This window comes from Benincasa hispida, chromosome 2 (assembly GCF_009727055.1).
Source record: "Benincasa hispida cultivar B227 chromosome 2, ASM972705v1, whole genome shotgun sequence".
Classification (NCBI taxonomy): domain Eukaryota; kingdom Viridiplantae; phylum Streptophyta; class Magnoliopsida; order Cucurbitales; family Cucurbitaceae; genus Benincasa; species Benincasa hispida.
Window position 1 is genome coordinate 24,904,128 of NC_052350.1, and position 72,089 is coordinate 24,976,216.

At 32.7% G+C, this 72,089-nt stretch overlaps 4 protein-coding genes across 13 annotated transcripts; 2 read left to right on the forward strand and 2 right to left on the reverse strand.

Annotated features, from left to right (window-relative positions):
• Positions 1 to 19,664: 19,664 nt before the first annotated feature.
• Positions 19,665 to 24,800, forward strand: LOC120070809 (nudix hydrolase 20, chloroplastic-like). Its single transcript, XM_039022692.1, has 9 exons — positions 19,665 to 20,017; positions 20,184 to 20,248; positions 20,597 to 20,777; positions 20,983 to 21,063; positions 21,363 to 21,488; positions 22,329 to 22,408; positions 22,518 to 22,633; positions 22,791 to 22,911; positions 24,449 to 24,800. The coding sequence occupies exons 1-9, from the start codon at positions 19,718 to 19,720 to the stop codon at positions 24,516 to 24,518; spliced, it is 1,140 nt and encodes a 379-aa protein (XP_038878620.1). The 5' UTR covers positions 19,665 to 19,717; the 3' UTR covers positions 24,519 to 24,800.
• Positions 24,801 to 26,230: 1,430 nt separating this feature from the next.
• Positions 26,231 to 37,877, forward strand: LOC120071211 (nudix hydrolase 20, chloroplastic-like). 9 transcript variants are annotated; one of them, XM_039023337.1, is made up of 10 exons: positions 26,243 to 26,643; positions 26,826 to 26,890; positions 27,069 to 27,249; positions 27,430 to 27,510; positions 28,603 to 28,728; positions 35,745 to 35,824; positions 35,931 to 36,046; positions 36,248 to 36,368; positions 37,021 to 37,129; positions 37,641 to 37,877. In XM_039023337.1, the coding sequence occupies exons 1-9, from the start codon at positions 26,362 to 26,364 to the stop codon at positions 37,088 to 37,090; spliced, it is 1,122 nt and encodes a 373-aa protein (XP_038879265.1). In that variant the 5' UTR covers positions 26,243 to 26,361; the 3' UTR covers positions 37,091 to 37,129; positions 37,641 to 37,877. The 9 variants fall into 9 exon arrangements, 5 of the variants coding, with proteins under 5 accessions (XP_038879262.1, XP_038879264.1, XP_038879263.1 ...); XM_039023338.1 differs by lacking the exon at positions 28,603 to 28,728; XR_005480181.1 differs by lacking the exons at positions 36,248 to 36,368; positions 37,021 to 37,129; positions 37,641 to 37,877 and adding an exon at positions 29,381 to 29,768 and having other exon boundaries at positions 26,231 to 26,643; positions 35,519 to 35,824; positions 35,942 to 36,010.
• On the reverse strand, positions 37,179 to 40,405 carry LOC120071212 (probable strigolactone esterase DAD2). The gene is made up of 2 exons (XM_039023339.1): positions 39,927 to 40,405; positions 37,179 to 37,902 (listed from the first exon to the last, which is right to left on the reverse strand). Exons 1-2 carry the CDS (start codon positions 40,325 to 40,327, stop codon positions 37,473 to 37,475), a joined length of 831 nt encoding a protein of 276 aa, XP_038879267.1. The 5' UTR covers positions 40,328 to 40,405; the 3' UTR covers positions 37,179 to 37,472.
• Positions 40,406 to 51,388: 10,983 nt separating this feature from the next.
• Positions 51,389 to 61,620, reverse strand: LOC120071348 (fe-S cluster assembly factor HCF101, chloroplastic). Of its 2 annotated transcripts, XM_039023569.1 has the most exons (16): positions 61,411 to 61,620; positions 61,200 to 61,325; positions 59,767 to 59,909; positions 59,633 to 59,683; positions 59,176 to 59,331; positions 58,441 to 58,584; positions 58,224 to 58,366; positions 57,350 to 57,419; positions 56,903 to 56,998; positions 56,679 to 56,768; positions 56,543 to 56,596; positions 56,316 to 56,439; positions 56,058 to 56,182; positions 53,148 to 53,270; positions 51,758 to 51,826; positions 51,389 to 51,675 (listed from the first exon to the last, which is right to left on the reverse strand). In XM_039023569.1, exons 1-16 carry the CDS (start codon positions 61,475 to 61,477, stop codon positions 51,667 to 51,669), a joined length of 1,590 nt encoding a protein of 529 aa, XP_038879497.1. In that variant the 5' UTR covers positions 61,478 to 61,620; the 3' UTR covers positions 51,389 to 51,666. The 2 variants fall into 2 exon arrangements, with proteins under 2 accessions (XP_038879497.1, XP_038879498.1); XM_039023570.1 differs by lacking the exons at positions 61,200 to 61,325; positions 61,411 to 61,620 and adding an exon at positions 60,040 to 61,154.
• Positions 61,621 to 72,089: the final 10,469 nt, after the last annotated feature.

Consider the following 72,089-nt stretch of genomic DNA (forward strand, 5'->3'; position numbering starts at 1 on the left):
GATTATCATTTAGGAGATACTACACGATCATGTAGATTTTACTGAACGATCATTTAGGAAATGGTATACGATCGTTTAGCAAACTCGGCACACTATACGATCGTTTAGGGAAGCTATCCGATCGTATAAAAACTAGTGTGCAATCGTTTAGGCGCGAGGTGGACAATCTTTTAGGCGAGAGTGACTATCGTATAGGCTCTCGATTTACTTAAGCGATCGTTTATGATTCTACCAACGCGCGCTTCTATCTTTTCTGGACGACGATTAAACATTCGATTCAAAATGAAACAATTTCATTTTATTTCATCAGTTACAATAACCGACGCATTCTCACTAACCCACGTCCGAACATGATAAATTGGCGTAACTATCATATAATTAACCAATTAATTAATAATAAATATAATCATATTATACTTTTATCCTATAGTTTGATATCACATATCTACTATAGTATTTTCTCCTCTAATTGATATAAATCATATTTATATCTCATTTCCTCCAAAATAATGTATCTCATACATTTAGCCAATTATATCATATATAATTAACCAGTCCAATTATATCATATATAATCGAACTTTCTCTTGTCAATTTGAACATTTCAAATTACCCAAACACTGGTTCTCGAATTTATCCAAGCTACCCAGGGGACCTAATGGACTTGTAGCTCGAAGCTTCAATAGTCCGTGAATAGCTGACTAAACTCTTTAACCACAAGATCCACCATTCGTTAACTGTCGGGCATTCCACTAAAGACCAACAGTTGAACTCTTTTTACCACAGATATATTTCTGTGTCCATCGGATATAACCAATCATGAGTACGATGACCCTTCACAAATGCTCCTAAGTACAACTGGGCCAAATTACCGTATTTCCCCGTAGTTACATATCACTCCTTAAGTACCACTGATTCCTCTAATGAACAATACAACATAGTCCAACTATGTGTGAACACCTCTCGGACCAAGAGAAGGTGTGTGGTGCCACATCGTTCAAGCCCCGGAATCAGCCTTTAAGGGAGCTATCTATCTACTTACCCTTGCTTTGAGGGAGGAATGAATTTCATCTTGTGTAGTTGAGTTTCTAGCTCCCAAATCAGACAAATCCCCAAAATGGTAGATTTGAATCGGCGACCTCGCCACTCATACCCATACAAATCAAAGGACCGCTCTCAATGGCAGGAGTTCCCAACTCACTCAAGATTAAGGTCATGTTACCTATGGTCATCCTAGTGAAGTGAAGTCTCTGTCATGAACGGTGTTATATAACGAGACGTTAACACTTCGTGGTCAGGTCTTATACAAACTCTTTGTATAAGATGCCCCCGCTCACATGTCCCTAACACGAATGATCGGAATCAGATCATCTGTGATAAGTCACAACACTTGTGACCATTCCACAAAGCGGGTCGCATCTGTAGCGTTACCAGGATAAGGTTTCCCTCCTATATCCATATACTACAGACCATTTTGGTTATCACTCATGACATGATCCACTTGTATGTTACCATATATATGTTTGAGTCACATACAGATAACCAAGAATTTATGTTTTTTTGGTTTGTAGTAAAGCAAATAAAATAAGCAACTGAGCAAAATACAAGATGTGAAGTAAATATCATAGATTAACAATACAAGCGTTCGTACAAACTGTTTACAAACTACAGACACGAGACTTTATGGCGTTAACCCCAACACTTCAACAGTTATATGGTTGTTGTCGACTTCCGCTATGCTGACAAGGTAACATGCAATAACTTCTAATACTTTCTCGGGATAATTATCGAGTAAGCTTCTTGGGAGAAATTCTGCCAAAGTTACCAGTCGTTGAAGTTGAGGAAAGTCCTCATCTTTTTTCTTAATAGGCTTAAGCTTCCATGCCATCTTTTTCCCTTTCTTTTCCTAAGTCTTATTCCTTCTTCTATAACTTCGATAGGAGCGCGACTCTTTTTAGGTGAAATTTGGTTGTCTTCTTTTTCGACGAGTCATAACTATCCACACTGAAGGAACTCTTATCAAAGAGTACCTATGAACGGAAGAAAGATCGTTCCAAATTCATTGTGACAGACAAGCATTCATGAACATAAATACAAGTTATGCATCACAAAATAAAATACGACATGCTTTCAACAAATTAAAAACAAAAGAACAAGATACTCATCTTTGAAGAACTTTTCTTCTCTTTATCTTTCGCTCTCGTCAAGTTCAGCCCCTCTCGTTGTCACTGCAACTCCAAACCAATTGTCTACCAAATCTCGCTGTCGCTCAGCCAACAGACGGTCTTCTACACGAACAAGCAACAACTTGGACACCACCACTCAATGACCTTGGTATTCTTGGAGTGAGAATCCAGAAGGTGTAGGCTCTGTTAGATTTGGTAGAGGGAAGGAGGAAACAATATTGTATTCAACGACCAAGTAAGTGGGAGAGGTGTTATGTCTATCGTATAGATGGGTGCCTGATCGTTTAGAAAAGGTGCATGATCATTTAGCGTAATTGGGTCTGATTGTTTAGAAGATCGTTTAGAGAATCTCGCTCTCGCGTGCGATCGTTTAGTAAAAGTTATACGATCGTTTAGGTCGACTGCGTGTGTACACGATTGTTTAGGAAAACTTGAGTTTCGTGTATGCTCTGTTAGTTAAACGATAGATAGTGTACAATTTTATCAAGCGATATCTGATTCCTTCAAAATGAAAACTATTTTCATTTTATCTTTTCAGTTATGAAAACTGAATGCAACCTCCCACTTTCACGCTCGGTTATGGAGAAAACTACTAACAATTTTCTCATAATGTGTTTAATTATAAATAAATATAATAACTAACTTATCATATTATATTTATAACCTAGTTATTAATATCACATCATATGTAACATATAAACTATAGTCCTTTTCTCCTCCACTAGATATAAATCATATTTATATCCTTTTTCTCCAATTAATGTATCTCATACATCATGTCAACTATATCATATAATTAATCAGTAATCATATCATATATAATCAAACTCCCTCTTGTCAATTTGAACACTTCAAATTGACCCAAAACTAATTCTCAACTTGAATCCATTGAGCTACCAAGGAAACCTTATGGACCTGTAGCTTGAAGCTTCAATAGTATGTGAATAGCTTACTAAACTCTTTAAGCCACGAGATCCACCATCCATTAACTTTCGGGCACTCCACTTAAGACCGACAGCTGCACTCATCTCACCATAGATATATTTTCTGTGTCCATCGGATATAACCAGTCAACAGTATAATAACCTTTACAGATACTCGTGAAGTAAAATTAGGCCCATTTACCGTTTTCCCCTATAGTTACATTTAACTTCTTAAGTACCACTGATCCCTCTAATGAACAATATCTCATAGTTCTATTATGAAAGGACACATCCCGGGCCATGAGAAGGTGTGTGGCACCACATCGTTCAAGCCCCAGAATCATCCCTTAAGGGAGAATCTATTTACTTACCTCTGCTTCGGGGAAGGAGTGAATTCCATCTTGTGTAGCTGAGTTCCCAGCTCCCAAATCAGACGAATCCCCAAAGTCGTAGGTTTGAGTCTGTAATTTGGCCACTCGTACCCATACAAATCAAAGGACCACCCTCAAAGGCAGAAGTCCCCAACTCACTTAGGATTGAGATCATGTTACCTATGGTCATTCTAGTGAAGTGAAGTGAACGACGTTATATAATGAGACTATAACACTTCGTGGTCTGGTCTTATACAAACTCCTTTGTGTAGGACACCCTTGCTCGCATGTCTCCACATGAATGATTAAGATCAGATCATCTGTAGTAAGTCACAACACTTGTAACTCTCTACAAAGCGAGCTGCATCCGTAATGTCACCAGTGTAAGGTTTCCCTCATATATCCATATATTACAGACCATTTTGGTTATCATTTAAGGCATGATCCACCTGTATGTCTCCACATACATGCTTAAGTTACAACGAAAACCAGGGATCTTAGTTTATTGGTTTGTGGTAAAGCAATTAAAACATCTCATGTTTCATAGATAACAGTGAAGAAAATATCATATATTATTACACCATAAATGTTTGTTCAATACAGTATTTACAAACTACAAGAGCCAAGGAGAGTTTAGGGCATCATCCCCTACACACCCTTCAACCTCCTCTTCGATTGGATATTTCTTCTCTTGGGAGTCTTTCATCATGATCTTCTGCTGGAACCGAACAGCTATTGGCTTGAAGGCCCTAAACTGGATCAAGCTTTCCCTTTGATCATAAAATGGTATTGATGGTGAAACATTTGAAGTCATTGCCATTGTAGTATGATTTGTCTGAGCTATTTCATCAATACCCAGCTCAATCTTCTTTTCACGAGCTAACTTTAGAATCGGCTCCTTCAGCATGGAGCACTTTTCAACTGGGTGATTAATGACCAAATGATACTTGCAGTAATTAGGATCGTCTACTCTTCCTGCTTGTTCCAGTCATTTTCATTTCAGCAGCTGAATAAGTTGCTTCTCTAACAACTGTTCTAGCATGTCGACAACATCAAAGTCAGAGAATGGATAAACCTTCTTCTGTCTTTCTTTAAGAGTTGGGCGACGTTTCTCATCGCCATCATGTTTTCTTTCAAATCTTGTTTCTCTTCCTTTGGAGGAAAAATTTAGTAAGGTCGTATTGACAACCATTGATTTTGTTATGGCACAATTCACAATCTTTTTATGCCTTTGTTTTCTTTTTTATCCTTTCTCCCTTTAGGGACTAGGAAATCTTTAGTTCTATATTGGTGATGCTCGGCTCCATACCATGACCGTGTGTTTCCAACTCCTCAAATGTACAAGGTTTTATTCCTTGTAGGATGTAGAGAAGCTCCTAGTGCATGTCTTGGGTGCACATCTCCACTAAGAATAATTTAGTGAGTCTATCTTTGCAATCCAAACTTAGAGCTCTCCTCGGTTGATGTAGTCAATGAACAACTCTCCCTTCCGCTACTTGGTGCTTGTCAGCTCCATCATGTTGATGATACGCCTAGTGCTATAAAAGCGGTTAAGGAACTCTTTTTCCAACTGTTTCCAACTATCAATCACTTCTGACTTTAGATCAGTATACCAATCAAATGCAGTTCCTTTCAAGGTACGAACGAACTACTTGACTAGTTAGTCTCCTCTGATTCTTGCATTTTTGTAGGTTTCAATTAAGTGAGCAACATGTTGCTTTTTATTGTCCTTCCATCAAACTGTTGGAATTTTGGAGGTTAGTACCCAGCTGGCATTCTCAAGTTTTCGATTCTCTTATTATACGGCTTAAGAGTACATAAAAGTAGATTGCGACGATCCTCTGTACTGAGCACATATGAAGTTTAGAATCATATCTTGTAGTTGTTGAACTGATAAGAAGGCAACACAAGTTGATTGTTGCAGTTGGTTTTCCTACAACACGGTCTTCATTTTATCATTGGCTTTGACAATAGGAATTTGACTCAACTAAACAAATTTACGAGCCTGCATATGTTCTCTCAAGGCAACAATTTCATGATCTCTCTCTTACAGCTTTCATTAGAAAATTTATCTTTCTCTCCATCTCTGTCATGGCTGACACAACCGTTCGTTATGTCACCCATCGTGACAAACACTACATCAAAGTGTGATTCTTTCTCTAATTGATTAGAAGTAGGAGCATAGTTGTCGAACAAGGAATTTTCTCTGATGAAGATCTCACCTTCAGGAGATTCTGTCAATTGCTCCCAGATTTTCTTTGTGAGGATAGAATTTTATTCTTGTTCCTGCATGATATCCTTTGAATGACAGTGGGTGACAGGTCATGTGTAAGCGTCACTTGCGATAGTAACTTTGGATGTAGCTTTCTTTGGTGCCATTTGTTGATTTGTTTAGAAATTGACGAATCGCTGTATCCTATCGTATCTGTATCGTATAGCTGTCTCTGTGTCTGTGCTTCATAACCCTACAGAAAGCAAGGAAGGTCCTTCGCCCAACCCTACATTAGAGGAAAAGGTAATTTCATTTCCACCTAAATCTCTGGCATTGCCATCTTTACACTTCCTTGCATTGTCATTTTGCTCAAGATCTGCAACATGCCATCATTAAACCGTTATTATACATATCTATAGCCAAGATCTCACCCTAGTTTTGATAGAATTGATTCATGATTATCACTTTTAGGGTTTTGCCATAGATTTTCACTTGTTTGATAGCAAAGTGAATGAGGTTAATGCCACGTGCCACCAACAAGTATAGATCTAATGCTTGAGGTTTTTCGTTGAGATAATTATAGATGAGTCGATTGTTTTTTGTTGCCTTCTGATAGTCATCTGATTACCTTCTAATCCTTGACACGTAGTTAGTGGATTCTGATATTGTCATTAGTTTTTTACTATCTTTTAACTGCCACTTATTTTTGTCACCTAGTCAATAGTTTTTTAGGTTGCCAATTATCTTCTATTTTTTGACACACACACAGTTGCATTGCCAGTTGATCGACTCTTGATTTCTATATGATTGTTATTCATGATTACTATTTTATACTTATTTCTAATTAATTGTCTATTTTTGTAGATTGTTGAAAATAGAATGCAACAAGGAAATCTTTACAAGATAAGCTTGAAATGGAGAAGGAACAACTAAACATAAAATTGAAACCCACATCTAAGGCTCTTGGTTTGGAAATGACAAACAAACAAAAATCTCCAAGCCACGGAAGATATATAATGTTATTGAAGCACATAGTTCTGACTTGAACATTTCATAACTGTAGTGAAATGTTTTCTTAACATTACCAAAATTGTGTCGTATATTTTCATTGTTATATCACATGTCCTATTTATAATATTAATATATCTTATATAATAGATATCACCTAGCAATCTATCACATTGATATACCTTATTATAATAAGATACCATATTGGGTATCACCTAGCAATCTATTGAAGTTGTGTGCATAACATATTGGATATATTATTAGCAATCACTGATTAAATATCACTTAGCAATTTATCACATTGTTATCAAGTAGTTTATGAAGGGAGATCATCATACTAACTATGAAATTAAAAGGTACAAAGCTACAAAATTTATCAACTATGACAATCAGATAGCAATCACAAGACAATAAAAAAGAAATCACAAAATACTTAACATCCAATGAAAATCACATGGCAATTAGATAGAAATCAGATAGTAATCAAATATCAATCGGATATCAATCACATGGTAATCAGACAAAAATCAGATATCAATATAATAGATATTATTTTGCATACTTTTTGCCTTTAAATAGTGGTTAATTTACGTGAAAATTAGGTATAAAGTACGTCATTAAAGCCCTAAAAAGTCCTAATATAGTCAAAATAAGTTATTACATATTTAAAAGTCATTCTATTTGATTATTATAATAAGGTACAACTCATTGGGTATCACTTAGCAATATATCAAGATTGTGTGTATAACTTATTAGGTATATCATTAGTAATCACTTATTGGATATTACTTAGCAATCTATCACATTGATACTAAGTAGTTTATGAGGGAAGATCATATATCAACCATGAAATTAAAGGGTATAAAGCTACAAATTTTACCAACCATGGTAATCATATAGCAATCACAAGACAATCAAATAAAAAATACTTAAAATCCAATGAAAATCTCTTGGCAATCTAATGGCAATCGGATAACAATCACATGACAATCAGACATAAATTAGATATCAATCTGATAGATGTCATATTTACATACCATTTTCCTTTATGATATTGTCATCTAATTATCATCTAATTGTCATCTTCTGATTGCATATGATTATCTTATATTATTATTTGTCACATAGTTCATAGTTTGTGATATTGCTATTTGATTTCCGATTTAAATACCATCTAATTATCTTCTACTTTTTGTCATTTAGTTATTAGTTTATGATTGATTGTCATATATTATCTTATATTATTTGTAACATAGTTCGTGGTCTATAATAATTTCATTTGAGTACCATCTAATTGTCATTTGATTACTTTCTGATTACCTTTTGATTGTCATATGATTACCTTATGTTTTTGGTCACATAGTTCGTAGTTTGTAATATTGTTATTTGATTGTCATTTTGATTGCCATCTGATTACCTCTTACTTTTTGTCAACTAGTTATTAGTTTCTGATTGTTGTATGAGTACATTATATTCTGTCATATAGTTTGTAGTTTATGATATTGTCATCTAATTGTCATTTGATTACTATCTAATTGTCATTTGATTACTATCTAATTACCGATTGATTGTCATATGATTATCTTATATTATTCGTCTCATAGTTCATAGTTTGTGATATCATTATCTGATTATCTTATGATTATTATAAAATTGCTATTTGATTACTATCTGAACAATATACAATTACTTTCTAATTACTATGTTATACTTGTTTCTAATTCATTCTCTATCATTTAGGTTGTTAATAATAAAATGAAAATGAGAAAATCTTCACAAGATAAGCCTAAAGTGGAAATTGAATGACCAAAAAGAAAATTTCAACCCACACCCACAGCTGCTGATTTGAAAATGGAAAAAAAACACAAATTTTAAAAAAAGATGCGAAATACATACACCATTATTAAAGCACCTGGTTTTGACCTGAACATTTCACAACCAAAATGAGATATTTTTCCTTTGAAAAATTTGTAGATTTTGATGTTAGATTTATATCTTTTTGTTGATAACACGTTGAACGAGGTTGTCATACAATGTTAAACTTTTATTTTAGACTTTCAGCACATATGTTTTTGATTGATAATAAAATATATTGTAAATTCTTCAAGAATAAAAAGTTTTTACCAAAATTGTGTATTACATATCTATTATTGTTATATGTTGTTGAGTTGAATATATATTGTTATAGCCATGGTTGTTCATGCATAATTACGGTAACTTTATTGTAAAATAAACCTGAATTCGAAGAGAAACATTATATTAGAAGATATTAACTTTAAAATTGAACTTAAACCGAGATAATCAATTCCATTGATCAATATGGAAAACGACTATTAGAAGTTTAACCATAATTATAGAAATATATTGTAAAAAAATATAAAAACTAAAATAAGATATAACTTATTCAAATGACAACCAGATAGAAATCAGATATCCATTATATAGTAATCTCATGACGATCAAATAGAAATCAGATAAGAATACATTAATGTAACTCACATCAGATATACAAGTATATAATACCGAAGATTGATTTCGATACTTATATGTACTCATCGTGAACTTCATAAAAAAAAAAAAAAAAAATCATTTCCTCATGAATTGCAAAACCACGAAATCCATACTTGTATGTATTCATCTCTATTGAACCACTGATATCTAATTCTTTACTGTCCGTTTAAGATTCGTCTACCATTAATGGAAATTTGTTAGATACAGGAATCGAAGAAGAAGACAAACAATAGCAATTTGTTAGTTTTATACACTGGATGATTAAAACTGTGATTTTGAACATGACATTCAAATAGAGTAATACCGTTGTTATCATATATGAAAATAACATAAAAGTTAAAAAGCACAGGTGTTTAATAAAAGGAAAACATTGGAAAAGTGATTTTGTCCCACATAATTGAATGAATACCACTTCAAAAGCAATTTTAAGAATGTAGAACCAAATTGTTAAGGGAGTTGCTGAGTCTCCACTCATTATTCCTACCATATCTTTTGCAAACTCCATCTTTGGCAGCCTCCCAATGAACTCACGATTAAGCTGGAACAAAACAATTTTCTTAATTACATGCAAAAACCTCACTCTTCCCATGTTGAGTTGATATACAAATTGTAAGGTCATCTGTCTAGTTCAACTCCGCCCTCCTATGAGGATTCTATGGCAACCACAACAAGCATCCCTTCCCAATCCATACCGGACGGTACAATGTTGACATGCCGTTGTCGCAAACAACATCGACCCGCACAGAAGAAGTCTCCAACCCATTTTACTGAGTCTTGGGCAGTTGTCGATCAACTTGAAACACATGGTAGAGATAATCGGTCAGTCTTGTATGGCGGATCATCAATCAAGGAGAAGTTGGTCTACAACTACCCAAGGTGCATGGGATTGGTTGGAGACTTCTTTTGCGAGGCTCGACACTGTTGGAGCAGTTGACAAGAACACGATAATAAAAGATGATAGACTCTATTAGATTTGCTATCATTAAAATGGAAAATTCTACCATGTTTGAAGTCTATTAGTGATGATTACTAATAGCAATATATCACTTATAGACTTATGTTATGTGATTAAAGTCTGATCTATTAATGATGATAGAAGTTATTATTGATAGCTTCAACAATGAAGAAATCTGCTGAATCTGGATGCACAATCTATGGGCTATATAATTGGGTTTGGTTATTTGGGGCTTCTTGGTCTTTTGCATGGGTTGGGTTAATTTTTTGCCATATTTGTAAAATATTTTATATTGTGCTATAATTGCTATTATTGTGAGCCAACTTGTCATTTATATATGCAACCACCCCTTATAGTTGACCTAATATTTAGAACTATAAGTAGCTTTATGATTAATGAAAAATACACCAAGGTAATGCTATGCTAGATGAAAGATGTTAAGCAAGATGGTATAACACTTATTAACACATCATAGTAAAAGAGGATAAAGCGAATAGTTTGAACACAATAATTGTCAATCCAATTCGGTGAATACCACCTATGTCTTGGAGACAATTCACCCAATAAAGATAATTCCACTAATGTAAGGTAAAAAAATTACAATATTGTATTTATCTATTGATTGGCAATATTAGTGACACATATAGCTCTAATACTCTCGAACTAATACTTAGGCTCCCCTTAAGTGCGAGACACACTCTCTATATTACTTAGGCTCCTCCTAAGAACTGACATCGTATAGGACACCTGGACGGACACTTAGGCTCCCCCTAAGTGAGAGACCGTTGTTGCTTATCTTTCTTGCTTTCAAGTGAAGATCACTTCACTATATGAACTTAGGTCCCCCAAGGTTTGGGAACCAATTTTGGCTTCACTATTGGCTTGAACTATATTCTCTATATGAGAACATTCAGGCAATAGACAAACAGTCTTCTCCTCGAAGGATACTGAAGAAACAGCCTCTCAAGAATTCACACATGGAGCCAACAATCATCTATCTCTTTCGTGAAATCGACAACCCTAGCAATCAATATTGTAGGCCTTAAATACGCAGCGGAATAGATAAGGAAACTCTAATACAATCTAACTCCCACAGAAAAGGAGAATATAATTTCGAAAAAGGAATGTCAAAATCTTCGCGATAAGGAAACAAAAAGACTTGTAGTAACCTCATCTTGAGAAAACAACAAACTGTCCGAAACCATAAGTGTTAAGATATTTTGTTTAACATCTATAGTAGTAGCACCACATCACAACTTAAACAAATATTGTCAACTAACCAAACCTAACAGTTGATAATATACTATCAAACACATTTTAAACAATAGTTTAAATTAGAATTCAATTTTTGAATTAGCTACCAAGCACGTATCTAAAAACATCAAATAAACATTATTTTCATTGTATCTCTTGTTTTCAAGTTTTTATTTTCAAATTTTCTACCAAATAAACCCTGTGAAAATTCTCAAACAAAAGTTATAATTTGAAAAAATCTTGGTTAGTAGACCCCTCAAACTCAAACCCAACCGAAATACAATGTGGCAAAGAGACCAAAATGCTCTCCAATTTTTCACAAAGCACATAAAAAAAAAGAATTTTTTTTTTTAAAAAAAATAATCAGATAAGATTCGAAAAACAGAGAGGAGAGGCAAGAATTGGGAGATTTGGTATCAGCGTATCGGGTCCATCCAAATAAACCTACAAAACAGGCCATATTATGTTATTTCTGATAAGGCACAAACAAGAGCCGCGTCAGATGAATTCAGGATCTCGATAATTTGGGCCTTAATTCCGTCCCCACAATTCCCCTTATTCTCTCAACATCACTGTCTCAAATGTCTGCCCCTGCCTACCATTTTTGCCCCCCGCCTTCGAATCTTTTTTAATCATTCTTATTATTATGTTCTCAAACAAATTATTGTAACAAACATTACATTATGGGGTTAAAAATAATTCTGAAATGTCCAGTACTATGTTGCCTTGCCTGCCCCTCATTCACCCAAAAATAATTCAACACATTTTTCCTGCAGTGGACAGAATAATAGCCAAGTAAAAAGCGTATAATTATTGAAATGACATCCAACTAAAAATGTGGGGATCCATATGACAATTAATATATATTATTTCAATTAATTTCCCTATGAAGCCTCTATTTAATTAGCCCACACGTACACACTCTTCCACTTCATTTCTCCTACGGGTCATGGTCGTCACCGTCGGCCTCCCTTTGACGACGGCGGAGAAACCACGGCGGAGGAACCGGCGGAGGAAACGTTGTCTGCTGGTGCTTAAGCGTCTTAAGACTCGAGGCTATATCCTTAGACGATGTATATTCATGCTCCTGTGCTGGCACGACGACACCGTTTCGGATTAGTGATGAACGGTACTGATCCAACTCATCGGACGGCCACTGGCTACTCTAGAGAAAAGCTTTCTCTACTCTCTCTCTTGTACATGATCGAAAGAGACTTATGGAGGAGCCCTTTTATAGGGGTTAAATGAAAAGTAGCCTTAACTTTTAAAACAAATGGTTTTTGGACTCCAGCTAATGTTATCATCCTCTGAAATTTCCATCTCAATCTTTCTTTCTTCTTTCTTCTTTTTTTCTTCCTTCTTCTTTTTGCCGCTTTTGTTTCCTTTTTTTCCTTTTTTCTACTTTTTTTTTTCTTGTTTCGTTTTTTTTTTTGTTTTTTGCGTCGTTATCCTCTTCTTCTTTCCTTTATTATTTTTTTATTGCATGATCATCGTCGTCTTCTTCTACCATTTTTTTCTGCGTTCTTCATTGTCGTTGTTGTCGTCTTCTTCTTCACTTTTCTCCTTCTTCTTTCTACAATTTTTTTTTAGCAAAAAATCGGAGGAAAAAAAAAAAGCTAGAGCGCGAGAAGCGACAGATAGAAACGAGAAACAAGAATAAGAATCTAAACAAAACAAAAAGTCAAAGAAAAAAGTTGCAATTATGTTTGAACAATAGGAAAGAGTGAAAAACAAGAGGAAGAAAAGAGAATTTGTTTGAGCATCAAAGTCTCGCGTGCGATTTGAAGGCAAAACGGTAATTTCATACGTGAAATGTCATTTTTGGGCCAAATTTCATTTAGATATCTAAAAAGAAATCATCCGTACAAACTTCTCTTTTTTTTTTTTTTTTCTTTTTTTTTTTGAATGATTGGTCTTGAGTTGAGCCGGCAGTAGATTAAAATGGACTGGGGGATAAGTTTGTTATTTTTAACTGTGCCGTAAAATTTGTAACACCGTTTTCATGTAGGTAATACAAGGTGGCTACTGGTGGTGGTCTTCGATTTGAGTTTATTTCTTTTTCTTCTCTCTCTCTCTTTTAATTTTTCTTAAGAGAATTGTGTTTGTTTTAATTACCCATGTGATAAAAATGTGTGGTAAAAAATATTGCACGAATTATTTTTTTCAAACAAGTACTTAATATACGTTTTATTTCACTCCCAGCAAATATATATATATATATATAAAAAAAAAATCTAAAGACTGCAAAACCAACTGAAACGACTTAGGTCGATCAATTTATGAGCATTCCCAAAAATGCAAGTTTGATTATTAAAATAAAAAAGGAACACTTCATGTGCGAAAATGTTGTCGTAAGAGCTTTTTTTAGGAAGATATTATTATCAAAATTTAGAATAATTCAAATGACTTTTATTAGTAATAGGTTTCTACACATGTGTTTTGCACGTGGTTTTTTTCATTTAGAATTTAAATATATTTAATTAGAATTAAATGTAAGGTTGTATGCATTTTTATGAATAAAATTTTAAAAATAAATTAACTAAATATTTTATATTCTAAGCTTTTCATATTCTAACTTATCACAATTTTATAAATTTTATTTAATTGAAGAAAGTATTAGTCGATGTAGCTTCTAATTTTTAAATAAAATTATTTTATGAAAAAAATCTTTGCATTAGTGACTTATAAAATTATAGTGCATAATAAAATAAATTAATTCATTTATTCCAAATAAGATATTTTAAGAAAAATTGAATAATACTATCTTTCGTTAATGTGTTTCTAAAATTATATATATATTCATTATATATTTTTAAAAACTTAAAAAATGTGAGGGATTAATCATTATCATGGATGTAATAAAAACTAACAAAAAAAAAAAAAAAAAAAAAAAAAAAGAAGAAGAAGAAAAAAGGAAACAGGAAAGGATGAACATATAAATAACACAATAATCCTATAGCTAGCTAAATATTACCAAGCTTCATTATAGGGTTTTTGTTTTTGTTTTTTAAAAGAAAAAAAAACTTTTCTCCTCTAAGATAACAAACGGGTGCAAGAAAAAAAACATATAAACATTTTTTTCAATTATTGAGAGTTGATACGGTTGAATAAGAAATTTTGGACCAATCGCAAATTGTCATGCTATTTACTAAATTAATGACGAAATTCTAAATAATTGAATTTGAGATTAATTATAAGTTGACATGTGTCCCAAATTGAAGTTGAAGACATCGGCGAATTTTGATGATGCCACATGTTTCCTTCATGAACTTTGAACAAAATTAATTTGGTCCAATTTGTTATTACTATTTAGGCTAAACTCCAATTGAGCCCAAAAATAGGATTAATTTGACCAAAATGTCAAATAAGACTCAAATTCAATTAGCTGGACCAAGAGCCAGGTCTATGGACCAACCAAGCCCAGACCCATGAAACCCACCCTGAAAACTCTATAAATAGAGGAGTTCTTTCTTTTGTGAGGGTCAACAATTCTACACTCCAAAAAGCCTAGAGGGAATTCTCTACAATCAGAAGACTCCTTGATTCCTGAAGACTGAACCACTCGTCAAGCTCTGAAGGTACAAAGATTCTTCTAGGACTTCTAACTTTAAGAACACCATGCGCTCTACTTCCTCAAGTCAAGTGTACGCATTCAATCAAGAGAGAATAAGAAGATCAAGTACTAGAGATTGAACCATATCACATAAAATCAACATAAACATAAGTTCAACTTCACGAAATAAATCTCTCAGAAAATCTAGTGTGGACAAATTGACACGCCCAGTGTAATGACCTAGATTTGTACGCATACAGAAAATTAAATGTCAAATATTAAGCAGGACGAAATTTTGTTTAGAGAGGTGGTAAATGTAATACCCTAACCCTAATATAGAAAGCAGGAAAACAAATAAAAAATATAATTAAGAATGAAAAATATATAAATTTAATAGGAAAATCGGGTGAAAATTTAGAAGGGAAAAAATAGGAAATTTATTTCTTATCCAAAAATAATGAATAAGGGAGCAGAATCAAGGAGGATTAATTAGAAGTTGGACGCTAGCTAATTCAGGAGACAACGGGCAGTAGATAATTTTTTGTTTGGGCACTGCTCATTGGAAGAATTGGAGGTGAATTAATTGCCCATATACTCTTAAAATTTGAAAGAGTTAAAAAGAGGAAGTGGAATCCACAAGCAGTGAAGGCAACCACGCGTGAAAACTAGCGAGAGTGGAGCTGTCTCTTATACACATCTAGATGTGTATAAGAGACAGCTACAAGGGACCCCATGCATTATGTTTGTTCACGATTACATTAAAATCAAGTTTTGATTAGGTGTAAGTTATGCTTCTAGTCTAATCTTACGTTTATGTTAATGGTTGATGCTGGATGCGACTCTGGCCCTACTGACTGCATGACCAGCTAATCATCAGATGAGTTAGTTTTCACTTAGGTCCTCATCTTTCTATCAGGGCGGAGAGATTTATGTTGGAAGCATAACCGACCACTACATGTTATTATACCTGTCTCTTATACACATCTAGATGTGTATAAGAGACAGGCATGACCAGCTAATCATCAGATGAGTTAGTTTTCACTTAGGTCCTCATCTTTCTATCAGGGCGGAGAGATTTATGTTGGAAGCATAACCGACCACTACATGTTATTATACGTTTTCGCTCCCAACCATATGTTTTCATGACATGTTGCTTGTGATTGTGCATTTGGTCACTACCCTACGTGAGAACTACTTACTGGGTATATTATATACTCATCCCATATTTTTACAGACTTTGTAGGTAAGGACACAGCGTAGATGGCAGAATTGGACGTCGCTCAAATGGCCAACCATCAAACTCACTATTATAGGCATATGCATTTTGTACCACCACGCTAAAGACTGTCTCTTATACACATCTAGATGTGTATAAGAGACAGCACCCCTCTAGTCCAACATTACGTTTATGCTAATGGTTGATGTTGGATTCGACTCTGGCCCTACTGACTGCATGATCTGTCTCTTATACACATCTAGATGTGTATAAGAGACAGCCTCCAGGCCTAATCTTATGTTATGTTTATGCTAGGGACTAGCAGGGTATGTATGGTTGCAAACCTGTCTCTTATACACATCTAGATGTGTATAAGAGACAGCACCCCTCTAGTCCAACATTACGTTTATGCTAATGGTTGATGTTGGATGCGACTCTGGCCCTACTGACTGCATGACCCGCTAATCATCAGATGGGTTAGTTTCCGCTTAAGTCCTCATCTTCCTATCAGGGCGGAGAAATTTATGCTTCCAGGGCTGGCAGGGCATGTATGGTTGCACCCCTCCAGGCCTAATCTTATGTTATGTTTATGCTAGGGACTAGCAGGGTATGTATGGTTGCACCCCTCTAGTCCAACATTACGTTTATGCTAATTGTTGATGTTGGATTCGACTCTGGCCCTACTGACTGCATGACCAGCTAATCATCAGATGAGTTAGTTTTCACTTAGGTCCTCATCTTTCTATCAGGGCGGAGAGATTTATGTTGGAAGCATAACCGACCACTACATGTTATTATACGTTTTCGCTCCCAACCATATGTTTTCATGACATGTTGCTTGTGATTGTGCATTTGGTTACTACCCTACGTGAGAACTACTTACTGGGTATATTATATACTCATCCCATATTTTTACAGACTTTGTAGGTAAGGACACAGCGTAGATGGCAGAATTGAACGTCGCTCAAATGGCCAACCATCAAACTCACTATTATAGGCAACATGCATTTTGTACCATCACGATAATGTTTTACTGATCCTGGTGTTTTGATAAATAAACTTTTTATATAGTTTTTCTATCTAATTAATAAAATTTAGATATGTATGTTCTTTAAAATTTTCACCAAAACTCATCTCATGATAGAAAAGTCTAAGTATGCATGTCGTAGTGGTCGGATCATAATGTGTAAGGATCCGGACGTTACACTCAGTGGAACATCTCTACCTCTCATCTCTCTCGTCATCCAAATCAAAAACTAAGATACGGATACGTCTAAGGATGCATCATTTTTTATATATATATTTCTAAAAAATGAGGGTACGGATACGTTGAAGATACATTTTTTTCTTTAAAAATTCTAGGATATAGATAAATTTAGCATACAAATTAATAACAATAGCACAAAATAGAATACAAACACTGAAATACAATACAAAAAAAGCAACATCTAAGATGTTGAAGTATAGTAGTTAATAAAATGAAAAAGAAAAGTGACTCATATTGCAAAAAAGAAGAAGAAGAAGATTAGAAAGAGGAGTATGAAGATAAACGAAGAACTTATTGTTGAAGATATCCAAATAGTTTATATTTTGGTAGACTTTGTGGGGATTCAAATGTGAAAATGGAGATTAGATGATTTTAATCTGGGGTTTGGTCTGTCATTTTTTTTCTTTTAGTTTTGGACTCGAGTAGTGAGCTTTTTAAATAAGTTGCCTAATTTTAGATTGGGAAAGATAGATGAGTTACTTGTCTTTTTTCTTAAGAAAAAAATACGCATAGAAATAGATACATCAAATCACGTGTCAGTTACGTAGCTGGAAAGTATCTGAAAGTATAGATACGTCAAATCGCATGTTAGATACGTATCTGGGAAGTATCTGAAAGTATCGGTATTCGATACGTGTTTGATACTGATTCTTTGCCTCACATGAAGTATCTGTGCTTCGTAGCTGTTAGGCTTCGGAAGGAGGCGCAAGTGGACCAAGAAACCTTAGAGAAGGAGCTGGTGCTTTGTGCTTCTTGGACTCCTTCTTGCTAGGCACCAGTACCAAAACCTCAACGGAAGACAATAGGACTGGTCGGAGTAGGAGAAAAACTTTCAGGAGTAGGTGGAGATTCCGTTGGAGTTGGTATGGGAGAAGAAGGAATCGACGTTGTAGGCTACAACAAACCCCAAAGTTACGTGAAGATGAAAAAGTGAGTGCAAACTTATTCAAATGCGTAAGGGTATTTTCGATCTTTTCTTTTCAATCCATTAGTGAAATTGGGCTGAGCTTATCGATTTTTGACATTTTTTAAAAATCCATGAACATGGGACACCGGCCTAATTTTTAAAAACATTTTTTAAATTTCTGCAATTGCCCCTTTTGAGATTGTATTCCAATTTGGTTTTAGGTTTAATCAAAACTTTGATCTTTCTACTTTTAGCTTTAGTTCATTTTGGTCCCTATATTTTAAAATGTTCATTTCAATCTTTATATTATTATTTTACTTTAATTCATTTAATCCTTGTACTTTGAACCTTGGTTAATTTGATCATGTACTTTTAATTTTGGTTGATTTTGGCCTCTGCACATACTTTTGACAATTTTCGTCACTTTATTTACATTTTTAGTTTCATTTTTGAAAGACTAAATTGATCCCTTTTTATAAGTTTAAAAACCAAAATGAATCATCCTTAAAAAGTATAAGGACCAAAATAAATCCTTTTGAAAATAGGACCAAAATGAATATTTTGAAGGTTTAAATCTTATTTTGGTTCTTGAACTTTGAATCTTATTTTATTTTGGTTTACAAACTTTAAAAAACGTCTATTTTAGTCCTTGCACTTTTAAAAAGTGCTTAATTTAGTTCTTGCTATTAAGATTTTATTTACTCTTAAACATAACAGTGAAATGACTTGTATTTTTAGATGACTAAACTGTCAAATAAGTTAGTCATGCTAAAAAAATTGAGGGTTTCAATTTTGAATGAGGTGATAAATCGATTTTCTGTAGGTGATCTCAAAAGTCCTTTTGTGTCTAAGATTTTCGTTGTTCACTATTTTGACACGTTGGTTATTGATATTTTACTTCACCTCATCTTATTCAATCTATGTTAGATGCAATTTTATCCTTAAATAGATTTTATTTTATCTTTAACATGTTAACATAATTCTAACCATAGGGACCAAAATAAATACTTTTTAAAAATTCAAGGACTAAAGTAGATATTTGTAAAAATTTAGGAGAAAAATAAATCAAAATTTAAAAGTTTATGGACTAAAAAAAATTTAAACCATATTTTAAAAATATAAGACCAAAACAAATTAAAGTACTTTAAAAGAGAAATAAGAGGATAAAGAACCAAAGTAAAAAAAAAAAAAAAAAAAAAAAAAAAAAAAATTTTAAAAAAAAAAAAAAAGGGAAAAAAAAAAAAAAAAAAAAAAAAAAAAAAAAAAAAAAAAAGTAGTATTTAAGCCTTGATTTTAAAAAGATGAGTTCCACGACGCCTATTCATCGATTTTTTGCTATCTGTTCTGGTAGTTAATGCTTATGGCTACCTCTCCTCCAATTCCACACATGGCCTGCAAATCTCTCGCTTCACACACATTTTGTATCTCTCACGCTTTCTCTTCAATCTGCAATGCTTCCATGTTTTCCCCCACGAGGTTCCTAACGCCACCTACATTTCGTTCGATGACCTTCGCCTTTCGTTCTGTATCGGTCACCAGCAGCAGTTTCACTTGGGAAGACGCTGTCCACATTTCCTTGCCAGAAAGCTTTCAGGATGATCCCTCAGATCTTACAGGCTATTTCGAGAAGGTCAAGCTCTGCAATCGCGGATCAGTAGGTCTCTTTCTCCTTTTTCCTTATGTTTGAATGTTCTAAGTATGTATTTCGGCAGTAATTGTTTGCTTTAATTCGTTTTATTTCAAATTCAGCGCAGGAAAAGCTATAGATTGATTGAAATGCAGTTCCATATCTGTTTTGAATTGATTAAATTTTCTAACAGGATATGCAATCCGAATTTCTTCCGTTTGTCATCGATGACCTAATTCTTGGTTATGTGCACCACGGGTGAGGTTCCTACTGTTTTCTTTTTCCTACGCACATCGAAGATATCATCTCTTCTTGTAGTCCATGCTACTTGTTCGTACTGTTTGATCAAAGTAGGTTGTGTGTATTAGATTATATAATATTAAATTTACTTTCACCCATTAACTTAAACTTTTGGGTCCATTGGTGATTTAATACTGTATAACAGCACGTGGTACAGGAGGTCAAATGTTCAAACTCTTGTAATATTTACTCGAGACTGGGATCTATATAATATTCAATTTGTCTTCGTCTGGCTTAAGTTTTTGGGTTAATCGTTAATTTAATAGTGTGTTATGGATAAATTCAATGGATATGTAACTTATGCAGTTTCGGTAGACACCTGAAGAAGTATGCCAATGTGTTTACATTCCCCCGAGATGATTCTGTTGAATTTGGCGCTTGTTTAACATTGCATGAATCGCTAAAGACACCGGAAGATAGGACGCATGCAGTTGGAGATGTAGTCAAATGCTTGGGTGAAGAAGTTATTCCTGGTACAAGGAATGAGGTACTGCTTGTAATTCCAATGTAAAGCAAGGATTAAAATATTTCTCAGTGCCTGGCTGTTTGGATCGTAACTGTGACATTGTATATAAAATATAATCGCCTTCCTCAGTTTAATGCGCAAATAAGCTGTTCCGTTCTAGAATAGGTACTTTAGAACAAGATAATGCTTGTTGTGGCTAACAGCATACAACCATGAACTCTGTCAGCTGTACCCTGTGACTTCATCCTTTGGTGGGCCGGTTTTTTTCTCGCTTGAACGTGCAGCAGCTCCTTATTTTGGAATAAAGGTGTGAATTTTCCCCTTCTACAGCACTATGGGAACTTCTATTTTCTTGTTCTATTTTTCCGTAATAAACTCTCAAAGAATTAGGCAATATGTCATATGTTTATACAAGTTTGGTTGTTAGGTCTAGATAAAGTTGAAACCTACTAATATATGATCGTCCTTTTCAATATAAATACAAAATCTCAAGTAATTTTTGCAGTACTATTCAATTCTGCCTACATTGCTGGAAGTAACTATTCCACTAATTGATTTCTCTAACTAACTTCTACCTGCCTTCTCTTGGTGCTTCTCTTAGCACAGGTTTATGGAGTTCAGATGAATGGTTATGTTGAAAAGGATGGGAAGAAATTTTTGTGGATAGCAAAAAGAAGTCAAATGAAGCAAACATTTCCTGGAATGCTGGATGAATTAGTAGCTGGAGGGCTGGTGTGTAATTGACAATATTTAACTGTTGTTTAGTTTTCTTGCATGTCACATCTCATGTTAAAAAAAAAAAAAGCGGTTTCCTCCCATGGTTTTAATTATATAAATACTTTAACATTTTCTCAAACTTGTGGACTTGAATATTTGTAAAAGATCTAAAAAGTGAAAATCAATAGTAATTGACGAGAAAATGACATTACATAGGTTTGAAGTTTGAACACAAGATCTTCGATTTCGATACTATGTTGAATCATCTATCAACAAAAGAATTTATTAATAAGTTATGGTAAATTTAATTATATTAATAATTTGACAATTGCTTTCTCCTTCCATTTTTCAAACACAGGCTTGCAAAGTTTTCCGATTGACTGAGGATAAAATTTCTGTTTTCTTATTCCCTTTTGTTTCTTATGCATGTAATTATATGAAAGACGCTTTCTAGAATTGCATTCCTTTATGTGAAATTGAGCCTGTTTAAGTTTCAGTCGACTCGTATTTGCTCTGTTTTGTTAAATGTAGTTAAGGCAGGCTACACTGATGATTTTTAGTTGTATTTGACTTTCTGTTTGAATGATAAGGTTGGATAGTTAATTACAAAATTAGCTAGGTTCTGATACTGACACATTTATATTTCTGGCTGAGACGGGTGAATTTTTATAATTTCCTACGAGCAGTAGAGAATCTGCCCAAACAGGGTTTGAGAAATGCATAAGAAAAGTTGGATACTGATGAAATGGGGAAAAAACAGGGGAGATTAGAAGTTAGAAATGTGCACTTGAATGCTGAACATCATGATTATTATCGTACCTTTATAACCAGCCCCTGACGATATGTTAGTGACAGCCTCAGGGCATCCCCTGCGGAGAGAATCTGATGAAGGAATGTGAGGAGGAAGCAGGCATACCAAGATCAATATCAAATAAGTAAATTCATAACAAAAATAATTATAATGTCACATTATTAGTCTAACCTTGTATTACATGGCTATGGTAGACGTAAACCTGGTGACTTTATAAAGCTTTTTTTTTTCAGGGCCATGCCAGTTGGTGCCGTTTCATATTCAGACATCAAGGATTATAGTTACAAGAGAGATGTTCTATTTTGTTACGATCTAAAGCTTCCTGAAAATTTTATACCGAAGAATCAAGGTTAGTTAACATGATCAATTTTCATTTACATGATCATTCAAAATTTAGATGAGGTCTCTTACATTGAATTTAATCTAGACCGCTCCAAATACCTCTAAATACAAATCTTAGTTAGAAATTCGAAACCACTAAATTTTGCTGACTAAACTTATGGCAGATGGGGAGGTTGAAGGATTCAGGTTGTTGCCTGTGACAAATGTTGCAAATGTGATTCGGAGGACACAGTTATTCAAGCATAATTGTGCTCTTGTCATCATTGATTTCCTATTTCGACATGGGTATTATATACTATTTTGTCCATGGCTTTAAATTTGTTTCTCGACCATTACCTGCTTAAATTACGAGTTTTGTTGATCTTAGTGGTAAAAATTGAGAAAGGGTCGGAATTAGCCTCCTAAACTTTCTATCTTTCATAAATAACACCGTTTTAAATTTGTTGAAATAGTTTTTCTCGATCTATCTCATCTGAGATTGACCATCAGGATTTAGACGAAAAAAATTAACTTTTTCATCGTACCAAATGTTTTGGGCTTTTCCAGTTAAATCTCGAACAACCTCGAGATTCTATATATTTGGGCTTTCTTAATAAAATTTTGTGCAGGATTAACTCCGGGATTTTATATATTTCTTGAAATTTTACAATTTTTGTGCAAAATTTGATCTTTTCCAAAATTTAAAAACGACAGTGCAATTGCTTGAGATGAAAATTCATTTGCATAATTTGTAAATTCATTTGAAAATTTGGAAATCCAGATAATTGTGGAAATAGAAAATTAATTTTGAAAAATTACTCAAAATTTGATATTATGTTTGGTAAAGATAATTGAATTTGGAGAAATTTTGAAAAGATATAAGATTTGGTATAAGATTTGGAAAGATTATATAATATATTTGGAAAAATTAATAGAATCCTGGTGTTAATTTGAGACTTTGTCGAGTCTAAAATCCATGAGATGAAAAAATAATTTTTTTATGCAAATCTCGGTGGTCAATCTTGGTCAAGATGAAGTGAGAAAAATTATTTCAACAAATTTTCTAAATAGATGCTAGTTTTGAAAGTTTGAAATATTTTAAGAGCCATTTCTGAAAATTTTCCATAAAAAATCATGGATTTAAACGATTTGTAATAGGTACAAAATTTCTTAAATCAACAATAATTTCCAATGGAGTGTACATGAGTTGGGTTGGATTGGAGAGATTTTATGGACCAACCTAAAATTCGGGTTGGTCGGATTGACAAGCCGAATGACCCTAATAAGGTCTCCAACCTAATCCTTAAAATTTGGATTAGGTTGGGTTGTCGGGTTATTTATTCTTTTTCTTTTCTTTTTTATTACATTTTTTTATTAACTTACAATATTTAAATTTGTGTACAACACATACTGATAATTAAAATTTCATAAAACTGAAAGGTTAAATATCAAAATCCAAGATATTTATTACAAACTTCATACAAAAATCATAAAAATATATATAAATNCAAACTTCAAACAAACATCATAAAAATATATACAAACTATAATATTTATAAGTTATAATATATGTATTTTAATTATATTAGAAATTCGGGTTGGGTTGGGTCAACCCGAATTTTTAAAAGTAAACCAGAACCCAACCCAACTCGAAAAAAAACATAAAAAATTCAATCTAACTCAACAAAAAATTAAAACTAACCCAACCAACTCTTCTAATTTGGATTGATAGTCTGTGTTGTTCAGATTGTCGGGTCATTTGAACACTCCTATTGCTGAGGGCATTCTTAAGGGAGTGTATAGTTGCTTACAATTAATGTATTTTTCCTTTGAAAAATTATAGGTACATCATACCCGAAAGTTTAGGGTACTTGGAGCTCTTGCAAAGTTTGAAGAGTGGAACCTGCTTCTAAATAAAATCATCCGCCTTATTATAAATGTGAAAACTATGGTCATTCTCCAAGACGAGTATAGTTCAATTGACATTCGAGTGTATTAGAAACCACGAGTTTCATGGTTCGAATCTCCCTACTTCAATTGTTGTACTAAAAAAAACCTGTGGTCAGTCTTATTGAAAAATCGAGGATGGTTTATATTGTTTATTAGTTTGTCGGAATTTGCTCATTCAGGCTCTATCAATGTATTTGGGCATAGAATAAGGTTTTCATTTTTTTTAAAAAAAGTTATTTTTGTTATTCAACAATTACAAGGTAGAGATTGAACAATCGACATTAAAGAAGTATTTGATAGTTTTATCTATAAACTATGTTCGGATTAGTGGGATAAAGAATAAAATAGCATCATCTTTTTAGTATATCTCATCTGATTGAACTTGAAACAAGCATGGAGGCACCTGAGGGCCAAGTTTGATAGATCTTCTAAATGAAAATAACTTGATAAATAGAATGACGTCTTACCTTGTCACCTTTTCTTTGGTAGCACTACAAGTATGATCGTTGGCTATCTGATATAATAGTGGATGTATTTGATGGTTTAATTGTTTATTATTTTTCAACAGCTTTCTTGCTTATTAGATGTATTTATAAAGGCAAACAAACTGCGTTACTTTGGCTATGGAGAATAAAATAAGAAGACCTAAGTTTTTGGTACATCTATTGAATGAAAACCCACCTTTTAAGTCCTTAACAAAATTACACCTGAAATCCCGTTACAAATTGAAACAAATCAACTATAAACACACACTGACTTTTACATTATTCAACTTTCTTTTCTAACCTAAGATTTCATATATCAATTGTCAATTTTGCATCTACTTTTACATTATTCACATTCCTTTAAAAAGAAGAAATGATATTACATGAGCTAAAATACATGATCTTATGCTTTGATACTATATTAAAAATTTATGTGGATGAGTTATTCACGATAATTTGTATTTTAAAATTTTAAGAATACTTTGGTCAATAAATCAAACTTTTTCTTTTAAAACTAGGAACGAACCAAATTTGATCAGTGATATAGAAAGAAGAAAAATAATTGAAGGTGAAGGATTGATTTTTTTTTTTTTTTATCAAGAATATATATATATATATATATATTATCTTTGCTTGTTGAGTATACTCACACTCACTATAATTTATGACTTGGGGCTTAGTTGGCTTTAACTTGGAAAAAAGTGTTTTTTAAAGGTTCATTTTCATTTAAACAATTTTGGATAAAAACGGTTTTTTTTTTTTTTTTTTTTAATAAAGAAAACACTTGTATTTGCAATGGTTTCTCAAAAGTGATTTTAATATATAAATTTGTTTGATTTATTATTAGATTCTTTTTATTAATGTCAAACTACTATAAATGACGACTACAAAAGCGAATAGTGGTCATCGGAGGTCGGCCAATAACAGTGATCAAAGATGGTTGGAGGTGATAGTAGAAGGACTATGGAACATATTTTAATCAAATATTAAAGAATAGAAGGACGATGCTACCAACAACAAATAGTGAAAGTGAGGTAGAGAAGTATGGAACATATTTCAGTAATTTTAAAAATTAAACAAACTACCCAATCAATTTTCTAAAACTTGATTGGAAGCGTGTCTCCTAAACTTAAACTTATTTCATGAATTTTTTTTTTTCAAAATGAAGCCAAAGATATCCTTAAATTTATTGTATAACTTAATTTATAAGGTAACCAAATATACTATGCCCTGAGAAGTCCTACTGTCAAGATAACACTAGCGTTCAATTTTTGGCTATCTGCTCTGGTAATTCCGGCGACGTTTGTTCAAATCCAACTCCATGGCGTACAAATCTATGGCTACACACAGCTTTCGTAACTTCTCCACTGTCTCTTCCTTTTGCAATGCTTCAACAATTTCCCGGACGACGTATCCAATGACGTCTACATTTCGGCCAACACTACTCCACTCGATATCCGTCGCCTCTCGTTCCGTATCGGTCGCCGCCGGCAGTTTCACTTGGGACGACGTTGTCCATGTTTCTTTACCAGAAAGCTTTCAGGACGATCCTTCAGATCTGACGGGCTATTTCGAGAAGGTCAAGCTCTGCAATCGCGGATCAGTAGGTCTCTTTCTCCTTTTCTTTTTTGTTTCGCTGTACAAACGAAAGACGTAAAATCATTCATTCCGGTAGCAATTGTACGCGTTACTTCCTTTTACATTTTAAATTCAGCGGAGTAAAAGCTATAGACTAACGAAATGTTGTTCCATGTCGGTTTGGAATCGACTAAAATTTTCTTACAGGATACGCAATCTGAAATTCTTCCCTTTGTCATCGATGACCAAATTGTTGGCTACGTCCACCACGGGTGAGGCTTCTGCGTTATATCTTTCTGCATAACACTTCTTACCTTTAAAATATGATCCATCTGTGTGGCCAATGCCATTTGTTTGCACTCATTTTATCAAATTTAGCTTGTGTACAGTTGCTATATACAATCGATAGGTTCAACCGGTTTGTGGTTTGTTTAAATGTAACTTATGCAGTTTCGCTAAACACCTGAAACAATATCCGAATGTGTTTACCTTCCCCCGAGACGATTCTGTTAAATTTGGCGCTTACTTGACCTTGCATGAATCGTTGAAGACACCCAAGGATAGGACGCTTGCAGTTGGAGATGTAGTTAAATGCTTAGGTGAAAAAGTCATTCCAGGTACACGGAACGAGGTACAATTACACTACTTTTCAATATCCGCTTGCAACTGTTGCATTGGAAATTAAAAAAAGAAAAAAGAATTGCCTTCTTCTGTTTAACGGTTGAAATAAATTGGTCCTTTTTAGAATGGTAAATTTAGAAGAAGACAGTACTTCTTGTGGCTAACTGTGGATAACCATGAATTCTATCAGCTATACCCTGTTACTTCGTCCTTTGGTGCCCCGAACTTTTTCTCACTCGAACGTGCCGCAGCCCCTTATTTTGGAATAAAGGTACGAATGTTCCCTTTTTACTGCTTTGTGGAAATTTTCAAAACTTTGTTCTAATTTTGTGAAACGCACTTCAGTAGCTATATTTTGATCCTGCTTTTTGTTAGGCCCTTGAGAATAGCAGGCCATTTGATTTGTTGAATCTGTTTGCACAAGTTTCGTTGTGAGGTCCCAAAAAAATTGGAACCAGTTATATTTATAGTCATGGACTCATTCTGAATACTAAGATTTGAAGTAGCGGATGATTTTGCAAACTTTCTGGTGCTAAAAGAATTTTACTTGGCAACTGCTTTTCTTTCACACATGCTAATTTTCTGTCTCGATCAGAGATTTAATCATAGAAATGTGACGCACGTGCGCACACACACAAATGTATAAAAGATGTATGGGAAGTGGTATAAGAGGGAATTTTAGTACTGGGAGTATCGGGGAATGGATTTGTTTACTTAAATTGATGAATTGACTCGTTGGATGGTGAGAGTATTGCAGGGTTTGCCATTGGTACCTGGATAAATCAAGAACCTTTCTTGAGATTCTATGATGGATCATCTTACCACCATGGTGGATACCTGTCCTGCAGTGTTTGCCAACAATAAACTACTATGGAAATCTAAGTTTCCAAAAGGATCAGAGTTTTCTTATGCTTCTTAGCTCATGCCAAAGTTCATTTTACCAACCGTACCTAAAAGAAAAATCTCTTAGCCTTATCTCCTCAATGTTATGGTTCACTAGAAAATGATTGGGGCATGCCTCAAAGTAGCTTAAGAGGGCATTTTTCTTAATATTACTTTTGCAGGATAAGTGAAAATTTTTGAAGGGTTATATAGAATCTCTCTCAATGCAATGGTGTAAATGGAAAATTCTTTTTGAGTAGGGTAAAGCATACATTACTATAGCTGCTCTCTCGAGTTGTTCATACACTTCTGATATACTTACAAAAGAAGAGCCTAGACATTGAAGTGAAATTTATTGTTGAATGTGCATGTCGGAGATGGAAACTGGCTGCTTGGTTGAAGATAACGGAAAGTTATATTATTCCAAGGCTTGGTTTCTCTAACTTTTACCTGCCTTCTCTTGGCGCTTTTCTTAGCACAGGTTTATGGAGTTCATATGAATGGTTATGTTGAGAAGGAAGGGAAAAAGTTTTTGTGGGTTGCAAAAAGAAGTCAAACGAAGCCAACTTTTCCTGGAATGTTGGATCATTTAGTAGCTGGAGGGCTGGTATGTAATAAGTAATAGCTGTTGCAAGTCTCTTTTCATGTGCTTCTGTCCCGTTAAAATGTGAAAAGTAACGACTATTCTGCTTTTCTTCATGATTGGATGGTATGTGTGTTAGTTCCCTTAACCTTTTTCATTTCTTCTGCTAGATGTTTTTAGTCTTATAGATACTTTCCAGTAGGTTAGTATATCTAGCCTTCAAACCCTTTTTCAATTTGGTTCATAGTGTTTTCAAAGTTGCAAGGGTTAATTTTAGCCTTGAAATATCAAAATACTTCAATGAAATTCATGTTATTCGTTGAAATTGAAAAAGAATGGTGACATGAAATTTAAAAATATTATTTTCTATGAGCCAAAGTCTTTTGAATGTTTTACATCCATCTCATCCTATTTAGTCAAAAAAATCCGAACTCCTTATATAGTAAGATAATATATATATATATATATTATATGTTGAAATTATATTTTAGCCCTAAGGCCGTTTTTGTCTTTTATCAGTCTAGGGTTTCTCATTGTTTGGTTATTTATACCTGTTCCTGTATTGTGTACTGTGTATCTGAATTAAAAATAAAAACTCTTATCGTGGTTTTTTCTCCCTGGTCTAGGGTTTTCCATGTAACTCTAGTGTTTTTTCTTTTTCCCCTAACTTTTCAAGATGGTATCAGAGCATGGTGATGAAAACGTCGCTGGAATAGAAGAGATTCAGTCATCGACTCTAGTAAGGGATGGAACTCCAAGAGAAAACTCTAACAGTGCTGAAATTAGGGCTACCGTCGATCAATACCTACGATCATTACTTGGACCGATTCAGATTCAACCAGCCCTAATTGATCCAGCCGTTATTGTCGTCGTTGCCGTCGGAGGACCCCCACCACTGCCAACGACGACTTCAACCACACTGCCGCCACTGCCGTCGAGACTCGACCATCCGCCATTAGCCCAGCCCAGATACGAGTGTCCACCGTCGACTTCCTATGTTTTCCAGCCGCGGGGTTTTACAGCTGCTGATTCCGCTCCAGATCCCACTGGCGGAAGTGTTTCAGGTTAGTCTTTCTCCCTTCTGGCGTTACCTAGTTCTATCTACCCATCAAATCTTCCATCTTCGAGTCTTCCTTCATCATCGAGTTTTCCATGCCCTCTGAATATGCCCGATATTATCAGTTACCGAACCACAACATCATTTGAACCACCCAGTCCAACCAAACCCGATCCAGCCGAACCCTTTACAGCAACTTCTTGTCTCCCACTATTTTTCCTCTGGTCAGCCAGCTCCTCCCGTTGGTTTTCCCACACTGATAGAAACGATATCTTCAGGGGTTTATGGCAAAAATAACCTACAAGATTCATGGTGGGACTGTTAGTGTTCAACAGCAAACTGGCAACCTTCAACACCAAATTTCTGCACTTGGAGCAGCTGGTTAGATCTTCGGTCAATCCTTCAATAGATTTTCTACCAGATATCAACCCGGGGTTCCGTATGTTCAGAAATTCCGGTAACTACTTACCCTACTTTACTTTCACAAACATTATGTCTAGGTCTGTAGGCAATTCTGCAGGAATTTCCATTAGCGAAAAAAACTTAATGGACAAAATTATTTTTCTTGGTCACAATCTATGAGGATGGTTCTCGAGGGGCGGCACAAGTTCGGGTATTTACAGGAGAAATACCCAGACAAAACCCCGGGAATCCTCAGGAACGGATAATGGAAGGGGAGGATTCTTTCTTTGCTCAATTTTTAATAAATAGTGTGGAGCCTCAGATCGTAAGCCTCTTCTTTACTCAGCTTCTGCTCGGGATATCTGGGAAAGTTGTCCAGAAACTTTACTCGAAGAGGCAGAATGCTTCACGTCTTTTATGCCTTTGAGAAACAGGTGCATGAGTGCAAGCAAGGGACACTCGACGTAACATCCTATTTCAATAAATTATCACTGTTGTGGCAGGAGATGGATCTATGTCGGGAAATAGTTTGGAATTGCCCAGTTGATGGGGTTCAGTATTCGAAGATTAAGGAGGCTGACTGTGTTTATGATTTTCTGGTTGGCTTAAACTCGAAGTTTGATGGTGTTCGGAGCCGAATTTTGGGACAAAGACCAATGCCGTCCCTGATGGAAGTTTGCTCAGAGGTCAGATTGGAAGATCGAACCAGCGCTATGAATGGTACAACGCCTAATACCCTGGACTCTACTGCGTTTGGAGTCAAGTCATCGGGTTCAGAAAATGACAAACAGAATGGAAAGAACCCTCCAATTTGTGAGCATTGCAAGAAACCATGGCATACGAAAGATCAATGTTGGAAATTACATGGCCGACCTCCAAATAGCAAGTGGCGTCCTTTGAACAACAAATCTAAGTCCAGTCGCGCCTTCGTTAGTGAAGCTGTTGATGGTGCCCCTCCAGGGACGAGCCAGGTGGATCCAGGTACAGTTGGAATCGGCAATATTGCATAGTCAGGTACTCCCCATTCCTTTAGTTTCTTTGCTGAGGGAGATGAATCCTGGATCCTTGATTCCGGAGCAACGGACCATCTAACTGGATCATCTGACCAATTCCTCTCCTATTATCCAAGTGCTGGAAATGAGAGAATAAGAATTGCAGATGGGTCATTTGCCCCCGTTGCAGGAAAGGACCATTTATCTCCACTTCAAGGACTGATTTTGCATAATGTCTTACATGTGCCAAAAATATCATATAATTTGCTATCAATCAGTAAGTTAACCAGAGATTTGAACTGCAAAGTTGTGTTCTCACCAGATAATGTTTTGTTTTAGGACCTGAGCTCGGGGAAGATGATTGACACTGCCCGGCACAATAGGGGGCTCTATTTTCTTTCCGACGATGCTTCATTTAGGAGTTTATCTAGCACTTGTTTACTGTCTTCTCTTACTATTTCTGAAACTGATTTCTTATTATGGCATTTTCGTCTTGGACATCCAAATTTTCATTATATGAAATATCTATTTCCCCATTTATTTCGTAATATGAATGTGTCATCTTTGTCGTGTGATGTTTGTATCCGTGCTAAGCAGCCTAGGGCGTCTTTTACCTCACAACCCTACAAACCTTCCCGGCCCTTCCACCTAATACATAGTGATGTTTGGGGCCCTTCAAATGTCACAACGGTATCAGGTAAACGGTGGTTCGTTACCTTCATCGATGATCACACTCGTTTTACATGGGTGTTTCTTCTTACAGACAAGTCTGAAGTGACGACGGTCTTTCAACAGTTTTACACCTCCGTCGAAACCCAGTTCAATACCAAAATCGCCATTCTTCGAAAGTGACAATGGGCGTGAATTTGTTAATGACCCTTTGTGAGTTCTTAAACGCGAAAGGAATTGTCCACCAAAAATTCCTGTGCCTATAACACCTCAGCAGAATGGGGTGGTCGAACGGAAAAATCGCCACCTCATTGAATAAGCCCGATCCCTCATGATACCTGCATCCTTACCTTCGTATCTATGGGGGGATGCTGTTCTTATTGCAGCTCATTCAATAAATCGGATTGCCCTCCTATGTGTTCAAATTCCAAACCCCCTTAGAACATTTTAAAAATCCATCTCGTCCACTCGCCTTTTCCCTGAGGTTCCTCTTTAGAGTTTTTGGTGCACCGTGTTCGTCCATAATCATGGTCCTCATTAAAGTAAATTTGCTCCTAGGGCCAAAAATGCGTCTTTGTTGGTTATCCGCTCCATCAATGGGGCTACAAGTGCTTTCAGCCTTCTCTCTCGAAAGTAATTTTGTCACATGGATGTCACAATTTCTGGGAGGACAACCATTCTTTCCCGTTAGTCCTCTTCAGAGGGAGACTTCGAGTGAAGAGGCTAACACTTCCACCTACTTTGTTCCCTTAGACTTGTTTCCTGAACCTATCCCTAAAACAGAAACAAATGAACCTATCCTTCCTACAAAACAAGTGCCTTGGATAAACCTACTATAGGAAGCATCTCCGAAAGGAAATGGTTCCCGAAATTGTTTCCCCTGTTGCTCCGCCGGAAGGTGTTCAAGAGTCAGAAGGGGAACGGCTCAGGTTCAAGGTACCCCTAGTCATAATGACAATGAGTATGTTGATGGTGATATAGGACTCATTAGTGAAGTAAGAGATGATGATAGTGAGGTCAGGGATGATGGCAATAATGAAGCGCCCAGTGGTGCTTAGGGATGAAAATGAACAACAGTTGGGTACAGATCAACAGGTTGACAAGACCAATGAGATTGAGGTTGATGCTACCTTGGATTTGCCGATAGCTCTGCGAAAACGTACTAGGTCGTGCACCAAACACTCTATGACAAGCTTCTTGTCTTATAGTAAACTGTCTACGAGATTTAGAGCTTTCACCACCAGTCTGGATAATGTGATAATTCCGGGCAATGTGCACAAGGCTCTGGAAATTCCTGAATGGCGAGGTGCAATTATGGAGGAGATGCGGGCCCTTGACACTAACAGAACATGGAATCTGGTTAGTCTTTCGAGAGGGCACAAAACCGTAGGGTGCAAGTGGGTGTTTACTGTCAAATACAAGTCAGATGGAACTCTCGACAGATATAAGGCCATATTGGTTGCAAAAGGATTCACTCAGACGTATGGAGTGGATTTCTCAGAAACCTTCTCACCTGTGACAAAACTTAACACTATTCGTGTCCTCCTTTATGTGGCTGTTAATCAAGACTGGCCTGTCCATCAGTTGGATGTGAAAAATGCGTTCCTGAATGATGAACTGGAAGAAGAGGTTTATATGAACCCACCTCCAGGTTTTGAAGCCCAGTTTGGTAATCAGGTGTGCAAATTAAAAAAAATCCTTGTATGGATTGAAGCAGTTCCCTAGAGCTTGGTTCGATCGATTCACCACCATTGTTAAATCTCAGGGGTTTGTTCAAGGGCATTTAGATCACACCTTGTTCACTAAGAAGTCAGCACCAAGAAAAATAACAGTATTGATTGTCTATGTTGATGATATTATACGATCAGGAGATGATTCAGCAGAAATTGACAGGTTGAAACGACAAATGGTAGATGAGTTTGAGATAAAAAATCTCGGTACCTTGCGATATTTTCTAGGAATGGAGGTAGCAAGATCAGTAGAAGGGATCTCAGTGTCTCAGTGGAAATACACACTCGATTTGTTAAAAGAAACTGGAATGACAGGGTGTAAACCTACAGATACACCTGTAGAAGCCAACCTCAATCTGATAGAGTCAGCAGATGATGTTCCTATAAACAAAGAAAGATATCAACGGCTTGTGGGAAAACTGATATATCTGTAACATACTAGACCTGATATATCATATGCAGTTAGCTTGGTCAATCAGTTCATGCAGGCTCCATGTGAAAGACACATGGAGGCAGTCACACGGATCCTGAGGTATTTGAAGTCTTCTCCTGGAAAGGGTTTGGTTTTCAGAAAGCATGATAAAAGGTGTATCAAGGCCTACACAGATTCTGACTGGACCGGTTCTGTTACATATAGGAAATCTACCTCAGGATATTGTACCTTTGTGTGGGGAAACTTAGTTACCTGGAGAAGTAAGAAGCAAGACGTCATGGCTAGAAGCAGTGCCGAAGCCGAATATAGGGCTATAAGCTTGGGTATATGCGAAGAGATTTGGTTGAAGAAGGTTTTGGTAGATCTACATCAAGAAAGTCATGACCCGATGAGACTTTACTGCGATAACAAGGCTGCCATTAATATTGCACACAATCCGGTTCAACATGACAGAACCAAACACGTTGAGATTGACCGACACTTCATCAAAGAAAAACTAGATAACGGTAGCATTTGCATTCCTTATGTTTCGTCCAGCCAACAAGTTGCGGATGTTCTCACCAAAGGGTTACCCAGACAGACTTTTGACACCTGTGTTGGTAAGTTGGGTCTCATTGACATCTACGCCCCAACTTGAGGGGGAGTGTTGAAATTATATTTTAGCCCTAAGGGCGTTTTTGTCTTTTATCAGTCTAGGGTTTCTCATTGTTTAGTTATTTATACTTGTTCCTGTATTGTGTATTGTGTATCTGAATTAAAAATAAAAACTCTTATCGTGGTTTTTTCTCCCTGATCTAGGGTTTTCCACGTAACTCTAATGTTTTTTCTTTTTCCCCTAACTTTTCAAGAATATATATTTACCCTTGTTTTATTTAATTCCATTGACTTTATTGAATAAGGGCTTAATTGAACATGATAGTACTCAAGTTTATATGTTCACTATATTGGCCAAAGCCAAGGAAGCTTGAGATCTTCCCTTCCTCTCTATGCTCAACGAGCTACAAAACAAAAGAGAAAAAAACAAGCTATACCTCCCAACCTCTCTTAAAAGGAAAAAACTCAACTAACAGAATAATCTCAAAGAGCCCCACACAATCACTCAATTTCCACTCATATGTAACAACCTTTTATTCTCTATTATTTACATCACTTTACCCCTTCTGCCTTCCCCCCTTATTTCTCTTATTTCTTTGAGTATAAACATTCTTAACTTGGGGTCCATCAGAACATTCTGATGCCTAGAGACATGTAAACTTTAGAGGCTGAATTATATTTTTGACCTTAGTGGTAAGTAATATTGCATCCAGACTCCTGCTATAAGGTATCAGAATCTGTTTGTCTTTTAGTCTGCATGTCTAGTTTGATAAAGTTAGTTCATGCATACAACAATTGTCGATCTTTACTTTGTATGACCATCCATTTGGATAATAAAGTGTAAAAGTTAATAAAAAAGAGCAGGAAAGTTTTTTATACTACCATTTTTTTTTTGTGGTCAATTTACAACTCATTAATAAATTAATTGGTTAAACAGCAGTGTGTTATATGGAGTTGAGACTGGGTGTGAAATATGATGATTTTCATCGGAGCAGTTAGAAAGTTTATGCCTATGGATTTGAAACGTAGTTGTATATGCAAACCTGGATACTAATCAGAGGAAAAAGAGACAAGGGAGATGTAAAGTTTGAAATGTGCTTTTGAATGCTGAATACCATTCTTATTATCTTCATAGCTAGACCCTGACATTTTGATTGTGACAGCCTCAGGGCATCCCTTGTGGGGAGAACCTGATGAAAGAATGTGAGGAGGAAGCAGGCATCCCGAGATCAATATCAAAAGAGTAATTTTCTAACAAGAAATTTAATTATAATTTCACACGAATATAACCTCCATGTATTACATGGTTGTGGTGAACCTAGTGGCTTCACATGATGCTTTTGTTTTAGGGCCATACCAGTTGGTGCCATTTCATACACGGACATCAAAGGTTATGGTTACAAGAGAGATGTTCAATTCTGTTACGATTTAAAGCTTCCTGAGGACTTTATACCGGAGAATCAAGGTTAGTAGTCTGATAAATGTTCGTTTACATTACAATTCAATATGAAGCTTACAAGGTATTTGACTGGCTCCTAACTACTCACTTTTTGGTCGGACCCTGTGTATATATTCTGCATGCATATTGTTTGTTTATTTTTTCATTACAAATTTTTCTATAGTATGAAATCTTATTTCACTAACTTGCTGACTGTACTTTTCATAGATGGGGAGGTTGAAGGATTCATGTTGTTGCCTGTGGCAAATGTTGCAAATGTGATACGGAGGACACAGTTATTCAAACCTAATTGTTCTCTTGTCATTATGGATTTCCTATTTCGACATGGGTACATTTTACTATCTTCTCTGAATATACCTTTGTTCCTCGACCATTATTTGATTTAATTAAAGCTCTAATGTAGGTTTTGGTCGTAAATATTCGTTGGTTCAACCAAATTCTCATGAGTACAATTTTTTCTAGACCACATAGGATGTATTTGATTGGTGGTCTAACAAGGAGACACGATGGAAAATAGTTGTATTCCATGCCTTCATAATTTTTTAATACGTGGTTGTTCACTTTGTTTTTAGATGAGCAGATTCTGATTCTGGAAATAATAAAAAAGAAAAAATAAATGTTTTTAAAATATTCACTTTCTATGTCATAGAATTTAAACACAATTCCAAGATAGTTTTCATAAACAAGCACCAAATAGAAATTAATTACTGAATTCATTGATTCAGTAAATTTGAAGAAAAGAAATTGAATTTAGATAAGATACCAAATAATTTTTTTTTTTTCAAAAAAAAAAACCGATTATAAAAACACTGTCAAGACAGGTGGATTGGAGTCCATTTTTTCCTCCAGATTCTGATCAGTTTAGTCCTAAATCTTTTTACCCATGTGTAACCAATTCCAGTATAGGCTAATTACCACTCCTTCAGGGTATCCTTAAGAAGTCTACAGTTATTTGTATTAATTCATTTAAAAACTTGCAGGTACATTAAGCCTGAAAGTTCGGGGTACTTGGAGCTACTGCAGAGTTTGAGAAGTGGGACATGCTTCTGAATAAAACAATTTGCCCTATGCATTGATGAGAGGAATCAGGTTAATCTTATAAAACAATGAATTTGGATGGCTTATAAGTTGTTTATTGTTTTCGCAGAACTTTCTTGTTCATTAGATATATTTGTGAAGTCAAACAAACTGCCTTTTCTTACTTGGCTGTAGAGAATAAAATAAGTAGACTAAGTTTTGGTACATCTATTGAATGAAAACACCTCAACAAAATTACACGTAAAAGCCCATTACATGCAAAACAATCTTAATTTCATCAACTCCCCCAGTAATATAAGCACACTACACTTCACACTGACATTATTCACTTAATTTCATCAACATTATTCACTTTCTTTTCTAACCCAAGATTTCACTAAAGATCTATTGAGTGTCAAAAGCCCAAGACTTCACCAAGAACTTGAAGCAACTCGATGTGTGCAGTTAAGTGAGGGAAGTGTCCATTAGTGTTAATAACTCGCACTGTGCAACTTCCTTTGATTTTCTTCTGCATATAGATGGGAACCGAGGCAGGGACAACAATGTCGTTTTTTGTTTGCAGGATGATGCATGGAATGTCGACCTTTTCAAGAATATCTCTTTCATCTACGCCGAACACAGTCCTGGCCAAGGGCACTGCAACCTCAGGCCTCATCTCTTTCAAGCATTTCTGAAACCTGCTCAGTGATTGAGGATCAGCTTTGTCGACAACCAGAGAAGCGAAATTTGTGGCCCAATTTTCATAGTTGGATTCAATATTTGCTATGATTTGATCGATGTCCGATTTGTTGAAACCACCTTCATAGTCTTCTGTATTCATATACCTTCAACACAATGGTTAATATGTTGTTAGAAATAGTATATTCCAAATTTCCAGTGCTTCCTTTTTCTGTGTCAAATCACCCATTAACGAATATTTTGTACTCGGTTCACTTGTGATTTGAAAATTTGTTGAAGATTCAATGAAAATTAATATTAATTAGGGTGGAAGGGATATTATATGATTCCAAACACTCTAATACCATATTAAAAGCTTATGTTGATGAGTTATGATATTACTTTTAACAACAATTCAAACTTTCGTGAAATCTTTTAACGCATTTTTCATTAGATGAACTAATTAGTATAAGTAATAAATACCAAATTGATTCGCACTCGAATTATAAGGGGATCACAAAAATAATAAAATAAAAATTTTATATTATTTTTATATCTTATATTTTTAAATGTACAAAAAATAATAGCCAGAGAATTTGAAATTAACCCTAATGTCAGTTTTTTTTTAGCTTTTAAAACCTACTTTTTTTTTAAGAAATATTGGAAAAGTTTAATAACATAATATTGAAATTTCTAGGTGAAAATAGTGTTAATAAGCTTAATTTTCAAAAACTAAAAGAAATAATTGTTATTGAACCTGTCATATTAAAAAAAAAAAAAAAAAAAAAAAAAAAAAAAAAAAACCATTCAATTTGATATTTCCATAAAATTATAAAAGTGACAATGATCAAACACAATTTTTAATTGTTATTTAGTTAAAAAAAGTTTTCCTTGAAGCCAAAGGTGAACTTTCGATCTTAAATAAATTTAAATAAGGCATTTATGTATTTTATCTATTTTTATGTTCGAATTTGTTTGGCAAAAGTTCTATATAATAAACAACTATACAAATTATTACAAAATTTATTAATAAATGAAAAGAACTCTGCCATATTAAAAATTCAAATCTATCACCTTTATATTATAATAAAATAAAGAATTTAAAATGATGAAGCCAAAATGAACGCACATATAAAATATGCATTAAAAATTTCCTCTCTCATACTATAATAAACCGAAAAGAAAATTGATGACAAGTCTTTTCATCCCTCCATTATTACGGAAGAAAGAGAAAATGAGAGAGACAATAAAATAAAAAGGCTAATTGATATATAATTATTAAAACGAATGCAAATCTTAACCTCCTTTTGAATATATAATATGATATAATAAGAGATGCGATGACAAATATTTATCCCCAGAGGAAAAACCACTCCACAAGGACTTTAATATAAGAATATATTTTCCATAGCTATGAGAAGCCATGTTTAATGGGGGTATAAATAAAATAATCAAAACAATACTAAAATAATAAACAATCAAATACTCAAAACGAGTGCAGCTCAATTGACATGTAAATGTATGAATAATCAAAGAGTTTTTTTAATTAGAGTCACCCCACATTTATCGTACAAAAATAAATAAATAAGCAACCAAATAATCTCATCAATAAACTGTTACATAGCTAGGTTATCCAACAATAATTTCCTTTTTGGTCTAAAAAAAATTCATTTTCCTGTGTAACTTTCTTTTTTTGTTTTTTTCAGGGATTTTCTTTTTCTCTAAAAACAAAACAAAAGGATCAAAGTAAGACTAAGAGCTATTGTTGAAATTTCATTAAAGACTCAACTAGTTACAAATTTTCTTCAAAAAGGCCTTGAATTTGAATCTTCAACTCAACACATAGTTGACGTAAAAAAGCAAAGGAAAAAAAAAAAAGAGAGAAAAAAAGTTTAGGCAGTTAAATTCCAGAATTTGGCTTGAAATTAAAAGCATTGACTGGTAAGATCTAAATTTGAAATTAATTAAGGTTAGAAAAAAAACAAATAAATTCACTAATTCTTTGATACAATAAAATTCATCGTGTGAATAGTCAAAACAAGCATAACTTAACTGACATATGAAAACGTCATTGATCACAAAATACATAGTTCAAATCTTCATATCCATGTGCATATATGGGCCACGAACATGCAAGTACGAAAATTATAGGAAATAACGAATCCAAAATTGAACTGAAAAAAGAAAGTACCTGGGAGAAGAAGAAAGAAGAATGAGAGATCGAAAAAGGTCAGGTCTTTTAGTGTAAGCAAGGCAGCCAATAAGGCCAGACATGGAGTGGCCAAGGAAGATAGTGGAAGTGAGGCCAAGTTCATCAAGCAAAGCTATCAAATCTTCAGCAAAAGCAGAATAAGAAGAGTATTTTTTAGGATCAAACAAATTTGGATCCTTAATGGAACCAGAAAAGGTCCAATCAAACACAACAACTCGATACACCTGGCTCAGCTTGGGAACTATTTTGTCCCATAATGACTGGTTGGCTCCGAACCCATGAGCCAGAACCATGGCTTCATTTCCCGAACCCATAATCTTGGCGTTCATAGCCCTTGACAACGACCCATTTCCATTTTCCCCGGCCATAACAACAACCATTTTTTCACTACTACTACTATTCCTTTTATTATTGATCTCTAAAACCCAACAACAACTAACAAAATGGGTTGTGTGTTTGTGTCTTTCTTTTATAGGAAAGGGCGGTTGTTGGAAACTTAACAACTTCAACTATACCCCTTTAAATATTTCTTCTTTTTTATGCTATACTTTTTTAAGAAATTTTCACCTATATAAAAATTGTCAAATTATTTACGGAAATAATAAAAAAAAATATTGATAGACACTTCTATTAACATCTATCACATAGTATCAATAATAAATTTCTATCAATTTCTATCACGGATAGACACTACACTCATAGATATCGATAGACTTCTATTAGCGTCTATCGCATAATATCAATGATAGACTTCTATCAACTTCTATAAAATAAGATTAAATTTTGCTATTTCTTATATAATTTTCCATATTTTTCTATTTTTGAAAAGCCCCAAAATTTTTATATATAATTTTTTTTTTGAATTATACTTATTTTTATGCACTCCACTTGTTACTAAATTAAAACTTATCACAACATAAAAAAAAAAAATGATTTTTCTTTTGTTAGGTAATAGGTGAGGATACTATATGAGGATATAACAACCTAGGTTACACCTAATCATTGTTCTTAATTAATACTTAGTTTATCATCTTTAGTATATATGGTCCATGTGCTTCTTTAGTCCACAGTCATTTAATAATCCTTATTTGTGAAAGTTAATAGGAAAGAGTCAGTGAAACAATTAGATTAATAAGCGATCTCGAATGCAATAAGATACTAATTACTATTTTAAAAGTGAGTAGTTCGATTTCTACTAATAAATTGCATAACTAAAATGTTTAAGTGATATTAGTCGTATGAAAACCATATTTCTATATTAAAATGTCAAAATGAGTATAACTCAATTAATATATAATATTATGTTAGTAATTAAGAGTTTGTGATTCAAATCTTTTGATTAATACATCGAGAAATTTCTCATTTTATCATCTGGCAGACCGTAGACAAATGCTTAGAACCACAAAAATAATAAAAGTAATTTCAGAAAAAAAGAAAATTGCTTTGGCCGCTGAGTCATTTAACATATGTTTGACCACAGCCCATGGAGGAAGTTTTAAGTCATGGTAATATGAGTCGATATTATTTTTTAAAAAGTTAAAGTTAATAATTTTTTTTTTAAAAAAAAATGTTAAATTAGTAAATAAACATTCCGTATTTTGAACCAATAAAAATACTTATAATTTATATTACATTAATGATATTTTATCGCTTATTTTGTATGTTCATAAACTTTTATAGGAAATAATGAAAATGTCGACGATTGAAATTTAACTACAATTTTAGTTTGAGAAGTCACTTTATCTAATTAGATTTACTTATAAATGTAGTCCTTAAACTCCGATTACGAGTATGTCTATTTATGCCTAACATTTAAAATATTAAATAAGTCTCTAAATTTTCGATTTTTTTAGACACAAAAATTAAAAGTTTTAAAGTTTCATTAGACCCAAAAATCAAATTATTATATCTAATATGTATTATTTTTTACAAAATGACACAAAATTAAAAATCCATAAACTTGATAGATAAAATATTAAAAAAAGTTCTAGAATCTATTAGACACTTTTAAAAATTCAAAGATATGAACAAGTTTAAAACTCAAATTGTAACGATTTATTAATTATCTAACAGAAAAGGGAAACTTGATTTTTTATTTTTAGATATCTTAATTATTTACATGTTATCATAATCATTTTGAAAGATATGAAATGAATTTAGTTCAATAATAATGGATAATTAGGAATATTCAATCTTTATTATCTTCCAAGTTTGTTATATACTTAAAATATATATCACTTCGAAAGAGGAGCGTCCCCTTTCTAATTATATATATTGTACCACAATTACTTTCAATTTCAATCATAAAACCATGCATTAACATCATTATAATTATTCTTGTAATAATAAAGTACAATATAGCATTTTTCTTTAGCCACTGCATTTTACTGTTTCTTTTTCCTACAAAATCAATTCGATTATGGTTTATTTCTAAATAAAAATAAGATGTTAGGATAGTTCTGTCACTTGCATAAATCTAAAAATGGAAAAATAATGGATCAGTTTGTTAATCATTTGGGCCGTTTAATAATTATTTTGTTTTTAATTTTTGTTTTTTAAATTAAGTTTATATCATCCACATTTTTTTACAATGATTTGCATCTTTAAGTATACTGGTTGAAGTTTTAACCAAATTTTAAAGACAAAAACAACTTTTTAAAAGATACTTTTTTTAGTTTTCAAATTTTGGCTTGGTTTTTTAAACTATTGGTGAAAAAGTAGATAATAAAAGAAGAAATTTGAAAGTGAAAGTAGTGTCTATAGGCTTAATTAAAAAAAAAATGGTTACCAAATAGAGCCTTAGTTTTTTGTTTTTGTTTTTGAAAATTAAACTTATTTCATCTATATTTCTTACAATAATTTGCATATTTTTTAAATACAATGGTTGAATTCTTAGATAAATTCCAAAAATAAAAACATCTTTTTGAAAGCTATTTTTTTTTCAGTTCTCAAAATTTGGTTTGATTTTTTAGACCTTTGTAAAAAAATAATAAATAAAGAAATTTGAATGTGAAAATAGTATCTATGGACTTGATTTTTTTAAAAAAATAAAATGATTATCAAATGAAGCATAAGATAATCAAATTTTGTAAACATTTCCATTGTTTTTTTTGGATCTTCTTAAAATATATATATATAAAAAAAAGAGATTTAGCTTAGATATTTATGAACCCTTACTATTATTAAGGATTCATTTAATTAACTACATTCATGTTTATTTATTATTATTATTATTTTGAGAGTTCATAAAAGTTAAGCCCAAAATACACCGTTGATAATTGTGTGCATTTTTAATATCAAAAAAAGGGACAGAAAATAATCATAATTAAAAAAAAAAAAAAAAAAAAAAAAGGAGGAATAAAAATTATGCGTTTCAATTTTGGTTTTAAAAATGTCGGCAGATTTATTCTCAGCCACGAAATATAATTTCATTGCTAGAAATAGAAATATTATTTTTTAAGTGATCTTATAATTAACACATGTTCATTGAAAATGATATTTTTGTTGGAGAGTTATGAAATATAATGAAAGAAAATGTAATTAAAACAAATGGTAATTGTTTTGTAGGATTCACAAAATCAAACTTCTTAGGTCCTTTTTTGGGAAAAAAATTTGGGTCAAATTTCTAAAATTCATATACATGTGGCCTTAGTTTTTTTTTTTTTTTTTTTTTTGCGGGGTTATGATGTGTGCATGTATGTATCTTTATGTTTTTTCTAATAAAAAAATTAATTGACTTTATAAATATGTAATTTTTTAAAAGAAAACATAAATTTGGAAAATTTAATAAACAACTTTATGTTCGAAAACATTTAAAGTAATGCATTTTTAAGATGTTAAAGTTATATAAACAGAAAAAAAAACATTGATGGACATTGATAAACTTCTATCAATAACTATTACATAATATCAATGATAGACTTCTATCAGTTTATATTATTGATAGATACTGATAGACTTCTATCAGTCTCTATCAACCTTTATAAAAAAAATATATATATTAAATTTTACTATTTTGTATAAATAATTTCTTTTATCTTTCTATTTTTGAAAATTCTAAAAAAAAAATATTATTAATAACATGCCAAATTAGGTCATAATATAAGTTCAAATGTAAATACAGATTTTTTCAAAATTAATTTTTTTTATGTCCAATGACCTTTTTATTAGTTTCTGTTTAGTTATTCAATTTAACATAGCTGGTTTGTAAGGTAATTTTTTTTCTCTTTTTGGAAAATAGTTGGTAAGGTAAGTGGTAGGAGAGATAATACTTGGAGGTTTGAATTCTATTCTTAATTTCTTACATGTTTTCGATAATAAAAATAAAATAAAAGGTCACACGTTAAAGTTTCCATAAAATACGTGTTTGATCCTATAATTAAAATAGACATTCGGAAAGTTTTCCAGCTAAGTTGAATAAATTTGAAAATTTAGAAACTAAATCAAATATTTTTTAAAAAAAAAATCAAAGGCTAAACAAAATAACCTTGAAATTAGTATAAAGACTAAAATATTGTCATATTTAAAAATTTAAATATCAAAATATATGATCAACACCTAAAAAAGAGAATTACATACCTAGCAAATTGAGGTTTAAAATAATAGCAAATCTAGCACAATATAAAAAGGTTTTGTAAATATGACATTGCTTTAAATCCAACTCAAACTAAAAAAGAAAAGACTTAATCAACATAGCACAAGCTCACAAGTTTGACCAAGACGTCTAATAATCTATCAATAATAGATCAGTGATTAAAATCAATAATGTACTATAAATATAAAATATTTAAATAGGGGAGCAAATTTTGTTAAAACAATCATACATATATACATAAATTGTTCTTAGGGGACAAGCAAATATGAGAATTAATTTACGAGAAAAGGATTTATCTTTATTTTAAGAAAAAAGAAAAAAGAAAAGGAAATAGGGATTTAATGAAAAGTAGGGTGTTGTCGTTTTATATGATTTAAAATAAAAGAAAGAAAGTGAGGGTTGGAGATAAGTCCAATGGCCACCTTTTCTCATTCATTTTCTTCTGTCCCCACCACGTTATCTTCCCTTTCTCACACGAAACTCTTTCATTTTATTTTCATTTACAATATTTATTCTTTTATTCATTTTTTTTATTCCTTTTCCCCCTCTCTCTTTCTCTTAAATCCTATTTTGATACACATATTTTTTTCTTTCGTATTTGTAAATTCAAAATCTTCATTTTTATTTTTAAATTTTAAATTTTTATTTATTTTGATCTAAGAGTGTTCAAATAATCTGACAATCTCAACAATCCAGACTACTCAACCCAAATTCTAAAAGTTGGGTTGGGTTAGTTTTAATTTTTTTTAGTTGAGTTAGGTTCGAGTTACATTTTTAAAATTGGGGTTGACCTAGCCAATCCAACTAGAATTTCTAATATATATATTATAACTTATAAATATTACTACTTATACATATTTTTATGATATTTGTTTGAAGCTTGTAATAAATATCTTGAATTCTAATATTAGTTTTATAAATTTCTAGTTATTAATATGTGTGGTAACAAACTTAAGTATTTTTAGTTAATAAAAAGATATACTAAAAAAAGAAAAATAAATAAATAATCCAACAATCCAACTCAACTGAACCCGAAATTTAAGAGTTGGGTTGGGTTGGGTGGGAGGCTCTATTTGGATCATTTTGGTAGCCAACTCAACCAATCCGAAATTTCAGATTCTGGGTTTGTCCAAAATATCCTCCCAGCCCAATTCAATCCAACCTATGTATACCTCTATTTAGGTCTTTAGACTTTCAACTTTGATTCATTTTGGTATCTAAACTTTAAAAAAGTGATAATTTTGATTGCTTAAAAATAAAATAAATAATAAATAAAGGAGTCAAAATGATTATTTTTTAGAAGTATAAACACAAAAAATGAACAAAAATTAAAAATAGTAGAAACGACAAAGAATATTTTGAAAATATAATAATCAAAATGAACCGGAAAAAAAAAAATAGAGATTGAAGAGTATTTAAAGTTTTTTTTTTATTTAGAATAAAAAAAATTAAAGATTACCCATTATCAAATCCATATAAAAAATGAGTCATCAAACGTCATGACTTTCAATTATTTCCACAAAACCCGAGATGAACAAAAGTGCAATTTCGTTTGCATTCGCCAATTTCTAATCAACAATCATTCAACTCAATATTTTCCTCCTCAAACATATCTTACAATTAATTATTAGATCCCATAGTTATATGGTTGATAACTTTAACTAATATTTTCCCTCTACTTTTTTGTTGCATTTAATACTATCATATTCAAATTTTTATTTCAATTGATATATTAAGTTATTTCAAAATTAGTTGTATGAGAATATAGATCTATTCTAGATCTCAATAGTTGTCAAATATATATATATATATTATTGTAAATTTACTCATGAGAAGAAATGATGCCTAACTTGATAAAATTTAATTAAAGTGATTTATCTTTTTCCACTATTTCCATATGCCAATGTCCACACACACATATAGGAAAAAGGGATTTTGTTGGGAGGGGATGACTTTGTCAAAATTTTAATTTTTAATATAGATGTGTGTTCTTTCTTATGTATAATACATGTTGAAAAGATTCTTTCAGTAAAAAATTAGAAAAGAAGAATATAATTCAAGACAAAGAGAACATCTATAATAAATTAATTTTGTAGTGTCAATACAAGCTATGTTTAACTGACATAAAATTTATACTATCAATCATAAGGTTAAAATTTTGATTCTTCCATCCCACACGTTATAAGAAAAAACCAAAATTTGTTAATTAGTAATTAAAAAATAAGTGGTTTATTATAAAGTTTGTTTGTGGATTTTCATTGAATAGTAATGAACTATTATTGAGTGGATTTCCATTTACTCTAATTTGAAAAATAAGAATTTAGAAAATATTTTTTTGTATAAAGGAAGGAAAGAATTTATGGTCTTCAATAAATTGAATAGAATTCAATTTCCTATTCCTCATTCAATTAAGAAGAGAGTTATTTCTATTTTTGTGTACAAGGTTACATCCTTCAAAATACATAATTTTTCTTAGATTTGATTCTCTCTATCCTTTATTCTAATTTTACAATGGCATTTTAGGGTGAAAACATTTAGATTTCAAGAATTCAACCTTTTTTTTTTTTTTTTTTACCAGAATAAGATTTCACTATTTCCTAAAAGCTAAAATTTGATTTTGTGTCATCCAATTGATCTTACTTTTAAAGAGATTTTTTTTAATATACATACATAAACACAAGAACATTATTCACATTACTTTTCTAATTTTATTTTTTCAACCAAAAATAAAAAAAAAAATTAGTTGATAAAATTAATTATTTTAATTGAAAACTATAGTATATAAGCAAGCACGTTAGTGGATATTACAAGTCAACTTTGATGATTTGGACCTATGTTCTATTTTACAATAAAAAAACTTAGGTGCAGGATGAGTTGCACTCATCTATTGTGCAGCCTCTGCTACATTCAATTAAAAATTGTCATATAACAATTCATTTTTTAAACAAATTATTGAATTTTTTTTTTTGTTATGTAGAGGAAGGAGAGCATAGAACTTAGGTGCACCGTACCCTAATTAAGTACACTTTAAGTTGCACCTAAGTATTATTCTTTTTTTATATAGATTTATTTGCCATTTATGTTCACCATGGTTATTTATTTACAAAATAATTGAAATGAATGATTGATGTGCACATCAATTAACAATAATTTTTTAACCCTTTATATTGTTAAAAAAAATAATAATAACAAGCAATATTTTCCTCATGAAAATATATATATTTAAAAAAAAGTTAAGAATTGCTTTGAAAGGTTAAATTAAAAAAACAATCAATAATTTCTCATGTTTTTGTTTTTTTAAAGGAATTTCATTAAGTCAACAAGCTAACCACAAACAAAATCCTCATGAAAAATACAGAACATCCAATCAAGAAAACAAGAGCCTTAACGGACTTCATTCATTTCTTAAATAGAAGAAGACAAGACACTAAACATAGTCATACAAAATTCGAGAAAGCGAGTAAAAATAACAAAATTACATGAACGATTATACTTAACAAATAAAATGACACTACACGATAAGCAAATTCTATCGTATAACATCAACCCAAGATGAGCAAGATCCTCAAATAATCAATCATTCCCAATTCTTAGACACTCGAGAATTGATTCATGCAAGGTGAGCCAATAAGAATTTAATTTAAGAATTTTTTTCATAGACGAAAAGGGTCTTTTGGCCAAAAAGTTGTGCAAAAGTCAAAAAAAATCAAATGCACGTGCCTATAGTCAACCCCTTTTATTTTCTGTAATTGGAAAGAGAGACTGAAAAAAAAAAACAAAAAGAAAAACTTTTTTCTTACTTTTTCGGATTTTCTTCAAAAAGCAATAAAAAGAGGTTAATGGCATGAATACACATCAACATATTACCTACTCCACCAAGGAAATATATATATATANATAAATAAATAAATAAATAAATAGTACCTAATCCAACACTTAGTATTTAACGTCAACAAAACTTTGGTTAATGGCCTTTTGTCTAACCTTAATTGTTATATTATGTTAGACGAAGTATTGTCATGTTAATTGTCTTCATATGCACAGTTAGAGGAAACTAGAAACAAAGAGGCAGCCAACTAATAATAATAATAATAATAATAATAATAATAATAATAATAATATCGTTTTGATCATCGTACTTTGTACTTATTATTTTAATTGAAAAGATGAACAGACGTTGTAATTTTTATAAGATATATGAGTTACTTCTCTTTCATTTGTCAATTAGTTTCGAGTTTGCACTCAATATTTATCTAAAATTATATAAAGTGGGTATTTAGTAAAGAAAACATAGTATTTAACCCAAGAATGATAATCCCAAAAGAGACACACTTTGAAGGAGATATTTTGAGGATCTTACATTGTAAAAATGTAGAGACTTCATGTTTTTTATGCGAATTTTATTCTATTTTAATCTAAATATGTTAAAATTTTAAAATTCAATCTTTATACATGCGATAAGTCTTAAAATAGTCTCTATTATCACTTTATTGTCAATTTGTCTAAAAAAAAAATTAGTCTCTATTAATCTTTTTACTCCAAATTTCAAAAAACATATTTACTTTTTCTTTTCTACATGTTAATTATTATTATTATTTAACATAAAAATTAACATTTTTTGGTAGAGAGATCGAATGTCTGAATTTGAGGTGGATTATACAAATATATGTTGGGTGAGTTATGCTCATATTAGTCATAAAAATTAACTTCTAATGACATAGGGACTAAATTTAGTATTAATTGAAATTACAAAGACTAAATTTAGTCATTTGAAATATAAAAACGAGATATTTTAACAAATCAAAGTGGATTCAGATCAACGATAATTAATATGATTTTTTTTTTATCTCGAGGCTAAAAAAAAATTTAAAAAGAAAAGAAAAAGGTGGGAGTAAGTGTGGGGTTGGGTACAATTAAAGGCAAAAGGTGAAATTTAAGAGAAACGTTAAGGTGGGGGCGTTGGATCAGCCGAAAGAGATAAGAGAAGAGAGTGTTGTTTGTCCATCATTTATTTCTTTTGGTTTGGACACTCCGTTTGTTTGAACATTAAAAGCTTTAAATAATAATAATAAACCTTTTTTCTGGAGCAACGCCTTTAATGGCGGAGATGGACATGAGAGTGGGTCCCATTATTCTCTCAACAAAAAAAATTTTAACGGTTGAGGAAAGCAAGCCATTCATTAACACACATTGCCTTTCCCTTAGCTTTTCTCCCCTTTTTCCTTTTTTTTTTAATAGGTAATATTATTATACAACAAAAAGAGGAATCTCACCGTCTAGATCAAGATATCAAATCAAAAAGAGTACCTACAAAGACGCATAGTGGTAAAAAAACAGAATTAATAATGAGAATACGAACAAATAACAAAACATTCAAAAGAACAAAAAACACCCCACAAATCGAAGACATCAGAAACATCCTTTTCCCTTTGGTGGGTTCTATTAAAAAAAAAATTTGCCTTTTCAAATATATCTGCAAACAACCATGACTCTTCATTTATTAGCCGGTTTCTAATTCATTGTATTTTTTAGATATACCCATCAATTCTCTTCCACCACAAAATTAGAGATACAATATGCCTTTCACATTATAGCTTATGCATTCGAAAACCTATAACTCATCGAGCATAGTTAATGTGTATTGTTACGATATAAACAATCGATAAGTAAAGAATCGTACAAGAAGAAATTGACACATAGATTTATATAGTTTGCTAACTACATCCACTGGTAAAGAGAGACGCCGTTTAATTAGTTTGAAGAGTAACAAAGTACAGATAGATACTAATAAGGATTAGAGGGTTTATATATGACACCTCTTTTTAAATAATAAACATAATATAACCCAAAATAAAGTTTGAAACATAAAATGAATATAATATCTATCTAACTTAGATTTTGGGACCAAAATAAAACCCATGTGGTCATTTAGAACATCAAATAACAAATTTGAAACATTCAACCTATATTGTACTAAGAGTAAAAAAAATATTTAGGTGCATCATGCCTTTCTACTAAATTATCCAATCATAATTTGTCATGAGTAGATTCTTCATTTTTTTTAAAAAAATATTTTAATTCTTTTTTATGTATAAAGATTCATGTATCTTGAAAGGAAGATTTTCAAAAATAGAAAAATAATGAAAACTATTTGCATAAACTAGCAAAAATTTAATCTTCTTAGATAGAAATCTATTAGTATATCATTGATACTATGTGATAAACGTTGATAGAAGTCTATCGTGTCTATCAATATATATTTTTATTATTATTTCTGTAAATAGCTTGACATTTTTTCTATTTGTGAAAATTTCTCATCTTGAAATGCATCCAAATATTACTCTTTACCATTTATCCTCATATTTGTTGCACTAATAATAACTAGATTCATGAAATTTATTTTTTGTATTTTGAATTAGTCTTATAGATAAATAAGAACATTGGTTAGGTATGGCCTAGACTACACCCATTTACATGTAACTTTAATTTTTTACATAGTAGAAAAATAACCATTCAAATTTTTTTATATAAAAAATATTTATCACATGACAATTTTTAATTGAACAACTAAGTGAAATGTACAAAAATAGATACAACACCGATGAATTTGAGTATTTCTCTTTAATTTATATACATATATATATATATATATATATATATAGATAAAAACTGCTGGAGAAGAATCAACTTCTCGCAAATTCCACATAAGGTATTCTCGTCTCCGTCCAAGCTCTTTTCTCAGTTTATGAAGGGACAGGGACGTTGATGACTTTCCTATTCATATAGACGAAAGATTAGTTGTTATATTTAATTTATTCAGTCTGAACTGCAAGAATTCTAATCAAGATTGGCGAAGAAATGGGTGGATATTGATTCTTTCTACACCACATGCTGTCAGATAACAAAATACAAAGAAACAGATAGGTTTCTCTAATTTACATGCATAAGATTGATATTTCACCGTTTCAACTCGCTTTTAAGCATCAATTACATTACAAGCTTACAATATTACATAAAAAATAACTGAAAAAAAGGATTTCTATCTCTAACTTCATCCAAAGTGGTATGCTTTTAATTCAACAATCTTGATTTCTCATAGCCTAATCTTCAAATTTGCTTGCAACTCTACACTGCCTGCAGGAAACGACACCATCATCGATAATGGAAGAACTATTAGAGAAGTCCAACTTAAGATTTAGGAATTCTACAATTTTACCTGTGCTGGAGTTAGCTGAGGAACATCAACTAACCTCTCCATCATTTGCAGTTGATCATAGGGAGCAATCTACACATTAAATAAGGTTTACATCAGAACTTATTTATAAAACACAGTTGATTTCTTTCCTTCATAATCCACAATCAGGGTGGTAAATTTTAGCAGGCTACATATTTGAAATGATGTTGGGAGGTGTTTTGGCAAAGAGTGGGGTCGTGAACTCCATAGAATTGTGGAGTCTGCATAGTTGTGAACTTCTAGAGCTTATAGTATAAGGAGTTAATAAAGTAGAAATTAATATTTTTTTAATAGTGAGACTCACAAACTTTTTGAGCCAAACAAGAGGTGGAGTTCACAATTCCAAATCCCTCAACTCTTTACTTCCCAAATCCTTGGACCAAACACTCCCTAAAATCGCTGTTGTCGTTTTCAAAATCAGTTAAAAAATGTTTTTAGTCATTCCAAATCAATTTTAATAATATGAAAATTGTGTTTAAAAATGTAAAATTAAACACTGAATTGATTTTGAGTGATTAAAGATGTATTTCGATGATTTTAAGTATGACAAAAGTAATTTTAACAATTTCAAAGTCATTCTTAATCTTGTACTTAATGTGCCTCGTCCCTATCTGCTTCTTTTTTATTGTTCTTTCCTTGTTAAGGTATTTGTTATTGCATGATCCTCACTGGCCAGTGGGAGGGGTGGGGTGTGGAGTCAGAAAGTGTCTGAAGCAAAAAAAAAAAGTTAAAAAGGAAAATTTTCACAAATAGAAAAATGTTAAACTATTTACAAAAATAGCAAAAAAAATATTGATACATACTGATAGACTTCTATCAACGTCTATCATGATAGATTTCCATCAGTTTCTATAGATTTCTATCAGCCTCTATAAAAAAAAGATTAAAATTTTACTATTTTGTGTAAATAATTTCCCTTATTTTTCTATTTTTGGAAATCTCCCAAAAAAATAAATAAATGAATTACAAAACTGGAATTTTCCAATAGCGCTAATCAAACATAGACAGTCACTCTAGCAACCTGTCCCCAGATTTTAAAATGGTTGGTTTGGAAGCGAGTCAATATCCTTCGCATTTATTTGTGACATCAGTGTTAGGTATATGTTATAATGCTAGAGATCTTTTTCTTTGTGTTTTTCCCACTTGAAGATAGAGATAAGGTTAGTTATTGCGCTGACTTCTCTCTTTGATAATTTGCATATCGATTGACAAACTTCCAATATAGAAAAGCCCAATTTTGTTTGGCTTGTCCTCTCCTCTGGTTTTTTTATTCTCTAAAATGAATCCATATCTTACCCAAGAAAAAAAAAAAGAGGCAAAAGAAAATGGCCCCCCTCCTCAATCAACAATTTCTAAATGCAATCTTGCTCACCTGATTAAATCCATCAGGCCAGGTAATTGTCACAGCATAGTTCCCCATGGGCTTGATTTCCTCAGGTTGTATATCTTCCGGAATATCAGTGTATTGCAGTTTTTGCTCACCTGTCCATTCGTCCTGTTTTGGGGGAAAAAACAAAACTCTCAAGTCTTAGGGTTTAAAATCTTAATCATGTCTTTAATCAACCATGAAAGAAGACTGATCAATGTTCTCTTTTCACACGAAAGATATCGTTTTCTTTGATAGATTGAATTAAATGATCAAGTAATGTCAAAGAAAAAAAATTAAATGATCTAGTAGAAACTTGAAAGTTTAGGCTGTCATTTATTTATTGCTATATCAACCAAGTCTCAATCACTAGAATCCTCTTCTCACCTATATGTGACGAGTCATGACAATCATGGCTATGAAGGAGCTGGGTTTAATAGCCTGATTACAATTTAAAATTTTCTACGCCCTAAATATTGTGTACTAGTCAGCTGGTGTACATTGACAAGCATTGATGAAACTGACTCGCTAGCCGCCCCGTTTTTTTCCCCCTTTTTTTTGTTCACTGCTTGCTAGTTGTTATTATAAATTTCAAATGGAATCACAAACTTCAAGATGTGAGCAAAGCAAGGCATAGAGAAAACTAAAGTGCAACTATCATCACATCATATATTCCGAAATCCCAAGAAATTATCTTCCAGTTCCAACAATGCGTTTCGATTGGAATTGGTAGCTATCACTTCGCCATTCTGTTCTACCCTTCTTTTAACAATCGTTTCTTTCAAATATCAAGAGGGGGAAAAGAAAAACTTACTAAAATTTATGGTGGCTAGCGAGAAATTAAAAATAATAATAATAAAAAATCATTTTACAATTTATAAAAGAATGTACTCTGTCAAAGAAAGAATATGAAGTAGAACAAATAATATAATAGGCATTAATCAAGAAAAACTAGTGTGCATTGACCAGAAGCACAAGAGGATGACCTCAATCCCAACAGATCACACGTTACTCCCTACCTTTTCCTCCTATAACAAATCTTATCTCATGACATTGATATCGACAATGACAACTCTCCACATATCTCTATAACGATATGATATTGTCCACTTTGAATATAAATCTACATGATATTAATTCTAGTTTCACCCAAAATGCTCTATACCATTGGAGTAAAGTCCCTCACTTATATACTTATGATCTTCGCCTTTTAGCCAATGTGAGACTTTAGTCGCATACCCAACAATCTTCTCCTTGAATAAAGTTCTATCAACCTCTCAATAATTATCTGACCATCTAACTCTTATCCATGTCAACTCCTCTTCTCTAAAGCACACCACTAGTCTAATAGAGCTCAACCACGAATCTCCACTATGACAACATCTTCCAAGGCTCACCACTTTGTTTGGCACCCAAGGATTCAACCAACATGGCATAGTCAAGGGCATGGCTCTAATACCACTTGATAAGAACTACGACGACCCTCTATGTATCTCCACAATGGTATGACATTTTCCACGTGGGCATAAGCTTGCATAATTTTGTTTTTTGTTTCACCTAAAAGGTTTCGTACCAATGAAGATATTTTCCCTCACTTATATACATATGATTTTCCCCTTGTCTAACCAATGTGAAACTTTGGTCACATTTCTAACATACATGACATTTTTTTTTTTTTTTTTAAAGAAATACAACTTTTCATTGATATAATGAAAAGAGTCTAAATGCTCAAAATACAAGCATATGACATTTTCTAAAGCATAACTCTCCCTCTAGCCTATAACGGACTCTTACCCCCTAATTTTCCCTCTTTGTTCCTCATGTATGTGCATTTGATGGGAAGCATACCATACTAATAGACAACTTTTGAAGAAAATTATTCCGGTTTCATGTCTTTGGCGACAGAGAAAATATACTTCAACATTTCTCATATTAGTGAAATAAATTGAATCTAATTATTTCTTTAATAACATCATTATTCAGCTTGTGCAATTATTATTTTTTAATCCATAAATGTCTACAATTATTATTTTTTAATCCATAAATGTCTACGCCATCTTATGTACATCTCGACTAATTCTATAGAACAACCTACCTATTTTTCATTGATTTTTCTCTAAATACTCACTTTTTGTCTTTAGAATTAATTTCAATTAATAAATTAAAAATCGTCAAAAGAATTATAATTAATTAAGTTTCACTATTTTGATCACTTTTAAAATTAAATTTAAAATTCCACTTCATAAGTATTTTTAATTAATTAATAGAAATTGACGTCAATGATTGAAAGTGAGTATTTAATGAAATTGAGGTTAAAAATGTAAAATTTTGAAATCCATGGACAAAATTGAAATAAAACTCAAATCTCATGGATAAAACTGTAACATTTTGAAACTTAGGGACTAAATTGAAACAAAATTCAAAACTTAAGGACTAAATGTGTAACATTTTAAAACCTAAGGACCAAATAGAAACTAGGGCTAAAATCTAGAGACAAAATCTAGAGACCAAAAAAGTATTATTCCTAAATTTCAATATTTAAACAACTAGTAAATATGTATGAAGAAAAAATTTGTTCATGTGCAGCTAAGTCCATGCCCTCCCATCTACATACCGATTTTTTTTTTCTTTTTTTTGAAAAAATGTTTAAAAAATGAATTGTCACATAGCAATTTTTAATTGGGTGCAATAGATGGTTGTACTATTGCCCATTAATAAGAGCAACATGTCATCATAGACATGACATTCCACCAAAGATTTTACTAAGAGGTTACAAGTGGCCGTTAGCACAACATTACTAAAGCATCTAATTGTCTTTTGAAATACCATACGATTGGAAAATGTAGGAATGTAAAGGCTGCATTTAGGTAATAATCGAAGTAATAAACTACAATCAATTAAGATCACTGAACATACCACACTCTGGGCAGAGCGGTCATTTCGTCTCACGGTTGCAGGATGCAAAAGGAATTCTTCATCAGAATCAGGTACCTTCACCCTGATTGCTCGGATCGTTCTATCATAAGTAACAGCTGTTGATACTGACATTTAGAAAGGTATAATGAAAATCAGCATCCTTTTTGTAGCATGAACAATTAAAATCGTTCTTAAGAATATATTGGGCAAGCTTTAGTATAATACCAACACAATTGTTAGAAGGTGAAAAGAGAGTACCTTGTTGCCGGATCTTGGCACACTGTTGCACAACACAGACCCCAAGATCCTGAAATGTCTTGGCGACTTCACCTTGAGGATCAGCCACCGCTTCAGGTATCCCACTATCTCCTGATGCTGATAGCTATCCAAATTAAACAACAAACTTTGAAGCGCTTAAACAAAAATTTAAATTGGGCCAGAGGACACTCATAAATGTCGTCAAGGGAACTTAACATCAGACTTACAGTTGGTCTAATAGGAAGATCAAACAAGTGAGGAATTCCAAACTGCTGGACAACCTGCAATTAATACACTACTTCTTAGCTGTAGTTGGATAAATCTTTTCTACCTTCAAAATAGTTCTCAGGATATGCTACGTGCCTGAGAACCTGAACCTCTGCCAAATGGATAATAACGTTTTCCGTCAGCATCAAAGTGGCACATGTTCTCAACCACGGCCACACAGGGCACCTAGAGTAAAATCGGTATCTTCAAGTTAGAGTATGTCTGATCATCAGACCCTTCTGTCTGTTAGTTCATGGATTGCCCAGTAAGCAAACTTTACATAATGACAATCAATTAAATTTTCATCAGAAATTCCAAACCTTCAGTTTTGAAAACATGCGAACTCCTTTAGCAACATCAATGAATGCTAATTTTTGTGGTGTGGTTACAATAACAGCAGCAGTTAATGGGGCCACCTGAAAATGTTTCTTTATCATATCACCAATAATAAACAACGGAATCAACTAAGCTTCAGATGTAGAAAGGTCAGCAGAAATGTCCTGGTTGGAAAGGCTATCTACAATAATTCAAATATACTCCAAAGAAAATACCAATGGAAAATAAAGCAATAATAAGACACCAAGGAAGAAACTATATTATAGAGGAAGAGTAAAGAACCTAATGCATCAAAGAAAAGGAAAACACAATTTCAATGAACTCTTACATTGTTAATTTTTTTGAAACGTGAACTCTTACATTGTTATTGCAAACAGGCTTGAAATATTATAATGGGTTAAAGGAAATTTAAAGTAAAAATACAAACAAACCTGACAAAGAGTGAGTTGAATGTCACCGGTTCCAGGGGGCATATCAATAACTAGGTAATCCAACTCACCCCTACAATATTTACAGCTGATTAGGATTAAAAAATGGTTGCCTGTCCTTACACTGATAATAGGTAGCCACTCGTTCTATTAGGACAAGGTACAAAATCAAATTCATGTGTTCAGATCATAATTAAAGAAACTACCGGCAGGATACAATAAACGTAAGCTCCTAAGGCCTCATAAGCAAAGAGGAATTTAGTAGCTATACCATTCTTCCTTTTTGGTTATGTAGATGGAGAATAAATTGATAGTGACATTCTATAGGTAAGCTGTATTTTAAATGTGCCTACTAGATCAGTTTACAAAATTCGATATTTTAGGTCCAATTGGATCATCTCCTTTTTCTGGTGATGCAAGGAGGAAACTGATTCTAACCTTCAAGAGAGTAAACTGGAATGAAATGTAACGACTAGCTTATTTAAATATAACACATTGCTGTGAAACCATCTAATTATTAAACTAAAGCTAAACCAAAAGAAGTGCAGACTTTAACACTTCATAAGTTGTACATTTGAAAATTGTATCTTTAATTAGAACTTTCAAATATATAGTTGGTCGGGTATGAGGGAAAATATGCAGAACATTTTGTTTTAGTTTTTGCCTTGAAACTTCTCTTGATTTGTTTCTTTCTTCATTAGTTTTAGGAGCTTTTGTTTGAGGAAAAGAGTAGATATGTAATGAAAATATATTAAATAGTTAAAATTTACCCAAGTCCCGTAATTAACTGGTAGTTTCAGTTTGATACATGCGGAATAAATATGATCTCTTTACTAATGTATTCATGATTTCTAATTTGTTTACCAAGAGCACAAACCATTCAGCAGTAGTCAGTAGCTGGGTAATGACACCAGAAACCATTGGACCTCGCATTATGGCACGACCCTGTCCTGCAAATCCAAAAGATACCAACTTGACTCCCAAGTATTCAGTTGGAAGAATGGTTCTCGTCTCTGGATTCTGTAGAAATTTTAGACATTCATAATCTACCGTCACCGACTGAGAAAATTTTTATTGAAATGTTGAAAAGATACCATTTCTAGCAGTCTGTTTTCAGGGGAAACCATAGTGGGCAAACTTGGTCCGTAAACATCAGCATCAAAAATACCAACTCTAGCACCCATACCAGCCAAAGTATAAGCCAGATTTACAGCTACAGTTGATTTCCCTACACCTCCCTGCATTAAATGTTAGCCATCTCCTTTAACAAGAAAGAAGAGGAGAACATAACAGAATTTCCTGATGCCAAAACAGTAGCCATTTTTTCCCCCTCAGATGCAAAGACATTAGATAGCAGTTTTCCACAATGTTTATGATAGGCCCCAAAATAAACAAGCGTATATGTAAGTGCATCAGAAAGAGTGAGGGTGTGTGAGAGGAGAGCTTACATTCTTTCGGGGACCCATAGTATTTTGTTAGTTAGAAGGAGGGCCACAGAGGTGGGGGTATATACCTGACTGTTTGTTTAGGGAGGGAGTTCCCCCCCCCCTCCCCCCCTTTTTGGGGGTGTTTTGCCTGGGCATCCTATGTGAGGATTAGGAGAGGTGGGAAGCCCCCAAATTTTCCCCTGTTTTCTTGTTATCTTGTTTATAAATAAAAATGATGGGCAAAAGCCTATCAACTTACGGATATAACATGAAAGAATTTAAAGAAATTATGCAACAAACTTTTTTCCAGCAAGGAAGTCAATCTTGGAAGTTAATGGTCAACACATTGGATAGATATTCATATAAAGTTGAGTTGAAACGGGATGAAAATGAGTAGCCTACCTTGCAACTCGAAACTGCCACAATGTTTGAGATTCTCTGCAACCCAGGTGGAAGTTCCCCAGCATAAATAGGCTTTGCTGGTTGTGCTGACATTGTCACTTTCACATTTTTAACCCAAGGAAGTGCTGCTACTACCTCATTAGCCCTCTGTTCAAACTGTCATGCAATGTATGTAACCTTTAATTATGACATTCAAGCAATAATCAAAATACTCTGTTCAAACTGTCATGCAATGTATGTTTTTTAAGAAAACCGTGGAAGAAATTTATCTGAAATTAACAAAAATAAATATAAACTAATGAAATTAATGTAGAACATTTACAGACAAAAATAATGGACCGAACCATGGTGGATGACAACCAATTCCATTTCTAAAAAAATTGTGGTTAAAAACAAAAAGTCTACCCTTCCAAACATATGTCAGTTCTTGTTCAAACAACATGATTGGGTCAATTACCAGGTCCTTGACTGGACATGCTGGTGTAGTGAGTTCTAACCGGAAAGAAACCTGTGATCCAACAAACAATCTAGTTTAGTTAACAACAAGAAGACATCACAGAAAAATCTGCCAATTCTATGCTCTCAATAAACCTCTCCTATAGCCTCATCAATGTGAAGATCTTTCACGAAACCACATGAGACAATATCTGTTCCAAAATCTGGGTCGATAATTTGTGACAAGGCTTTTAACACATCCGTCTCAGCCATCTCAGTGGACATTACAGAAGCACCAGCTACAATTTACAGAAAACAGAAGATATGGTTTGGTTATAATACCATTGATGAAACAACAGCAGATGGCCAATGTTGGATATAATGATAACAAAAACAAATTGGTTTTAAAGAAATGATTTGATGCTATACCCTCATACTAACTTGATTGTCTGATGACTGGTGTGAGATATAAGCATGGATATTGTTCTGTGCATAGCGGATACACTGGACTTCATATAGTATGAAAGGCAGGCTTCGTGCATTCTCAGTTTTTGCTAAGTCTCACATGTATAATATACTGCCGGCTATTAACTTGTTCCTCAACAAATTTAGAGTATAATCTTTCTTTGACTCTCGATAAATTTTTACTCGAGTCTAAAAATGCAAAGTGATAGCCTGGTCTCCTTATCTTAGCTTAAATTTTCCATTAATATTGATAACTGGATGAATGAATCAATATTATTATTTATATACATTCTTCTATTATTTATCTCTTCAAACTTGGATAATTTTGCCTTATTTATCTCTTCAAACTCAGATAATTTACCTATACGAACTTTCAGTAAATAAGGCACCAATTATCATCGCAAGAGTCAATAGTTCAATCTCCCACCCTGTTCGAACTCAACCAACAAAAAGTCTTCCATGAATTGTTTTCCTTTTAAAATATGTAAACTTTTTTTTCCCTTAATTCGATGTGGGCATATTTAGACACCCATTCTGAAGCAATGAACGAATGAAGTTTTAAGAGAAATTCTAAACTTGGAAGCTTTGAGTCACAACTTGTACGTTCGTACACTAGAAGTTACAAAGTTTTTAAAAATCTTAATCACTGTATATTTGTATTTGAAGACATATGTGTGTATATGACAATAACGACCATATTACAAAAATTAAAATAACAAAATTTAACGAAGCAAACTTCCAGAGATTTTAGTATGCATTCCATTCATAATACAGTAAATTATCGTAAACAACTAAAATATACTAAACAAAAAATAATAAAGATAAACAAATGACGTTAACTTTTTTTAATACTACTAGCACGTGCCACGCCTAATTTACAATTCTAATAAGAATCCGCTCCTCACCTACAATGCAATTTCACCGCGCAAAACAAAATTGCCAACTAATCAAATTTCGTCTCGGGAATCCAATACCACAGCGAAATAGGCAAACTCATTTAAGTAGGAATTTGCGATCTGGTGAAAGATTACCAAACTCAACAAACCTCTGTACATTAACCAATGGAGGTTTCGCAGTTCTACAAGTGGATTCAACAAAAAAGTAAGCAATAAACTGAAAATTACCTTCAGTAGAAGCAGCATTTCTAGTGAATGAACTCGGAATGGAGTTTCCACGTAATACAGAAATCGACCTATCAATTCTTTGGTTCTGAACCAAAGACTTGAAAGCCGAGACAAGCAGAACATTATCTGAGAGATAGAAAACTAAATTTAGAGACTGAAGATTATTCAGGATAACGAACTGCATTTGTGGAAAAAGCGGATTGAAACATACCTGGTTTTGATTGTGCCTTGATAATCTTGAATGAGAGACATGGCGAGGATGGAGTATGGAGAAGCATTTTTAGAGCGAAGGGAAGCGGAAAGCTACCTCAGTGTGGCTGAAACGATACTCGAGGGAAGTGAACTCTTACCTTCTCAACTTCCTACTCTTGCGGTTGCCACATAATCTTCTTCCTAATCCATCCGATTTTCTGCAACGACACCGTTTCATCGTTTTGCAAATTTCGACTCTCGTTGGAAATTATATATTTTTTTATTTCGCGTATTTGTGATCATGTCTTGTTTCCGTCTTTTCAGACTAACGGTTGTACTTGTTCCACGTGTAGCCATGGCAATTTTGTTCTTTCTATTTTCTTAATTGTCGATTATGTTGTCTAAAAAAAGAGAGTCACTTGCAAGAATAGTAAAAAAAAAAAAAAAAATCATTTCTGTTTTACCATTTTAGCAATGTCTTTTCAGATTTTGTAAATAGAGCAAATAATAATAATAATAATAATAAAAGCAGATTTCTATTTTTATTATTCAGAATTTACACTTAATGTATCATAGTATGTTAGTAGTATATCTAATATACTTTATATTTGGTATATCAATTGACAAATATACCAAATATAAAGTATATAAGTTATACAATGTGAAAAAGAGGTAATCATAACTCGCATCAGTTCTTGTCAAGTACGATGTCACAATAGTATAAGAAACGACGGAAAATAAATGTAGAAAGTTAAAGCATTAACAGAACACAGTGTTTGTTAACCCAATTCGGGAACACTACCTACATTTGGGAGGACAGTGTGTCCGTGAAAAGATATTTTCACTGATATAAAGTCAAGCGATTACAACGTTGTATTTATCTATAAAGACGTAGTAAATACAATGACACACAAACATTTTAACCCCGAGCAAGATCATCTAGACTTCCCCCTAAGTGTGAGACTCCATCTTAAAGAACTTAGGCTCCCTTTAAGTATATGAATATTAATGTGTTAGGTTTTATGTCCTAAAACTCGTGGTTTGTAAACAATAAAAACTTATTTTGAAAATTCAATAAGTTGTTATTGAATATATGTATTGCTTATTAGAAATTCAATAAACCTAAAAGACCCATGACTATTACATGAGTACTTGAACTTTATGTGGAGACATAAAAGTGGATCGGGTTCGAGTAAATAGTCAAAATGATCTATAGTATATGAATAAGGTTGGGTGTTTTATTCTGGTAACACTATTGGATACGGCCTACTTTGTAGTTGTTACAAAGAGTTGTAAAGTGCTACAAACGATGTGACTCTAATTCGTACATATTATGACATGAGGAGTGAGGGCGTCCTGTGTAAATGGGTTTGTACAAGATCGAACCATGAAATCAATCACTCTTACTTTATAACGTTGTTTACTGTTTAAGACTGACTATTTCAAAGCGATGACCTAGGTAACTTGACCTTAATCTTGAGCTAACTATGAACTCCTGTTTATTCGGGAGTATCCTTAGATTTGCATAGGTGAGAGTTGGCTTAATAGCGTCGGCTTAATAAACCTCCATTTCAAGGGTAAGATCGGGTAGATAGTCGGGGACATAGGGTGCAAGAAGAAATTCACTCCTACCCACTTTTAGGGATAGTAGAGAGGTTGTTCTCTTAAGTGCTGACTTCGGGTCCTGAACAAAGGGCCCACCCTTTCATTGGCCTGAGAGAGACTCAGTTTATTGATTGGATCACAGATCAATTGTTCATTGGAGGATCAGTGAGACTTGAGGAACAATAGGTAATCTCGGGGGTAAAACAGACATTTGACCCAGCCGTTATTACGAATGTGAAAGGTTAACTTACTAATCATAGTTATATCGAGTGGACATAATATATCTACATTGAGGGAAGTTCAACTATGACTTTAGTGGAGTGACCCATTAGTTAACGAATGAGGGTTAATTTGATGTATGAGTTTAGCCAAAGATTGTTGGAGCCTATGATCTGTAGGTCCGCAAGGTCCCCCTATTAGCTCGTAAATGGATTAGCTTTAGAGTAGCGTGATAAGTTAATTTGAAACATTCAAATTAGAATTAAAGGAATTAGTAATTATATGAGATATAATTACACTTTAATTTTAAGAATTAAATGGAATAGAAGAATTAATAAATATTTAAATATGATTTAAATATATGAAGATGGATTTGTGTAAAATTAATTTAGTATTTGATATTAAATTAATTAGAATTAATTAAATTATTTAAATAATTATCTATTAATTTTATTAGAAAATTAATTTATGAAATTAATTTTGTAAAATTAATAATATTTTCAATTTTTGAAATCAAATTAATTTTTGAAATCATTTGGTAAAAATTGAAAAGTTTGAAAACGTAAAATGAGATTATGGTTTTTTCCATCAACACCTTCAACTAGCTCACACCAAACCCACTTAAGTTTGGCTTCAATAACTCCAAGCATGAGCTACATCTCCAACCATCTTCTATGCATGAGAGTCCTACAATAAGTAGAGAAGATTGGAGTGGAATTGAGGCATGCATCTATAGAGTTTTTGCTGAAAAATTCGATTTGAAGAAGTTGTTCTTTAAGTGGGTTATTCTAGTGAGTTCTTCTCTAAGTTTTCTTCATTCAAGTTTATTTTAAGTCCTACAACTCAATCTAAAGCTCCAAAAGAATAGTGGAGAAGATATTGAGGTGGTCCACAACGAGATTTGGAGAAGTTTACAGCTGAGAATCAAGTTTGCAAAAAGTTCTATAAAGATATAGCTTAAAACCCTCTTGTTATTGTATGAGCATGCTTTAAGTTACTGCCAAAATTAATGAATTAAAGTGCTTATTGATCCTTGTTGCTTCTGTTGCTTGCTGATATGCTCCTACAATTGGTATCAGAGCTCCATTTAAGCATTCAATTTGGTTTAATTTTGATGTGTGGGTGTTTTTCACGAGTTATATGAAAATGGTGCACTGATATAGTTTTTGAGTTTTGGCATTTAATTTCTCTTTAATTTCTTGATCAAATTTATAATTGGCTCTTGATTGATGAGCTTATAGTGTTCTCAAGAGTATGTAATTTATTTGGAGTCATTAGAGTTGAAATTAAGATGTAATTGAAGAAACAAGTGAAGAAGGCCGAGTTGCAGATTCCAATTCTTCAGCCTCTACTCAAATCTTGTTGTTGAAGTTAAAGCAAGTTTTCCCTTTTTAGCGAGAGCGAGAAAGCTAGATCATGTAGCTACGATCGCTGGGTGTTGAAGTGTTATGCACTAAACGATCGTGTAGCTACGGGCGCTAGGCGTTGAATTGTTGTATAGGTGATCGTGTAGCTACCGACGCTGAACGATGTGAAGAGGCGCTAGACGATAGCACTATATGATCGCCATAAACGATAGAGGCAATCGTTAGCTATGTGCGACGCTGAATGATGTGAAGAGGCACTAGACAGTAGCACTACATGATTGGTATAAACGATAGAGGCGATCGTGTAGCTACGTGCGGTGCTGAATGATGTGAAGAGGCACTACACGATGGTGCCACACAATAGTTAGAAGACGCAAGCCGATGGCACTACACGATAAGTCAGACGCTAGACGATAGATGACAACACTACACGATGAGCCTCAGCGAGATCCTGATGGAATTTTTCGAGCGAGATTTCAAGTTCAAACGAGATTTTGAATCAAGTTTGAGTGAGATTTCTAGCTCGAACGAGATTTTATTGGAATTTCAAGCGAGAGATCGAGTTGAGTAAGATTTTGAATCAAGTTCAAGTGAGATATCGAGCATGGAGCGAGAGATCGAGTTTGAAGCGAGATTCTTCAACGGAGTTGGCGAGAGTTGAACCAAGCAACACCAGAGCTAGCGAGAGTAGCCGGTTCGATCGGTTTTCTTGAGGTCTTGTCCGGTTCAACCTTAAAAGGTTTTTGGCTGGTCTGGTTCGGTTCAAGTTGTTTGGGTTCGATTTGGAATAGTTCAAGTGATCCGGAAGCGATTTTAAAGCTGTTACTGGCTGTTTTATAATAATTAAGCTTTTGTTTGGTTGTCTAAAACCATATCAGTTTGTGTTTAATTATTTATGCATTTGATGTATGTTATAATTAAATAAATATTTTATGAGCATATAGTATACCATGTAGATTTAAAATCCCACCATAGGAAGTATGTTACATGCATTGAAAGTATATTATAAAATGTTATAATATATAGTATGCATGTTAGAGTTTCTTTTATTTAATATAATTGTTATATTAAATATTGAATGCCTTTGATATATGTTGTGGATGTTTAGCATGTCTAAAATTTTGTAAGTTGTTATAAAATTGGGTTAGACGTTTAAAATCTATAACAAAGAACAGCTACATGCTCACGTAGGTTAACCACTCGTTTTAAAAGTTAAAATAGGCCGTTAAACTTGTAAAACTCGAGTTATAAACTCAATCGATATATAATCCCGTCAAAGGCTGGAGGTATTTAAGTTGACAGTTTAGAGTGCTTATTGATCCTTGTTGCTTTCATTGTTTGCTGATATACTCCTACATAGTGATCAAACACTCAGCTCTCTTCTATAGTGTTGAGAACTTCCTCTAATGTATAATTAGCCCCTCCCCCCACCCCCCCCCCCCCAAGAATGAGACTTCCTCTCACCTAGACTTTTATCTTTTCAACTTCAAATGGAAATCATACCACTTGATTTGAATTCGGCTCCACCAAAGTCTTAGCCCTTCTCAACAATTGATGTTAAATTGAGCACCAATATGATCCAGAGTAAGTCTCTAGATCTACAACAGTGCACATGCACAACTTTCTGCAATGAATATTGACTCATTCGTGGTATGGTTTTCGAATAACCTACAAGACAAATTGCTCTAAGGAACTTCAAGACTGCCAACCCTATAATGAAAGCAACAACCTTTAAATATGCACAACGGAAAGAACATAAAGATAACTCTAATGTCGAATTTGTAACGCTCTAAAAAAGAAAGTATATCATAAGAATGAATCGACATGATAATCCAGTTAAGGAAAGAAAATATTATGTAGGTTCAGTAATTTCAGAAACATCACTCTGTCTAAAACAGCAAGTGTAGGGACATCTTGAAAAACAACCCAAAAGATAGGAAGGCACATAACACAAAAAAGCAAAAGCCACACTACTCTTAAACAAATATTGCCAACAATGAACCTTTAACACGATGGATATACCAAATTTATCATTCATAAATTTTATTTATAAGTCAAGAAGTGTCGGTTCATGTACTATTATTCGTAGACTCAATTTCAATCCTTATTCGTCTATTGCAGAATCACCTTATAATAGTGCAATCGATAATAGTAGCCATGTTGAATGAATGTTGATAAACTATTGGTACACCAATGTTACACTTGAAATTGAATTTTAATCACTGTTAATATATAATTGATATACTTGAACAAATGTATTTTTAAGAAGTGTTGATATACTAATGATACACCTATGTTTTATACTTGAAATGACTTTTGAGTTAATGTTGATATAATACTAATCCACAAATGTTATATCTACAATTTTATTTAGAAAAAATGTTGATACTACTCATAAACTGATGATATACGTGAAATTAGTTTTTTATGAGCATTGATACAATATTGATAAACTGATATGTACTTTAATTTAATTTTGAATAAATATCTAACTATAACTACTAATGCACTAATAATATTGAATGAGTATTGATATGCTACCGATACACCAACACAATATGTAAAATGGATTTAGATCATGAGTGATATACTATTGATACTCTAAAACTGTACATGAAATGAATTTTTAATGACTATTGATATACTATGGATACATCTATGTTACAAATGAAATAAAATTTGAATGAGTGTTGATAAACTACTGATACACCAAATACTTATTAACATTTTCAACTCATTATGATATACCATTGATACACTAATGATCTATTTACAATTTATTTTGTATTAGGACTAATATACAATTGAAATGTCAATGTTAAATTTTAAGTATACTTCTAAATGATATCATTCATATTTGGTATATCAACAATATTTCATTAATATATTTTTTTTCCTTTCTAAATCAAGTATATTAATCAATTAATATACGGAATATGAAATATTTATTATATAATCGATATACCAAATCAAGTATAACTTATATACCATTAAAATCATATCGAAAATTTGAAAATAGAACAGATTAACTAATATAATTTATACTTGGTATATCGATTGACAAAATTAATGCATTTAACATATATCATTAACATCAACATTGAACTACATCGGATGAAAATAATTCTATATCAACATGAAAAAAAAAAAAAAATAATACTTATTTTAATCGAATGAACAATGTTGACCATAACACAATTAAGTCACGATATATCAATTATATAAATGATATTCTTTAAATAAAGTATATCCATTGATTGATATACTAAATATAGTCATATATATTGATTGATTGATATGCTAAAATCTAAGTATATCAGATATATCTGCTAATACATAAATGAGAGTAAAATCGTAAAAAAAAAAAAAAAGAAAAAAGAATTGTATTTATATTTTTTTGCTATATTTGCCATGTTAGAAAAACATTGTTATATTTGTAAATACTCTTATGTTTTTTTTCCTGCTATTCATTGCAATTTTCCAAAAAAGAAAGGTCGATTATGTGATTGAAAAAATAGCTCTAATTTACAAGCATTTTCAAACTTTTAAGAATATCAAGAGGGTTTTTCTTTTTCTTTTTTTTTTTTTTTTTGAATAATGAGAAATTGTAATGGATAGCAAATCAAGAATATGGTTCAACAATCATGTCTTCAACTTTTAAAATTTTGCATATATGGGAATATCTTAAAAATCATACGGAAGGCTAAAATCATGTTAAATAGGGTTTTGACATTTAATTTTTTATTTAAAAATTACCCCTATAATTAAAATCTATATTTTCTACCCCCATTTTCTCCTTTGCACGTTTGTTACAACTTTAGTCCTAAAATCATGTTCTGATTTAGCTTGGTTTATGATATTGGAATATCATCCTCTGGTGAGAGGAAAAAGGAGCGACAAGTTCATTCATGGCTTCTCTGCGGCAGAGATATAGACTTTAGCCACCATCTACGACACCATACTTCATTCTCTATAATTCGATTCATCAAACAACAATGACAGCGCTGGAATCGATACAACCGCTGCATCGTCGTGAAGGCATTTTACACGGCATCCGGTTTGCAATCTCCAATTCCAGACGAGGTGAGTTGCTTGATCGATTGATGGCCCAAGTTCTTCTTTAATTTGATGTGGATTTTAAGAAATTAAAATTAGGTTACAGAGACGGCGTCAAAATTAGTTAAACTTGTGATACTAGTGAGAGTGGTGTTGTGGATGCTAGCTACGAAATTAGGGAAATTGTTGCTTTGTGGAACCACTTCATGTCATACGAGAATGACCTTTTGTGTGCAATTTCTCATCGTTGCCATTGGAGAATAAAGTTTTGTGGAGAGAGTTTAAGAATAAGATTTTGAATAATTTTTCTTTATTTTTTTCATTATTAAGAATTCGTTTGGGATGACTTTAAAAGAGTTCAAAGCAATTATAAAACAATTAGATCTTTATCATAGAACAACCATATTGTAATTGTAATCAGACAACGATGCAACAACAGTTGGTATTATTAGCCATCAGATAATACTCAATATCAAATAACAATCATACAACAATCAAATAGCAAATTAGTATCATTAGCGATCAATATAAGATATCAACCAAATAACAATCAATATCGAATAGATAGCAATCATTTTACCTATGCCATGATGCTCATGGGAAACTTATCTCTAATTGGATTTCCGAAAAAATTAGAGTTGGTCGATTCTTTATAGATGAATTTATCAAATAATATTTAGTATCATTAAGAATCGATATCAGATAATATTCATACAAAAATTAGTTAATAATTAGTAATATTAGAAATTATATAACGATAAAAATCAAACAAAAAATCTGACGACAATCAATATCAAGTAGTAATTTCAATGCTTAGGGTCCTTGTTTGCATTTTGTTCTCAACTGTTGGGGTTGATGTCCTAAACTTCGTGGTTCTCGTAGTTTGTAAATTTTGTATATGAGTTAATTTAATGAAATAAAGCGTTATTTTATTCGACATTTAGATTGCATTAGCTCAATCCAATAAACTAAGATTCAATATATTTTATGTAACTTAAACACATGCATGTGGTTGATATACAGACTGATCATATTTAAGTAATAATCTAAATGGTGTATAGTATATGAATAAAGTTGGGTATCTTATCCTGGTGACACTAAGGATATGACTCACTTTGTAATTGTTAAAAGAGTTGTAAATTGTTACAAACGATATGATCCTAAACGTTTATGTAGAGACATGCAAGTGGGGTATCCTATACAAAGAGTTTGTATAAGATAGGGCTGTGAAATGATTAGTCTCTTTTTATAACGCCGTTAATTGAAGAGATTAACATTTCATAGGATGACCATAGGTGACTCAATCTTAATCCTGAATGAAAACTTTCCTATCGTCCGACGGAAAAGGTAAGAGTACGACTACCTTTTCCTCAACTCCTGTTTATGAGGGTGATCGTTTGATTTGTATGAGTGAGATTGACCAAATTCATCGACTCAATAAACCTACCATTTTGGAGATTTGTCCAAATAAGGAGCTGAAAACATAGCTACACAAGATGAAATTCACTCCTTGTTTTCAGGGTAAGTAGATAAATTAAGGCTGATCTGGGTCTTGAACATTGAGCCCTCACTCTCTCACTGGGCCGAGAAGGATTGGTTATAGTTGGACTATAAATCATTTAGTCATTAGAAGGATTAGTAGTACTTAAGTTAAATGCAACTACAGAGGTAAAACGGTAATTTGACCTAGATATAGTTATGAGTGATTCGTGAAGGATCGACTTACCATTGATTGGTTCTACCCATGGAAACATAAATATATCTACAGTGCAATGAGTGCAATTGTTGGCCTTTAGTGGAGTGACATGCAGTTAATGAATTTTGATTAATTTAATTAACAAAAATTTAATTAATTAATCTCATATCATTGCGACTTCTAATCTGTAGGTCCATAAAGTCCTCTTGCTACCTTACTAAGGGTAAAACAAGAATCAGTTAAATTTGGATTAATTTCAATTGTTCAAATTAAATAAGGGAATTAATTGTATAAGATACAATTAATATAATGTATATAGATACATTATAACATAAAGTTAATTTTGAATTGAAGAACTGTGAAGTCCGAAGCGAAAGCGGGATCGATCCCAATTTTAGTTTTTCATAGAATGTAAAATACAAAAAATATAAAATATGCATTTAAAAGAAATTTAATTTTCTGCATGCTTTTAAATGAACAAAAATGAAAAGAATAATAGGGTTTTGAAAAACCAAAAAAACTAACTTCTTGAAGACAAGATTCTTCACGAATTCCTCCTAAAATGGCACAAACTCTTCAAATTCCTTGGACCTCGAATCCCAAAAGCAACAATTTCCAAAAGCCAAACGAATGTACATAACCACAAGAATTACCAAGGTATTCTCCTTTAGGGGTGAGAATCCACAAGAGTGTGTGAGGCTTTGTGTTAATTTTTGGGAAGAAGAATAGGAGATTTTAGAGATTTTACTTTGGAACACGCTGTTTTATGTGTAGGATGAGGAAGAAGACCATTCTTTTTTCCAACTCCCCACAATCCACGATCAAAAAGAGAGATTTTAGGGGGGAGTCACATAACTCCCTCTCACTTTTATTTTAAAATAAAATATAAAATTATATATTATATATCAATTTATATATAACTAACTAGCATATATTAACAATTAATATATTTATAACTAACTTTATGTTACATCAAATATAACATAAGGTTATTAATCTCTCATAAAATCAATATTGTTTAATATAAATCTAATTCATATTAAATTTTAACCTATTGTTTTTATATGAATCAAATTCATATAAATTTATATTTAAATCATATTAAAATATTTATTTCTTCTCAAAATAAACTACATATTATAATGTATCAAATATATTATATTAATTATATCACATATAATCAATTTAAGTCAATTATATCACATATAATTAATTCCCTCAATTAATTTGAACAATTCAAATTAACCCAAATTAATTTGATTCTCAATATCTTAGTTGAGCTACCGAGGGGACCTTATGGACCTATAGATTGAAACTCCAATGTTTTAATTTGAACAATTCAAACTATTTTAATTAAATTACTCAACTTTCATTAACTATCGGTCATTCCACTAAAGGGCGACAGCTATACTCTTCACACTATAGATATATTTCTGTGTCCATTGGATCTAACCAATCAACAGTACAATGACCTTTCACAAATTATTTGTAAGTATAGTTGATCCAAAATTACTGTTTTGTCTCTGTAGTTACATCCAACTCATTGAGTACCACTAATCCTTCTAATGAACAATAAGTTATAATCCACCTATGAAAAAATCCCTCTCAGGCCAAGAGAGGGTGTGGCACCACATCGTTCAAGTCCTAGAATCAGCTCTTAAGAGAGCAATTTATCTACTTACCCTGACAGTAGGGAAGGAGTAAATTCTTTATTGTGTAATTGTGTTCCCAGCTCCCCAATCAGACAAATCCCCA

What these genes read in the sequence shown, in the direction of transcription:
- LOC120070809 (XM_039022692.1), top strand. Translation starts at nt 19,718, where the DNA reads ATGCTTATGGCTACCTCTCCTCCAATTCCACACATGGCCTGCAAATCT. An exon ending in AATTAGTAGCTGGAGGGCTG is followed by an intron (nt 21,489 to 22,328) that starts GTGTGTAATTGA and finishes TGTTAGTGACAG; the next exon opens with CCTCAGGGCATCCCCTGCGG. An exon ending in TTTTATACCGAAGAATCAAG is followed by an intron (nt 22,634 to 22,790) that starts GTTAGTTAACAT and finishes AACTTATGGCAG; the next exon opens with ATGGGGAGGTTGAAGGATTC.
- LOC120071211 (XM_039023334.1), top strand. Translation starts at nt 26,362, where the DNA reads ATGGCGTACAAATCTATGGCTACACACAGCTTTCGTAACTTCTCCACT. An exon ending in AGCTCTGCAATCGCGGATCA is followed by an intron (nt 26,644 to 26,825) that starts GTAGGTCTCTTT and finishes ATTTTCTTACAG; the next exon opens with GATACGCAATCTGAAATTCT. An exon ending in TTCCAGGTACACGGAACGAG is followed by an intron (nt 27,250 to 27,429) that starts GTACAATTACAC and finishes GAATTCTATCAG; the next exon opens with CTATACCCTGTTACTTCGTC.
- LOC120071212 (XM_039023339.1), bottom strand. Translation starts at nt 40,327, where the DNA reads ATGGTTGTTGTTATGGCCGGGGAAAATGGAAATGGGTCGTTGTCAAGG. An exon ending in CTTCTTTCTTCTTCTCCCAG is followed by an intron (nt 37,903 to 39,926) that starts GTACTTTCTTTT and finishes ATTGTGTTGAAG; the next exon opens with GTATATGAATACAGAAGACT.
- LOC120071348 (XM_039023569.1), bottom strand. Translation starts at nt 61,477, where the DNA reads ATGCTTCTCCATACTCCATCCTCGCCATGTCTCTCATTCAAGATTATC. An exon ending in TTGATGAGGCTATAGGAGAG is followed by an intron (nt 59,684 to 59,766) that starts GTTTATTGAGAG and finishes GTTGGATCACAG; the next exon opens with GTTTCTTTCCGGTTAGAACT. An exon ending in TGCCAAGATCCGGCAACAAG is followed by an intron (nt 56,183 to 56,315) that starts GTACTCTCTTTT and finishes TCTAAATGTCAG; the next exon opens with TATCAACAGCTGTTACTTAT.